The 60,948-nt window shown below is 46.3% G+C and overlaps 1 long non-coding RNA gene across 2 annotated transcripts; it reads right to left on the bottom strand.

The window, feature by feature from the left end:
- Positions 1-17,384: 17,384 nt before the first annotated feature.
- LOC120924948 lies at positions 17,385-18,042 on the bottom strand. Of its 2 annotated transcripts, XR_005746484.1 has the most exons (3): positions 17,851-18,042; positions 17,553-17,751; positions 17,385-17,414 (listed from the first exon to the last, which is right to left on the bottom strand). It is a non-coding gene; the product is annotated as an uncharacterized LOC120924948 (long non-coding RNA). The 2 variants fall into 2 exon arrangements; XR_005746483.1 differs by lacking the exon at positions 17,385-17,414 and having other exon boundaries at positions 17,552-17,751.
- Positions 18,043-60,948: the final 42,906 nt, after the last annotated feature.

The following is a 60,948-nucleotide window of genomic DNA, read 5'->3' as shown; positions in this document are numbered from 1 at the left end:
ATATTTCTTATCTAATCCAGTTGAGAGAATTATTCCAGCTGTTGCTTCTAATCACTCAACATTAAGAAATAGGTCTGTTTTTAATCCCCAATATACTGATACCAAACACCTGGATGTCTTCCGGAATTTGGTTTGCAAAGATCTTGACAATTTGCGAATTAAAAAAGTGAAAGATTCACAATGTATCCAGCGGAGTATTGCCTCCTTGGAAAAACGTAATGAGATTGTTATTCGCCCTGCGGATAAGGGGGGAGGTTTGGTGGTCCTCAGCAAAACTTATTATTATGAGGAAATGAGAAGGCTGCTGGGGGATCAAAATACTTACCTTTTGTTACCACGTGACCCCATGGTGAATTACAAAAACGATCTCCATCTTTTGATTGAAAGAGGAAAAGAATCTGGGATTCTGAACAAAAAGGAAGCTGCTTATCTTGACCCGTTTTACTGTCGGACTCCGATAGTCTATTTCTTGCCCAAACTGCATAAAAACGCAGAACGGCCTCCGGGCCGTCCGATCGTGAATGGAATTGATTCCGTTAGTTCACGATTAGGGCAGTATTTAGATGTTTTTTTGCAGCCGTTAGTTTGCAAAGTGCCTGCGGATCTACGAGACACTAAGCAAATTATCCAAATTCTGGGTTCCATCCCGTGTACATCTGAAACCATATTCGTGACAGCTGATGTGGGGTCATTGTACACCATTATCGGGCATGATGCAGCTCTTGCATCAGTGGAATGGGCATTAGAGTCCACAGATTTGGATTCCGAGCATGTGCGTTTTCTTTTGGATAGTTTGGAATTTTGCTTGCTTAAAAATTATTTTTGGTTCGATAGACAGTTTTTCCTGCAACGTTGCGGGGTAGCCATGGGAGCTCGTTTCGCTCCCAGTGTGGCCAACTTGTTCATGGCCCGCTGGGAGCGAGATGTGATCTTCCGAGATATGCCTCCTCAACTTCAGTGTTACCGTAGGTACATAGACGACCTGGTGCTGATTTGGGAAGGTGATATGCCCTCTCTGAATGCCTTTATGTTAAAGTTGAATTCTAATAAACTGGGCATTGTCCTGACTTGGACTGTTTTAAGGGAACAGGTGACCTTTCTCGACCTGGAGATATCCAAATCTGGGTCTAGATTGGTCACTAAGAATCACTTTAAGTCAGTGGACCGCAATGGGTATATCCCTTTAAATAGTTGCCACCACAGATTGTGGTTGTGCAATATACCACATGGCCAATTCGTTGGGCTCCGGAGAAACTGCACCATGGAGTCTGACTACTTGGTGCAGTCCCAGGAATTGGCCACCAGGTTTGTAGCCAAGGGCTACTCTAAGCCCTTGATCGAACAAGAAATTGAAAGAGTTAGGACTACAGACAGGAGTCTGATGATACAGGATAATCCTCCTAATGAGGATTTAGGAAGAGCAAATTTCAAAATGTTGTTGGATTACAATGTTCAACATAAAACATTTGAAAAAATTGTTGCCAAGCATTGGCCTATCCAAAAGGGAGACGTGGTCCTTGGCCCGGTTCTCCCTGAGCGTCCTCAATTCATGTAGAAGAAGGCACCTTCACTAAGAGATCGATTGGCCCCTGGAGTCACTGATCCACCTGTCATTCCTCGACCCAAACTTTTCGATTTTTTGTCGGGGTTTTATGCCTGTGGCAGGTGTGCCACATGCAAACATGCAAAACGTAATATTAAAAAACGTAAATCTTTTGTCTCAAACGTAACCCGAGTAGAATATCCGATTAAGCAGTTAATTACTTGCTCCACAGAGGGCGTAGTATATATGCTTGAGTGCGACTGTGGGTTACAGTATATAGGGCGCACATCACAAGAGTTACACGTGAGGGTGGGCGAACACGTGAGTAATATTAAGCGTGGTATTAAGACCCACAGTGTGTCCAGACATTTTAGAGACCATCATCAGAGGGACCCCAAAGGCCTTAAATTCTGGGGCATGGAGGAAAGTCTCCAGACATTGGAGAGGAGGGCACTTTATCCGGCAATTAAGCCGCCAAGAAATAATTCTGGATATATGAGATGAAGGTTTCTATTCCGTTAGGACTCAATGTTGAGTTTGATCACAACTGTTTTATTTCTAACCGTTAATAATATTGGGGATTTTTATATATTTCATATATTTTTTATACTTTGTATTTTATGCAATTTTATTTATTTATTTTTAGATCCAAATTTTTATGGATACTAATGTGAACCTTTATTCCACGTATCAGACATTGTATTAATATGCTGTAATGCTTAGCGCGGTTTAATGTATGGGTTATATTTTGTTATTGCATTGCAATGATATCTGTGCAGATATATAATGTTCTGATTACGTGATATTGATTATGTATATATGGTTGGGTCACTGAGGAGGTGAAAGCGGATGACGTCTTCTAACAATTATTAGTAGTTGTTTTATACTGTTTTTATCTATTTTCTAATTCCTGGTGAATTTGCACCATTGAGTAAGAATTTATTATTTTCTGGTTGTGTTCTTGCTTAGAAACACTAGATGGCGCAAGCTATAGGCTTTTTATGCTGTTGCCATGACAACGGCATTGTATTTATTAAACTGCGGGACGTCCACGTTGATCCCCGCCCCACGCTGAAGAAGTCCCGCCTACTCTGGGACGTAACGCGTACGAGGGGGAGGAGTCACGTCGACGTCACCCGCGTTCGCCTGCCTCACGAGACCCACACGCTGTCTGTATTGATCCGGAAGCGTTGAGCTCCGGTACATGCTGCTTGCTATACACTCGGCTGAGAGTGTCCACAAATGTGAGTGATTTTACTGAATATGTTTTAGATTAAAGTTTTTTGCATACGGAGAGCACTAGTCCTTCTCTTTTGTTGCTTTTTCGGTCCATGGAATAAGTTTTGGGAGATTGCTGAGTTGTCTTACTGATTGCTGGCTCCATCTGGGGACGCACAGAGCTGACTTCTTGTACGCTGTTACCATCTACTATTTGGAGGATATGTTACATGCTTTTTGACCTAGCCACAGGTCGAATTGCTGAGGTGAGAGGCCATCCTTAGCCTTGGTGGAGGATATCTCTTTCCTGTGGGTCACTGATCTTACGAAGATTGCTGCACAACTTGTCACCATTGTTTTTTTGGAGCACCTTCTTTATCACCGTGCACTATATGGACTTCTATAAATTGTTATTAATTTTGTTAATTAGAGATTTTTTGTATTTGCGCTGCACTATTTACTTATTTAATAACATTATGACCACAACATGATCAGCCAAAATATTATTAACACCACTATAGAGAGATATAAAAAAAGAGAGCGGGTGTTCCCTCCAATTATTTTGTATATTTAAGCCAAATTATTAGAGCGATATGTTATTTAGACCTACATCTAGTCTTCCCTCTTCAGATTCCTCTAAATAATAAAAAAAAAACAGAGATTGAGAGCGTCTCCAAAAATGAGGGGAGAGGCCCCCAATACCTTTTACTTCCATGTTACTCCTTTTTATTCATTTTTTATTTATTATATATTTATTTTTGTCTCCTTTTTTTTTCTCCTCCCCCCCCCTCCCCCTGACCTTACCATCTACAAAAAAAAACTCCAGGGAACGCTTCTGCGGAGCAGGACATACGGGCGTTGTTACAGGCTCTCCCCACCAGGTCCGACATCGAATCCCTGATACTGAAGCTGCAGGAGACCCACCGCTGCGACTTCCAAGAGGTGAAGGCGGAGGTATCCACGCTGACAGATAGGGTGTCCTCGGGTGAGGGAGCACTCACGGCCCTGGAACAGCGCGTAGCTGGCCTAGAAAGGGACAGAGACCAGCAGAGAGACACAGCGATCGCGCTCTAGCTACACCTGCAGGAAGTGGAGGACCGGAGCCGCCGCAACAACCTGCGGCTCTGGGGGATACCGGAGTCTGTGGACGCTGAAGCCCTGGAAGACGCTCTGCAGGGGCTGTTCAGAGAGGTGCTGGAGGGTCCGTCTGGCGTTGTGGAAGTGGATTGCGTGCACAGGGCCCTGAGCCCCAGGTCAGCCGACCCAGACAGGCCTCGGGACGTTGTGTGCAGACTGCTGTGATACGCTCAAAAGGGGCGCATCGTCCGGAGAGCGTGGGAACAGGGCGATATCCTTCTGGAAGGCTCCTAAGTGAAGATACTGCCGGACCTCTCCAGGGCAACGCTGCGCTGGAGGGCACTGATGAAACCTATACTGGAACTGGCAAAGCAGCAAGGTTTCACCTACAGGTGGGGTTACCCACTCGCCGTGACTTTTCGGAAAGACGGAGCGGCCTTCACTGTGCAGACACTGCCGGCCCTTTTCCAATTCCTTGGGTGTGGATCGGATATCAGTGCCTGACTGGCTGCAGACTTTGCCACGGGCGGTTGGAAGATCGGGCCCCTCCGCTTACAGACCATCGGCGCAAGCCCGCCACCAGGGTCGTGGAAGGAGAAGACACAGAGCGCCTTCGGGAGAGGAGCCACTTGAGTAGGCCACAATCCCCAGGCCTCTCACTGTTATTGCCCAGACTGATGGCTGATCTTCTCCCATGATACAAGTGGCCTAGGAACTATGTCAATGATCTGACCCGCTCGGTCCCCACGGTTCACAACCCTTGAGACTGCGGCCCTGTTGCTGCCCCGGTTCCCCCCCCCCTTTCCCTCCTCGCTTGTCCTTTTTTTTTTTGCCCGACATTACACCCCACGTGAAAGGTCCCATCTGACCATGGCTGTGGTTTCTACAGGCCGCCGAGTCGACCCATGTGGACAGCTAACCCTGCAGCTTTGGGGCCCCCGTGCTGTTAGAGTGCGCCCTGCGGCTCACGATGTGCCCTGAGTCTCCCCCTCGGTAGCTTCCCCCTCTTCCCGGTGTGTTTTGACAGTTTTGAGCCATCTCGCTAGAGCCAGATGTAGTGGGACCATCTACACCAGAGGATCAAGCTGGAGACGCAGGGGGGTGTGTTGGTGGGGTGCCATCCGCTTTGTTGTGTGAAAATCAGGGGGTTGCAGTATGTGACTGTGTGTCTGAACTGAACCGTCAGATCTCTGCTGACTACAACCCTTGGAGATGCAGTCCTGTTGCCGCCTCGACCCCCCCCCCCTCACCCAGCCTTACGTCCCACATGGGAGGCCTTGCCCGGCTGAAGCGGTGGACTGACGGGAGGCTGTAGACAATCAAGCCGGCTCACATACAAAGCTAACTACAGTTTTGTCGCTCCCGCGCTGTGTGCAGTGTTCTGGGTCTCCCCCCCCCCCCCATTCGGTGGCTTCCCCCCCTCGTCGAGGTGACTTTGCAGGACTGGGACACCTTGCTGGGGTTGGCTGCGGTGAAGTTGCTTGCACCGGGCGGGGGTGTTGGGATACAGGGAATTGGCTGCTATACTTTAGGGGTTCGGGGGGGATGGCTGTGGGTCCATATGGAATGAGTCTGCTCGGGGGGGGAGGGGCTGTCACTGTTCTGCTGGATCACACGAGGCAAGGGGAATTGCTGGCTGACCTGTGCTGCTCATCGATTATTTGGGGATACTCCTACATTCTCACCCAAATGTTACCAAAATGTTATGTTGTTATTGCACTACTACGGTTTTAATGTAGGAACCATGTTGCTGCTCTTTGTTTTTTTTTTTTGTTTTTTTTTTTACATTCTATTTCTTCTGCTGTGCTATTCCTTAATGTGTTAATTGCTTTGCACTACCCAGATGCTGAACTGGATTGCATTGCTACTTCTACACTGTACCATTTATGTTGGCTGGGGGCGGATGGATAGGGCCGGGGGCTCACACCACCGGCTTTGTCTATCCACTCACCCACCTAGGCCTGCGCTCATCTTCCGGATTAGTTCTGGAGAGCGTTCTGGCTAGATGAGCTAATTTAGTACTCTTCTCTTCTGCCGCACTCTTGTTTTGGCCTGCTACTGTGTGCTCTTGCCCTCGTGGGCCGAAGCGCACACACCCTATAACCCATCTTATCTACCCCCTTCTATTTCGCCCTTCCGAGCATGGAAACTGTGACTATAGTTTCACTTAATGCCAAGGGGTTGAACACTCCCGAAAAACGGAAAATGTTACTGAAAGACATGCAGCGTCTGAAAGCAGACATTGTGCTGCTGCAAGAGACGCACTTTAGAGGCGACAAGCTCCCTATACTTAAAAACAGGTACTACCCCACGGTCTACCACTCTTCGTACACTGATGCTAAATCCAGGGGGGTTTCTACCCTGATGGCGGCCGGTGTACCGTGGACGCTCGACGACGTCCAAAGGGACATAGGGGGGGCGCTATCTCTTCTTGAGAGGTAAAGTCGGGTCGACGAAACTTACCTTGACAAACCTTTATGCCCCAAATGACCACCAAGACAATTTTTGACGAGACAACTAGACCGCTTGACAAGATTTACAGAAGGACAGCTTATAGTGGGAGGAGACTTCAACGTCCCCCTAATACCGTCGGAGGATACCTCCACTGGACGATCCTCGGTTTCGGGACGGGTGCGGGGCCGGATACAAGCGTCGCTCCATGCCTCCCAATTGGTGGATACCTGGCGGCTTTTCCACCCAGGTGAGAGAGATTACACCTTCTCCAGACCACATCAGTCGTACTCGTGTATTGACTACCTTCTGGTCCAACACAGGCATTTGATGGCGGTTAAAGACGCCAAGATCGGTTCGATTACTTGGTCGGTCCATGCCCCGATTTCACTAGTATATGCTGTATCTGAGGCTGAGGCGATGCGGACGCATTCCTGGAGACTAAATGAAACCTTACTACAAGACCCGTAAATCCTGGCAGATGTGGTGAGGGAATTGGGACACTGTTTTTCTACTAACTCTACCCAAGACAGCAAACCGGAGGTGGTGTGGGAGGCCGATAAGGCTGTCATCCGAGGAGTCCTCATTAAACACGGAGCTAGACAGAAGAGACTCAGATCAGAGCAGTTGACGGCTTTAATTTCCAAATTACAAGCTCTAGAGACGCAGCATAAGCAGACACCAACTAGGCAATTGGGGACTGACCTCGACACCGTGCGCAGACAGGTCACTGACATTTTACAGTACAAGGCCAAGGCAGCCATTCAAATCTGCAGACGCAAGGTCTACGAATCAGGGGACAAATGTGGGAGGATGCTGGCCTAATCTCTTCGATCACAGAATAGGGCGTCTTACATCCCACATATTGTTACACGTGACGGCCAAAGGGTGTCTGTCCCGCAATCAATTTCTCGGGAGTTTAGGAACTTCTACCACGCTGTGTATAACCTGCCCACTAGGCCACTAGATCCAGACTTGGATCCATTGCGGGACTATCTCACCACTTCAAACATGCCGACCCTACCTTCAGAGACCAGGGACCCATTAGACGCCCTTATTACCATGCTTGAACTTCAGGCGACCTAAGGCAGCACCAAATCGGGTAAAGCCCCTGGGCCGGATGGCCTGACTGTCACCTACTATAAGACATTGCTCCCCTCCTTAGGTCCCCATTAGGTATCCCTGTTATACAATCTCAGTTCGGGGACAAAGTTGCATGTATCCACTCTTCAGGCGCAGATAGCAGTGATCCCTAAAGAAGGGAAGGACCCGAGCCAGTGCGGTAGTTACCGACCTATTTCGTTGTTGAACGTTGACCTCAAGATCTTTACTAAGATTCTTGCGAACAGAATTCAGCAGCATCTGCCCACCCTTATACACCTAGACCAGGTGGGGTTTGTCTCGACCAGAGAGGCTCGGGACAACACCGCTAAAGTCCTGAACCTACTGCACGCCGTGAACGCTACAAAGACGCTGTGCGTATTTGTGGGCACTGACGCAAAGAAGGCGTTCAATCGCGTCAAGTGGCAGTTCATGTTCGCTACATTGCGACACATAGGGGTGGGTCATAAGATGTTTAACTGGATATCGACAGTCTACATGAACCCGACGGCAAGGGTGAGAGCGAATGGAGTGCTTTCGGAGGAGTTCACGATTGTGAATGGGATGCGACAGGGCTGCCCCTTGTCGCCCCTCCTATTCGCTCTCTCCCTAGAACCCTTCCTGAGACGCGTTCGGATGAACCCGGACATTTCGGGTGTCAGAGTGGGCGACGGAGAATATAAGGTCTCTGCTTATGCAGATGACATGCTGTTCTCATTGACGAGCCCTACAGTATCTCTACCAAACCTAATGCGTAAATTTGACGAGTACGGACAAGTATCCAATTTGAAAATAAATCTGAGCAAGTCGGTGGCGATGGGGGTTGGGATATCGAATTCGAACCTGACACAACTCCGAAGTAGCTTCCACTTGCATTGAACGGACGTTGCCCTGACCGATCTAGGCACGGAGATACCTCCGTCCCTTTCCCAAGTTTTTAACTTGAATTTCCCACCACTGCTTAAATTGGTCCAAAAACTGCTAGACCAATGGACCACCGGTCTACATTCATGGTTCGGCAGATGTAACATCCTCAAAATGTCCATATTGCCCAAATTTTTATACCTCCTTCAAGCCCTCCCAATACATATACCGGCAAACTATTTTAAACAGGTCCAAACCATGTTTAGGACCTTTCTGTGGGCTTTGAAACACCCCAGGATACACAGGTCTGCATTATTTCTGCCCAAACAATATGGTGGGCTGGCCATGCCGAACATTCGTGCATATTACCATGCGGCACACCTGAACCGCCTTGTGGACTGGTGCAGGCACGGGGACATTAAACTATGGCCACGTCTAGAACAAGCGCAAAGCGAAGCCCTGCTATCGAGAGCGTCGTTGTGCCTCACAACGTTGCATAGGTCAACGCGGTCTCACCCGTTGCTAGGGAACACTATAAAGATATGCACGAGACTGTTGTCGCAGGCTGGTTTGTCATCGGGAAACTCACCCTTCCGCCCGGTGCTGGGCAACCCACAGTTCAAACCGTGTATTCATGACGCGAAATTCCGGACCATGCGAGAGTCGGGGACATTCCAGGCATCCCATTTTAGCGAGTCGGGGCGTTGGAAAACATTGCAGGAACTGACGGACCCAAGGGGTAACTACCAATTAGACTTCATGAGGGCCAACCAACTTAATCACCTTTTGCACACCATGCTCCCCCCAACAGTAGAGAACCAGACTCTGACCGCATTGGAGAAGCTGTGTTCGGACTCAGGGGTACTGCCAAACGCTCTATCTGTTGTACATAACATCCCGATCATGCCGATGGATGGACACAAAATACCATGCATTGATAAATGGGAACAAGATCTACGCTGCACATTTTCCAGTAAGAAAAAACAGCAGATTTTGACGTTTGTACACAAATCCTCTATATGTACTAAGGTTCAAGAGACTAACTACAAAATCATGACGCAATGGTATCGGACCCAAGCCCTCCTTAGTACACTTTTCCAGTCAGCGTCGGATCTGTGCTGGTGCTGTGAATGAGAGACGGGCACATTGCTTCACATCTTCTGGTCGTGCCCACTGCTGACACCATTTTGGACGGAGGTGAAGCGGATATCTCAGAAATTCACGAGCCGCCAGATGATCCGGCGTACTTTCTGTTACATTCCAATAAACACCCCTACACGCACTTACAAGAGATCTGTTGTCCGGCACCTTCTGGATGCAGCCAAGGCATGTATCCCTATGTGCTGGAAATCACCGAACCCACCTACCATTGCTATGTGGCTGCGGAGGGTGGACGATATCAGCAGGATGGAGGACCTGATTCTCACGAACCAAGATAGACATGAGTTATACAAGCAAACTTGGCAACTCTGGAACATCTACACTTACTCAGAGGAGGGACAGACCCTTAGAGGACTGACTTAGAACCTCAGACGAGAACCTACCCTCTTAACGACCGCTGCATGTATATGTACGTCCACATAATGGCACGTACAGGCATATGGGCGTACATGTACGTCCCTGCCTTTCCGCGGGTCAGGGGTCCGATCGGGACCCCCCCGGTACATACGGCGGTCGTTTCTATCGTGGGAGCGATCCGGGATGAGGGGGCGGCTATTCGTTTCTAGCCACCCCCTCGCGATCGCTCCCAGCGAATCTGCTTCCTCCTCTGCCTGCCCTGCCTGTGTAAGTGTAAACACAGGCAGGGAGGAAGTGATGTCATCTCTCCTCTGGCGGTCTTTTTCGTCCGGATCCAGAGGAGAGAAGACATCAGTACAGTGAGTTGCACCAACAGCACACTGACACAGTACACACAGGCACATAACCCCCCCCCCCCCAATCACCCCCCTGTCACAGTGTCACTGTTTGCAGTGTTCATTTATTTTCTGATCACAGCATTTAGTGTCATTTGTGACAGAAAAAGGTGTTAGGGCAGTTAGCTTTAGGTCCAGGGTAGCCCCCTACCCCCCCTAATAAAGGTTAAACCCCTTGATCACCGCCCTAGTTAACCCTTTCACCCCCTATTGCCAGTGTCACTAAGCGATCGGTTTTCTGATCGCTGTATTAGTGTCACTGTTGCCGCTAGGTAGCTAGTTTTTTTGAGGTTCGCCGCCAGGTTTCTATAGCATTAGGTACCCCCATAAATAAAGGTTTTAGCCCCTGATTGCCCCTAGAGTTACCCCTTTCACCAGTGATCACCGTATAAGTGTCACTGGTGACGCAGGTTAGCCAGTTATTTAGGTTTTTAGAAAGCGTCAGGTACCCCCATATATTACCTAATAAAGGTTTTAACCCCCTGATTGCCCCCTAGTTAACCCTTTAACCAGTGATCATCGTATAAGTGTTACGGTTGACGCTGGTTGGTTAGTTTGCTGTTTATAGCATCAGGGCACCCGCCGTATATATATCCCAATAAAGGTTTAACCCCCTGATCGCCTGGCGGGTGATATAAATTACATTTTAGCGTCAGTCAGGGTCTGCGTCGCCCCTGGCAGCGTAAGGTTAGTGCCAGTAACGCTTACACCCACGCGCAAAGCATACACCCCCCTTAGTGGTATAGTATCTGAACGGATCGATACCTGATCTGATCAGATCTATACTACCCAGCAGTTTAGGGTACCCAAAAACGCATTGTTAGCGGAATCAGCCCAGATACCAGCTAGCACCTGTGTTTTCCCCCTCTGCCCAGCCCAACCCACCCAAGTGCAGTATCAATCGATCACTGTCACTTACAAAACACAAGACGCATAACTGCAGCATTCGCAGAGACAGGCCTGATCCCTGCGATCGCTAACAGTTTTTTTTTAAGCGCTTTCTACGTTTGTTTTTCTACAGACCTGTGAATCCTTACTATTGTACCACTAAATTTAGAGCCCAAATGGCAAAGCGAATGTACAATAGTAAGCAGGCCTACGAGTTCATGAGCATGACAGATAGTGAAGAGGAGGAGGTCACGCATCTGTCAGATTCTGGCTCAGAATACAAACCCGTTTACGACAGCGGCTCCATGCCAGATAGCTCTGACGACGAAGTTGTGGTCCCTGCTAAGGCCCAGGCGTACCCGACCCCGTTCTGATGTTGTCGAGCAGCAAGAACCGCATGACCGTTGTATGGAGCAGAGAAGTACTAGCGCCGCTATTCCTTCTGATGAACTGGCAAGCACCAGCGGCCTAGTACACCCTGGTCTTTCATCCAGTACTGCAGTATCACGTGGTGACGTGGCGAGTCCCATAAGTGCAGTTCAAGCTGGCGAGATGGCAAGCACAAGTAGTGTCCCGCTGCCACCAAAAAGAAGACAGACAGGCCCGTCGTGCAGATAGTGCCCTTCCTGCAGAATTTGCCTATCCTGATTGGGTCCCCACCACTTCTGCAGCACCCGTACTTCCCCCATTCACTGGCCAACCCGGTATTCAGGTGGATACAGTTGATTTTACGTCACTTGATTTCTATTCGCTGTATTTCATGGAAGATCTCTATGGATCTATTGTGGACCAGAGTAATTTATATGCTGGTACCTACATCGCCGCTAATCCCCAGTCTCTCCTTGCCAAAGAATGGAAACCAATTACGGTTTCCGAATTTAAGACCTTTCTGGGCCTTACCCTCAACATGGGCATACACAAATTTCCGAAGTTGCGGATGTATTGGTCCATCCAATTCACAATATGCCCATATTCTCTGCTCACATGGCCAGGAATCGATACGAGGCGATCCTGCGGTTCCTGCATTTCAGTGACAATGCACTTAGTCGTCCGCGTGGAGACCCTGAATTTGACCGGCTCTACAAAATTCGGCCCCTCATAAACCATTTCAACGAACGTTATGCAGCCTTGTTTTATCCCCAGCAAGTTGTATGCGTTGATGAGTCCCTGATTAAATTTTCTGGCCGCTTGTCTTTCAAGCAGTTCCTTCCCAGCAAGCGTGCCAGATACGGGGTCAAGCTCTATAAACTCTGTGACAGGGCAACAGGCTACACATGGAGCTTTAGGGTTTATGAGGGCAAAGATAGTCGGGGAGAGCCGGAAGGATGCCCAGATTACATGGGGAGCGCTGACAAGATCGTGTGGGACTTGGTGTCACCCTTATTCGGAAAGGGGTACCACTTGTATGTGAACAATTATTATAGCAGCGTGCCACTTTTTATTCACTTGTTTGATCGTCAGATTGGAGCATGTGGCACCATGCGACCTAATCACTGGGGCTTTCCCCAGAGGCTTGTAGATTCATGTCTTAGGCTGGGGGCGAGAGCCTGCTGCAAGTCTAATAATTTGCTCGCTGTGAAGTGGCAGGACAATAAGAATTTTTTCATTCTTACCACCCTTCATGCAGACACGAAAGTCCAAATTCGTACGGCGGCTGGTGTTGTGGAGAAACCCCTCTGTGTCCACGAATATAACCAAAATATGGAAGGGGTGGACCTCAACGACCAGTTGATGGCGCCGTATCATATTGCCCGTAAGGCGAGACGCTGGTACAAAAAAGTGTCTATTTATTCCAATTGACTTTAATGGATGCTTATGTCTTATACAAAGCTTCAGGACAGAATGGATCCTTCCTTGAATTCCAGGAGGATATCATCACAGAACTCCTGTATCCAGGCGGTTCTACACCTCACCATCCCCTACCAAATGCAGTAAGCCGACTGCATGAGAGGCATTTTTCATATGCCCTCGAGAGTACCCCTACCCAACGAGCCCCCCAAAGAAAATGTTGTGTCTGTACCAAGCGCGGATTTAGGCGTGACACCCGTTATTTTTGTCCCCAATGTCCTGCCGATCCTGGTCTTTGTATCGGTGAATGTTTTGAATGCTTCCACACACGAGTGAAGTATTAGCATAGGGTAAAACATTTCACAGGCTAGGCACACTTACACAGGGTCTCCCAAGATGCCATCGCATTTTGAGAGACCCAAACCTGGAACCGAAAGGTTGAACAGTTACAAAAAAAGTGTTTAAAAGTAAAAAATAAAAACACAAAAAATATATAAAATAAAAAAAACAAAAATAGTTGTCGTTTTATTGTTCTCTAGTCTCTCTCTATTGTTCTGCTCTTTTTTACTGTATTCTATTCTGCAAAGTTTTATTATGTTTTTTTCATGCTTGCTTTTCAGGTATGTAATTTACTTTACTGTTTTCAGGTACGCCATTCAGCTGTTGCGCGGACTTATTTATCTTGACAGCAACAGCGTTTGCTCCCACGATATATAAAGCCGCGACTCCAACGCTGTAGGAGGTGATTTCACCACCACAGTTAAAAAAAGAGCATATATGCCGAAGCATGGGGGCATTAGGGGGCGGAGGAGCGGTTTTGCTCCTAATGCCGCGTACATGCGGTTGACATTCCTACGGACGCTTTCCCGTGGAAAAGTCAGACCGTGTGTACACGGCATAGAAAAGTCAGACCGTGTGTACGCGGCATAGAAAAGTCAGACCGTGTGTACGCGGCATAACTTTTTTGCGGGAGGATGCCCCTATGCTTCGGCATATATAAATGGTGCATGTATGCCCATCATTAGAAGTGGGTGGATGAAGGGAGGTATTCTAATGGTGGGCATACCCACCGATCAATCTTTTTTTCGTTCAGCCAACAGGCTGCATGAAAAAAAAAGATTACAATACATGTCCAACAAGAACCATCTGTTGTGCTTTTTTAAGGTCATTTTTACCCGCACAGTAATTTACTTTGAATTCTTTTATAATGAAGATATTTTTAAATACAAGACAATCTATATGACATAGTCTGTAATATGAAACTTATTCACGGAGACGTATAATCATACAAAATAGCTAATTTATTGGTAGACAAATTATGAATATTTACATGAAATTAAAATACCAGTTGCGTTACATTAACGACTTGAAATTCAATAAAATACCCCCAAAATGGGCATGCAATACCTTTGATTTGTGTCATGGTAAGTCCTCAAGATAACTTTATGTAAATGACAATGGAACAAAAGCGTCTATTTCACATGCCCAACCGTTACTATACTGCAGGTAAGTAAGTGGTTAACAATGTGAAATATATTGAACGTTTGTTTTGTCAATAAAATTGGAACTATGTAAAAATAAAAATATAATTAAAACTGTACTCTTTAAGGAAAAATTACCAGTTATTGATTATGAGAACAAACCATCACTACAGCATATTCAATACTTCAATATTTCAATATTTATAGGGAACAACAATAGATTTTAGATAAAATCAAAAATGACATAGTTACCAATTCCCAAGATGGCTATTTCCTATTGGCAAGTGACCACAGCCAAAATCGTTGCAGTCTTCATGCATAGTGCAAGTTTGCCCCCTCCCCATCGGAGTCAGTCCTCCCTGTATCATACTTCAGTCATTGCTTCATTCCTGCTCTCATGGGGCGCTCCTATTGATGGGGTCTTCTTTCATTCTTTCTTTCTGAGCTTTCTTACACTCTAATTTTATATCGATCAGAACAATAGGACCATAAAGATCATACTCAGTTCTGCCCATCTGACAACTGTCCTTAACTCATAGGCCTGTGGCACATATGGGCGTTCCTGTCAAGACGTGTCTGGTTTCTCTTGGCTGACAGCTTAATAATTAACTTGTTCTCTGGGCTTGGAGAACCTCAAGTAATATCACTTCCAACCACTAGGTGTCTCACCTTTATTGTGAGATAATCCATTCGTTAATATTTATATTTTGGGGGAAACTATCAATATATATGTATACATATATATCTATATATACCTATACACATACCCATTCTAATAACTCTTCATTTCATAAAATATTGCAAAATTAGTATACCTTTGCATCCCACATAGTATGCTTATTTATATTCCTGTATAACCGTATATTTCCCAACAACATTCTTTCCAATCATGCATAGGTTTACATCTCAATCAATGCAAAATAGTTATTAATGTGGATACATGAATTATTTTGATATGTGTTTGGATATGTGTTATAGGTTAATTCACGTTTTTATAATCACAATGTGATATCTTTCATAATGTTGATTAGCTTCTTTAAAGCACTTCTATTTATAAAACAAATTTCTCATATAATTCTTTCTTCTAACAAAGTTCTAAATTAACGGATGCAATGGTTATACATTTCCCTCGGTCCTAAGATGTCATTGATAATCTAAACATTACTTATTATTTATTTCATATCAACATATATTCTTTTAATACCATGTGTATTTTAAAATATCTCTGACTTGTATCATATTATATGTCCGTCTCATAGATGGAGGCCTATCTTTGTCCTTGGTGTTTAATTAACTGGGTTCTTTTGCCATTGTCTAATACACAGCTGAGACAATACTGCCTGTTTTGCTTAGGGCAACCTTATTCTCTGATACAATGGGAGTTATTTTACTTCCATGTGATAATAGCAGTTAGGTATCTGTGAAAACTTTCCCGATGGCAAGATAACTAACCAGCGGTGATAGTACACCTCTTCTTGTTTATTCACCAAAGTTGGGATGACACACTTTTTGTTCGGTGATGAAAGTTTCCATTGTTCAGACTTTCACCCAAGCTTGTAAAAGTTAGAGATAGCCAATGTATTGGGAACTGGGAAAATATGAGCCAAGTGTTTTTAGCCTTCAATGGCTGAAATCCTTCCATATACAATGTCTCACCTCAAATTTGAGGCCTAATGGACTATTTTTGTCGGTAAATATTAAAATATATTATTATTATCTTCGCCAAAACCCATGACACATCAACGTACTGGTATGTTGCTGGACTTTGAATGGTTATACCAGAATGATGCCTGCGGGTTTAGGCATCATCTTGGTATCATTCTTTTCAGCCAGCGGTAGGCTTTCATGTAAAAGCAGTCCTAGCGACTAATTAGCCTCTAGACTGCTTTTACATTCAGTGGGAGGGAATGTCCCCCGTCCCCCCCCCGGATATAAACAGCGCCATTGGGAAAGCATTTTATCACACCTATCTTGGTGTGCTCAGATGCTTTGAGGGCAAAGGAAAGATCTAGGGTCTAATAGACCCCAGTTTTTTTAAAAAAAAGTACCTGTCACTAACTATTGCTATCATAAGGGATATTTACATTCCCTGAGATAACAATAAAAATGGTAAAAAATAAATTAAATGGAAGGAACAGTTTACAAATAAAATTAAAAAAGCGAAATAAATATATATAAAAAAATAAAAACAAGCATCCCTGTCCCCCCCCCCCCCTGCTCTTGCACAAAGGCAAGCGTTGGTCTGGAGTCGTATGTAAACCGCAATTGCACCATGCATGTGAGGTATCACCGCGAAGGGCAGATCGATGGCAGTCATTTTAGCAGTAGACCTCCTCTGTAAATCTAATGTGGTAACCTGTAAAGGCTTTTAAAAATGTATGTAGTTTGTCGCCACTGCGCGTTTGTGTGCAATTTTAAAGTATGTCGTGTTTGGTATGCATGTACTCGGCCTAAGATCATCATTTTTATTTCATCAATAATTTGGGCAATATAGTGTGTTTTCGCGCTTTAAAAAAAAAAAAGTGTATTTTTTCCCCAAAAAATGAGTTTGAAAAAACGCAACACCCACCATTTTAATCTGTAGGGCCTTTGTGTTAAAATATATAATGTTTGGGGGTTCAACTTAACTTTCTTGCAAAAAAAAAATATGTTTTTTTGTAAACAAACAGTGTCAGAAAGGGCTTTGTCTTCAAGTGGTTAGAAGAGTGGGTGATGTGTGACATAAGCTTCTAAATGTTGAAAGGATTTGGCTCATGTATGGAGGCATGAGGTTGCCAACATCTCTATATCAATTGAAAAAGATGAATACCTCTAAATGAGGTGAGATTTTTCGGGCAACCAAAAAAATATAGTGACAACTAGGTCATAAAAATATATAAATTTTAATACATTAATTTACAGCATAAACATTTCATAATGACAACATTAATTAAAAGAAGGGGGGGGGGGAAGGAAAAAATTATTACTGCTGGAAGATCACCACACACCCCAGGACTAGGCTAAGGGTATAGGTGATCATTAATCCGACGCGTTTCAGATGTCTCAGTAATACATCTTTCTTCAGGGAATAGAAAGCAGCAAGAGTTTTTCCTAAAACAAAAGAAAAGTATATAATAACATACAGAGTATATACCTGTAACCAAAGATTTGTTCTTTGACATTTGCAACATGTAGAGAAAAGGGGGGAGAGATGGAAAGCTCAATATGTAAAAGGAAAAAGGAACTCACCCCTTTCCAGACACAGAGCGCCTAGATCATCCCCATGGAGCTTGTGTGTAAGCCGCAATCAGGGCAACCAAACCAGATGGTGTACTTAATGTCCATAACGATCCCCCAATCCAGAGGACTCCATAACCATGGGGGGGTGGAGTGACATAAGTCTCCACAAAGGAGTCAGCAGTCATAGGACAAATAAAAAGTATAATGGCTGGGGAGAGATTTGGGTAAATATGTACAGGGAGGGTATTAGATTCTTCACTAAAAGGTGAGACCAAGAATAAAAACAAACTCCCTAGAATGTACTTACCACTCCCAATGCATCAGCTCAAAGGTGAACAGCCATTCCAGTCAAAGAAAGGAAAGCAAACTTGACCAGAAGACAAAATAACCTCCAGCTCCAACAGGTGAGGGGAGGAAAGTGAATGCTGACAGGGAAACCCCCCCTGACTACCCTTTATACTTACTTTGAGGATGATGGACCTCAGGTGTGGATGATCCATTCACTCCGACGGTGTAACAGCTGTTCCTTGAATGGAATAATTGGTTGTAGGTGGAGCAGTAAATAGACATTTGGGGATCAGCTGAAGTGATTCCTATCCTCCAAATTCCCCATGTTTGACGTGCAAACAGCGCGCCCACTACTGACGTCAGCGTCAGGTGGCCGAGCTCTGATCAATCAGGGCACGACACCGTGGACATGCCGCCGGTGACGCGCCTCCTGCGCGTCACACAGCACATGACTCACGGCGTCTAGCGTGATCCCAGAATACCAAAGGGTCATGTGACGACCGCGCACCCAATCAGGTGCATGAGACGTCAGACGACCGAACGCGAACGCAACACACACAGTGGTGCCACCCACTGTACGCGTCACAGCGACGCGAACGAAATGCGCCCAACGACCAGACAGGGAGAAACAAGGAAGTGTCCGCACAGAAGGGGCGGAAATCACCACCCGCTCCAGAGATCCTAACAGTCCATAGATTTAGACAGCAGCAATAAAATTGCAGTTTCGGGGCATCATTAAACAGGGGACCCGGGGAAACAAGAGAATCCAAAAGCAAAAAACAAATACAGGGCAAAAATGGAACCATTGGAGGAACGTTTAGTGGAGTGAGGGTAAATTCCTGAGGATAGGGCAAAGATATTCACTGTGCCTAGATGTCTCAGAGCTGAAAGATAAGAAAATCTGACAGTTAAAAGGGAGATAGAGTCACCACTGCCGGGTATGGGAGAGCCTCTAGGGCATAAAATGCCCCTGGGGCGGGCACCAAGGTGCTACTCTCCCCCGGCAGTGGATGGAGGAGCCCTCTTGTGATTGGTTAAGATAAGACCATAACGGACATCAACAACATCCAGAAAGGGCCGGTGAAAAAGCGGTACTTGACACACATAGCTCCTGGTTGGGAAGCCACAGGGTGCACTGTCAACAAATCATCAATGGTTGATCACAGGTTTACAGTCAAAGATTTCATGTATAAATCCAAGAAGAAAACTTTTAGCTCATACATTTACAAAATTATAATCATACAATAATTTACAAATATAAATCCTACTTATTACAGATCTCAACCTAAGATCCCAGTATACCACAAGGTACAATTAAGGTTAGAATAGGGAGGGGGGGAGGAAAGAAGGGGGGTGGGGGGACAAATTTTAACAATTAGTCGGTTCAGGGGAAGGGGAAGGGGCAGTGGGATGATATCCCAGTAGCATATGGGGGCTAGTCCGTTTTCCCCGAACTGAACCCCTCTAGGAAGGGCCTAAAGCTCTCCATCTCATTGAGTCCTGGAAAGGTTGTAGCTTTAAGGCATCTGATCCAGCGCATCTCGCGCTGGAGGAGTACCTTGTTCCAGTCCCCCCCACGTAGAGGGATATGTATTCTGTCAAGAACGGAAAAATTGACTTTGGGCATATGGTACCCATGTGCTTTGGCCACGTGTCTCCCAAGGGGTAAATATAAATTGCCAATTCTCATGGAATGCATGTGTTTTTCCACTCTTTTATAAAGGGGTTGTTTGGTCTTGCCAACGTAGAAGGAACCACACTGGCACTGCATGAGGTAGACTACTCCCCGTGTGGTACAGTTGGCAAAATGTTTTAGCGAGAGAGTCTCCCCATTGGGCAATGCCAGTGTGGTCCTCCTGCCAATGACCTCACATTGCGCGCAATGTCCACATGGGAAGGTCCCATGGGTCTTGCAGGGGTCCTTGGTAGAGTTGCCTTTGTATTCGCTCCGAATACAAAGTGAAGAATCTAATACCCTCCCTGTACATATTTACCCAAATCTCTCCCCAGCCATTATACTTTTTATTTGTCCTATGACTGCTGACTCCTTTGTGGAGACTTATGTCACTCCACCCCCCCATGGTTATGGAGTCCTCTGGATTGGGGGATCGTTATGGACATTAAGTACACCATCTGGTTTGGTTGCCCTGATTGCGGCTTACACACAAGCTCCATGGGGATGATCTAGGCGCTCTGTGTCTGGAAAGGGGTGAGTTCCTTTTTCCTTTTACATATTGAGCTTTCCATCTCTCCCCCCTTTTCTCTACATGTTGCAAATGTCAAAGAACAAATCTTTGGTTACAGGTATATACTCTGTATGTTATTATATACTTTTCTTTTGTTTTAGGAAAAACTCTTGCTGCTTTCTATTCCCTGAAGAAAGATGTATTACTGAGACATCTGAAACGCGTCGGATTAATGATCACCTATACCCTTAGCCTAGTCCTGGGGTGTGTGGTGATCTTCCAGCAGTAATAATTTTTTCCTTCCCCCCCCCCCTTCTTTTAATTAATGTTGTCATTATGAAATGTTTATGCTGTAAATTAATGTATTAAAATTTATATATTTTTATGACCTAGTTGTCACTATATTTTTTTGGTTGCCCGAAAAATCTCACCTCATTTAGAGGTATTCATCTTTTTCAAGCTTCTAAATGTTGTGCATAAAATGCCAGGACAATTCAAAACCCCTGCCCAAATGACCTTATTTTGGAAAGTAGACACCCCAAGCTATTTGCTGAGGGGCATTACGAGTCCATGGAATATTTTATATTTTGCCACAAGTTGCGGCAATATGACAAACTGATTTTTTTTGCACACAGTTGTCACTAAATGATATATTGCTCACACATGTCATGGTTATATGTAGAATTGCACCCCAAAATACATTCTGCTGCTTCTCCTGAGTACGGGGATACCACATGTGTGGGACTTTTTGTGAGCCTAGCCGCGTACGGGGCCCCGAAAACCAAGCACCGCCTTCAAGATTTCTAAGGGCATACATTTTTTATTTCACTCCTCACTACCTATCACAGTTTTGAAGGCCATAAAATGCCAAGATGGCACACAACCCCCCCCAAATGACCCCATTTTGGAAAGAAGACACCCCAAGCTATTTGCTGTTGAGTCCATGGAATATTTAATTTTTTGGATTTTTGATTTTTTTTGGCCCCAAGTGATTGAATAATGACCAAAAAAAAATTCAAAAACGTTGTCACTAAATGATATATTTCTCTCACATGCCATGGGCATATGTGGAATTACACCCCAAAATACATTCTGCTGCTTCTCCTGAGTACGGGAATACCACATGGAGGGCAGCTATCAGGAATTATGGGGCCCCTTACACAGCTTCAGGCATGGGCCCCCTGGAGCAGAGAACCGGGGGGGGGGGGTGCTGCCGCCTGAAATTGAGAAGTGGGGGGGGGGCTGCTTACAAAAAAAAGAAGAAATAAAGAAAAATATATATAAAGAAGGGGGTAGCCATCTGGGGACTTCTGGGCCCTTTAATAAAATATATATATATATATATATATATATATATATATATATATATATATATATATACACAAATTATTATTTTTTTTATAAAAAAGAAATTACAAAAAAGCGGGGTTGCCATCTGGGACCTCTGGGCCCTTTAATAATAATAAAAAAAAGAAACCTCTGGGCCTTTTAATAAAAAAAAAATATATATCTATATATTTTTATATAATATATATATATATATAAAAAATAAACATTTATAAAAAAAAAAGGGGGTGTTGCCATCCCGGGCCCTGGGGACCTCTGGGCCCTTTAATAAAAACATAAACAATAAATATATATAAACAAAAATAAAAAAATAAACATTTATAACAAATAAAAAAAGGTTTTTTTTTGTGGGGACCTCTGAGCCCTTTAATAATAAAAAAAATATATATATAAAAAAAGAAATAAAATATAAAAAAAAAAAATATATATAAAAAAAGGGGGGTTGCCATCCGGGCCCTGGGGACCTCTGGGCCCTTTAACCACTTAAGGACCGCTGCATGTACATATACGTCGGCAGAATGGCACGGACAGGAACATCAACGTACCTGTACGTGCCTGCCTAGACCTGGGTCGGGGGTCCGATTGGACCCACCCCCCGGTACATGCAGCGGTTCCGTAGGCTTCAGGAGTGATCCGGGATGAGGGGGCAGCTATTCGTTTTCAGCCACCCCCTCGCAATTGCTCCCAGCCAATGCACGCACTCCCCCGCCTCTTCCTGTGCGAAAGTGTAAACACAGGAAGAGGGAATTGATGTGATCTCTCCTCGTGTCGGTCTTTTCGACCGCCGCTGAGGAGAGAAGACATCACATAGTAAGTTGCACCTAACAGTACACTGACACAGGTACACATTGGCACACTTACCCCCCCCGTCACCGCCGAACACCCCCCAGTCCCCTGTCACAGTATGTCACTGAATGCAGTGATCATTTATTTTCTGTTTACTGCATTTAGTGTCAGTGTGACAGAAAAAGTGTTAGGGCAGTTAGTCTTAGGCCCCTTTAGGTCCAGGGTAGCCCCCTACCCCCCCTAAATAAAGGTTTAACCCCTTGATCACCGCCCTAGTTAACCCTTTCACCCCCTATTGCCAGTGTCACTAAGCAATCGGTTTTCTGATCGCTGAATTAGTGTCACGGTTGCCGCTAGGCAGCTATTTTTTTTTTTGAGGTTCGCCGCCAGGTTCTATAGTTTTAGATACCCCCATAAATAAAGGTTTTAACCCCCTGATTGCCCCTAGAGTTAACCCTTTCACCAGTGATCACCGTATAAGTGTCACTGGTGACGCAGGTTAGCCAGTTAGTTATTTAGGTTTTTAGAAAGCGTCAGGTACCCCCATATATTACCTAATAAAGGTTTTAACCCCCTGATTGCCCCCTAGTTAACCCTTTCACCAGTGATCACCGTTTAAGTGTTACGGTTGACGCTGGTTAGTTAGTTTGCTGTTTATAGCATCAGGGCACCCGCCGTATATAACGCAATAAAGGTTTAACCCCCTGATCGCCCGGCGGGTGATATCAATTACATTTTAGCGTCAGTCAGGGTCTGCGTCGCCCCAGGCAGCGTTAGGTTAGTGCCAGTAACACTTTTAGGGTTCCCAGCAGTTTAGGGTACCCAAAAACGCATTGTTAGCGGAATCAGCCCAGATACCCGCTAGCACCTGCGTTTTGCCGCCCAGCCCAACCCACCCAAGTGCAGTATCGATCGATCACTGTCACTTCAAAAACACAACACACATAACTGCAGCGTTCGCAGACAGGCCTGATCCCTGCGATCGCTAACAGTTTTTTTTTCGAAACGTTTTCTACATTTTCCTTTCTATAGTCAGGTGCTTTTTTTACCTGTGAATCATCACCAGTGTACCACTAAATTTAGAGCCCAAAATGGCAAAGTGAATGTACACTGGTGAAGAGGCTTTTAGGATCCTGAGCATGTCAGATAGTGAAGAGAAGGTCACGCATCTGTCAGATTCGGGCTCAGAACACGATCCTATTTACTACAGCGGCTCCAGGTCAGATAGCTCTGACAACGGAGTTGTGGTCCCTGCTAAGGCCAGGCATACCCGACCCCGTTCTGATGTTGTTGAGCAGCAAGAACCACAGGACCCTTGTATGGAGCAGAGAGCCAGTACTAGCGCCGCTATTCCTTCTGGTGGATTGGCAAGCACCAGCGGCTTAGTACACCCTGGTCGTTCATCCAGCACTGCAGTATCACGTGGTGACGTGGCGAGTCCCATAAGTGGCCCGTCGTGCCCATAGTGTCCTTTCCTGCAGAATTCGCCTATCCTGATTGGGTCCCCACCACTTCTGCAGAACCGGTACTTCCCCCATTCACTGGCCAACCCGGTATTCAGGTGGATACAGCGAATTTTATGCCACTTGATTTTTATTCGCTGTATTTCACGGAAGATCTCTATAGATCTATTGTGGACCAGACTAATTTATATGCTGGTACCTACATCGCCGCTAATCCCCAGACCCTCCTTGCCAAAGAATGGAAACCTCTTGAGGTTTCCGAATTTAAGACCTTTCTGGGCCTTACCCTCAATATGGGCATACACCAATTTCCTCAGTTGCGCATGTATTGGTCCACAGAGCCAATTGACCATATGCCCATATTCTCTGCTCACATGGCCAGGAAACGATACGAGGCGATCCTGCGGTTCCTGCATTTCAGTGACAATGCACTTTGTCGTCCACTTGGAGACCCTGAATTTGACCGGCTCTACAAAATTCGGCCCCTCGTAAACCATTTCAACGAACGTTTTGCAGCCTTGTTTAATCCTCAGCAAGTTTTCTGTGTTGATGAGTCCCTAATTAAATTTTCTGGCCGCTTGTCTTTCAAGCAGTACCTTCCCAGCAAGTGTACGGGGTCAAGCTCTATAAGCTCTGTGACAGGGCAACAGGCTACACATGGAGCTTTAGGGTTTATGAGGGCAAAGATAGTGAGGTAGAGCCGGAAGGATGCCCAGATTACATGGGGAGCGCTGGCAAGATTGTTTGGGACTTGGTGTCACCCTTATTCGGAAAGGGGTACCACTTGTATGTGGACAATTATTATAGCAGCGTGCCACTTTTTAGTCACTTGTTTGATCGTCAGATTGGAGCATGTGGCACCGTGCGACCTAATCGCCGGGGCTTTCCCCAGAGGCTTGTAGATTCCCGTCTTAGGCTGGGGGCGAGAGCCTGCTGCAAGTGTAATAATTTGCTCGCTGTGAAGTGGCGGGACAATAAGAATGTTTTAGTTCTTACCACCCTTCACGCAGACACGACAGTAAAAATTCGTACGGCGACTGGTGTTGTGGAGAAACCCCTCTGTGTCCACGAATATAACCAAAATATGGGACGGGTGGACCTCAACGACCAGTTGATGGCGCCGTATCATATTGCCCGTAAGACGAGACGCTGGTACAAAAAAGTGTCTACATTTATTTCAATTGACTCTACTGAATGCTTTTGTTTTATACAAAGCTTCAGGACGGAATGGATCCTTCCTTCAATTCCAGAAGGATATCATCACAGAACTCCTGTATCCAGGCGTTTCTGTACCTCACCATCCCCTACCAAATGCAGTAAGCCGACTGCATGAGAGGCATTTTTCATATGCCCTCGAGAGTACCCCGTCCCAACGAGCCCCCCAAAGAAGATGTCGTGTCTGTAGCAAGCGCGGATTTAGGCGTGACACCCGTTATTTTTGTCCCCAATGTCCTGCCGATCCTGGTCTTTGTATTGGTGAATGTTTTGAACGCTTCCACACACGAGTTAATTATTAGTGTAGGGTAAAACATTTCACAGGCTAGGCACACTTACACAGGGTCTCCCAAGATGCCATTGCATTTTGAGAGACCCAAACCTGGAACCAAAAAGTCAAAAATCAAAAAACACAAAAAGAATATAAAATAAAAAAAACAAAAATAGTTGTCATTTTATTGTTCTCTCCCTCTCTATTCTCTCTCTTGTTCTGCTCTTTTTTACTGTATTCTATTCTGCAAAGTTTTATTGTTATGTTTTTTCATGCTTGCTTTTCAGGTATGTAATTTACTTTACTGTTTTCAGGTACGCCATTCAGCTGTTGCGCGGACTTATTTATCTTGACAGCAACAGCGTTTGCTCCCACGATATATAAAGCCGTGACTCCAGTGCTGTAGGAGGTGATTTCACCACCACAGTTAAAAAAAGAGCCGAAGCATGGGGGCATTAGTGGCGGAGGAGCGATTTTGCTCCTAATGCCGCGTACATACGCTTGACATTCCTACGGAGTCTTTCCCGTGGCAAAGTCTGACCATGTGTACACGGCATAAAAAAGTCTGACCATGTGTACACGGCATAGAAAAGTCCGACCGTGTGTACGCGGCATAACTTTTTTGCGGGAGGATGCCCCCATGCTTCGGCAAATATATATATATTTTTAGGCACAGGTTGCGTTAAAAAAAAAATATTTTTTTACTATGTTTTTTTTATTGGTATTTGCTGTGCAGGTATGGTATGATCTTACTGTTATACTGTAATGTTACTTTGTTTTAATGTTAACCATCATTTGCTTAGCAGGTACGCCATTCAGTTGCAGCGCGGATTTATTTAGCGTGACAGCAACAGCGTTTGCTCCCACGATATATATAAAGCCGCGACTCCAATGCTGTAGGAGGTGATTTCACCACCACAGTTCAAAAAAGAGCATATATGCCGAAGCATGGGGGCATTAGGGGCGGAGGATCGATTTTGCTCCTAATGCCGCGTACATACGGTTGACATTCCTACGGAGGCTTTCCCGTGGAAAAGTCTGACCATGTGTACACGGCATAGAAAAGTCCGACCGCGTGTATGCGGCATAACTTTTTTGCAGGAGGATGCCCCCATGCTTCGGCATATATAAATGGTGCATTATTAGAAGTGGGTGGATGAAGGGAGGTATTCTAATGGTGGGCATACCCACCGATTAATCCATATGTGGAATTACACCCCAAAATACATTCTGCTGCTTCTCCTGAGTACGGGAATACCACATGTGTGAGACTTTTTGGGAGCCTAGCCGCGTACGGGACCCCAAAAACCAATCACCGCCTTCAGGCTTTCTAAGGGTGTAAATTTTTGATTTCACTCCTCACTACCTATCACAGTTTCGAAGGCCATAAAATGCCAAAATAGCGCAAAAAAAACAAATGACCCCATTTTGGAAAGTAGACACCCCAAGGAAACTGCCGAGAGGCAGTTTTTGTCCAAAGTGATTGAATAATGACAGAAAAAAAAAAGTTGTCACTAAATGATATATTGCTCACACATGCCATGGTTATACGTGGAGTTGCACCCTAAAATACATTCTGCTGCTTCTTCTGAGTACGGGGATACTACATGTTTGGGACTTTTTGGGAGCCTAGCCGCGTACGGGACCCCGAAAACCAAGAACTGCCTTCAGCATTTCTAAGGGCGCAAATTTTTGATTTCACTCCTCACTACCTATCACAGTTTAGAAGGCCATAAAATGCCAAAATAGCACAAAACCCCCCCAAATGACCACATTTTGGAAAATAGACACCCCAAGCTATTTGCTGAGAGGCATGTTGAGTCCATGGAATATTTAATTTTTTTGCCCCAAGTGATTGAATAATGACCAAAAAAAAATGTACAAAACATTGTCACTAAATTATATATTTCTCACACATGCCATGGTTATATGTGGAATTGCACCCCAAAATACATTCTGCTGCTTCTCCTGAGTACAAGGATACCACATGTGTGGGACTTTTTGGGAGCCTAGCCACGTACGGGACCCCAAAAACCAATCACCGCCTTCAGGCTTTCTAAGGGTGTAAATTTTTGATTTCACTCCTCACCACCTATCAGTTTCGAAGGCCATAAAATGCCAAAATGTCCCAAAAAAAAACAAATGACCCCATTTTGGAAAGTAGACACCCCAAGCTATTTGCTGAGAGGCATGTTGAGTCCATGAAATATTTTTTTTTTTTCCCCAAGTGATTGAATAATGACCAAAAAAAATGTACAAAACATTGTCACTAAATGATATATTTGTCACACATGCCATGGTTATATGTGGAATTGCACCCACCCCAAAATACATTCTGCTGCTTCTCCTGAGTACAGGGATACCACACGTGTGGGACTTTTTGGGAGCCTAGCCGCGTATGAGACCCCGAAAACCAATGACCACCTTCAAGATTTCTAAGGACATACAATCTTGAAGGCAGTGCTTGGTTTTCGGGGGCCCCGTACGCGGCTAGGCTCCCAAAAAGTCCAACACATGTGGTATCCCCGTACTCAGGAGAAACAGCAGAATGTATTTTGGGGTGTAATTCCACATATGCCCATGGCATGTGTGAGAAATATATCATTTTTTTGGTCATTATTCAATGACTTGGGGCAAAAAAATGTAATATTCCATGGACTCAACATGTCTCTCAGCAAATAGCTTGGGGTGTCTTCTTTCCAAAATGGGGTCATTTGGGGGGGTTGTGTGCTATTTTGGCATTTTATGGCCTTCTAAACTGTGATAGGTAGTGAGAAGTGAAATCAAAAATTTGCGCCCTTAGAAATGCTGAAGGCGGTGCTTGGTTTTTGGGGCCCCATACGCCGCTAGGCTCCCAAAAAGTCCCAAACATGTGGTGTTGTGTGCCATATTGGCATTTTATGGCCTTCAAAACTGATAGGTAGTGAAATCAAAAATGTATGCCTGCTCTCTTGTACAGCAGGGAGAGCGAGAGATGGTAAGGCAGCGTAAACGGAGGACAGGAAATGCTGGAGATTTAGCAGGTGATTGGTTGCTAGGTGGTCCTAGCAACCAATAAAATCTTGTGGTTCAGAATAGGAAAGTGCAAAGGTAGGAACTAACACAGAGTTGGACATGGGGGGGGTACAGAGTTGGACAGGGGGGGGGTACAGAGTTGGACATGGGGGGGGTACAGAGTTGGACATGGGGGGGGTACAGAGTTGGACATGGGGGGGGTACAGAGTTGGACATGGGGGGGTACAGAGTTGGACATGGGGGGGTACAGAGTTGGACATGGGGGGTACAGAGTTGGACATGGGGGGGTACAGAGTTGGACATGGGGGGGTACAGAGTTGGACATGGGGGGGTACAGAGTTGGACATGGGGGGGTACAGAGTTGGACATGGGGGGGTACAGAGGTGGACATGGGGGGGTACAGAGGTGGACATGAGGGGGTACAGAGGTGGACCTGAGGGGGTACAGAGGTGGACATGGGGGGTACAGAGGTGAACACAGGTGGACGGGGGGAACAGAGGTGGAGGGGGTACAGAGGTGGACATGGGGGGTACAGAGATGGACATGGGTACAGAGGTGGACATGGGGGTACAAAGGTGAACACAGGTGGATGGGGGAACAGAGGTGGACATGGGGGGGGGTACAGAGGTGGACGGGGGTAGAGGTGGACATGGGAGGGGGGGTACAGAGGTGGACATGGGAGGGGGGGTACAGAGGTGGACATGGGAGGGGGGGTACAGAGGTGGACATGGGAGGGGGGGTACAGAGGTGGACATGGGAGGGGGGGTACAGAGGTGGACATGGGAGGGGGGGTACAGAGGTGGACATGGGGGGGTACAGAGGTGGACGGGAGTAGAGGTTGACATGAGGGGGTACAGAGGTGGACATGAGGGGGAACAGGGGTGGAGGGAGTACAGAGGTGGACATGGGGGGGTACAGAGGTGGAGGGGGGGCAGAGGTGGACATGAGGGGGTACAGAGGTGGATATGGGGGGTACAGAGGTGGACAGGGTATAGGTGGACGTGGAGGGGTTACAGAGGTTTACATGGGGGGTAAAAAGGTGGACATGAGGGGGTACAGAGGTGGACATGGGGGGTACAGAGATGAACCCAGAGGTGGACATGGGGGGTACAGCACCCTGAAACCAGCCAGGCCAGTACCGAGTACCCCGAGGTATGTGTGATTATTCTGTTAGTTTGACAAATTAACTTATTTTGTTTTTGTAAACTGGCACTTTAAATAAATTTTGCACTGTATTTTCTGTGAAATATATATGCATATGAGCGTATACTTTTTTTTGGTGGGGGAGTGGATCTTGGGTGGGAGTTCCCACACTTTTTTCCCCCCCAGGACTTGACCCCTGGCGAAAACCAATAAATATACGCTTATTGCGTTTTTTTTTTTTTTTTACTGAAGACGTGTGGCTGAATACGTTTTGGCCTAAATGTTTGACTAAAATTTAGTTTATTCAATATTTTTTACTTTTTGTTTTAAGAAAATCTATTTTTTTCAAAATTTACGGTCTTTTTCCGTTTATATCGCAGAAAATAAAAATCGCAGAGGCAATCAAATACCATCAAAAGAAAGCTCTATTTGTGGGAAGAAAAGGACGCAAATTTCGTTTCGGTACAACATTGCATGACCGCGCAATTACCAGTTAAAGCAGCGCAGTGCCAAATTGTAAAAACACCTCTGGGCATTAAGCTGCATATTGGTCCGGGGCTTAAGTGGTTAATAAGAGAGATCTGGCCCATCCCCTGGTGGGACTGAGAGACTGTTCTGATAGATACGAAGACCCTTGCTCGCGAGCTGTTCACCCCCCTCCTCCTTACCCCCCCAATGCTTTTTTTTTCTATGCATACTACCCATTCCTTGGAGGCCCACTAAAGTGGGGATCCCTCCTCTTTGCCCTCCCGGGAGATTCTCGGGTAGAACCAGTGCTTTCATTTATCTTCTTTCCTTTTCCTCTAACTCTTTTAGATAATGGAAAAAGAAGGGTGAGTCCGCAGACCCTATTTATCACATAACATCCTATAGGTGTACAGTGTTCTGTTGTTATAGGTGTGGGTGTGACGCGGGGGAGTGGATGGCGCACGTTTTGCGCTGACCGCCTGACACCAACTGCGAAATGGGCCTAGCAGAAACCTTGCTGTGCCCGTGTTTTTTTTTTTTTTATAGACGTGGGCACCTGCCGGAGATGTCAATATGTCTATTTTGCTGTTGTGGCCCATGTGGACGTGCCTTTTGTTGTGACTAAATAAAGAATTTTGGAAAAAAATGGGAGAAAAACCGTCTCGAAAAAAAGAAAAATTTCCTAAAATAAAAATAAAAAACATTTATGTTCTCCGTAGGGCTTCCTTCGCAGCTCTGTTCCCCTTCTATCCTTATTTCTCACTCCTGTGCTGGATAACGGATATGTATGTATGTTGTTGTAAAACTACTAAACTGTATCTGCCTCTCCCTTATTCCCCTGAAAGTTCGCTATAGGGGGCTTCTGTCCACTGTTGCATTTTCAGCCAGTTAGGGACTTCCATAGGTTCTGCGCCCAAAAAATGAAAGAATTCTGGAAGTTGGGCGGGGTACCTTAAATTAAAACTCCGCCCCTCCTTAACAATCATTGCCAACGGGTACCCCCATCGATATGTAGCCTCCCTTAGTAAGCATATAATCCAGCAGGGGTTTTGGCATACGTCGCCGAAATTTCGTTTGCTTGCAGAGGTCAGGATATATCTGTATTTCTCCACCCTCCCAGTTCAATGTTCCCTCTTTCCATGCAGCCCTCAGTATGTCTTCTTTGACCCTATAAAAGTGTACCCTACATACTAGGGTTAATCTGAGCAGGATACCGAATAGTAGGGACCTTTTGCACCCGATCTAGTTCAAGTGGGGTATCCGGGGAATTCTTAAATACTTTATTAAAAATAGCCGTAACTGTCTCTCTCAGAGCAGGTCCCTCCAAAATCTCTGGTACCCCCTTTATCCGGATATTTTTCCTTCTGCTCCTGTTTTCACCCTCCTCTGCTTGCAATTGTAGCATAACTAGTTGTTGGTGCTGTTGCTTTAATTTTTCCTCCATAGTTTCTAACCTGGAGCCCATGATATTGTGGTGTTCTTCCAGATTGTTAATTTTATGGTCCCCCATTACTACTTTGGAGCGAACCTCCTCTATTTCCTCTCTCAATGCCCCTGTTATGCTAGATACTAGCTTCTGTCCTCTTTTGTGGGGAGCGCTTATATAAGCTTGCTGAGCTGTCTGATGTCTGGCTCCTGGGTCTGTGTGTCCCGTGTGTTAAACAAGCATACCTGTTCCTCCTCCCCACTGACTGTCGGGGTCTCGACAGAGGGCTCCAACTGTGTTGCTCCCATCCCTCTGGACATACCTCCGGTCAGTGCGGATGTCACCGCTGGGGCTTGAGATGAAATCTCGGGTAGTGAGTTCCGCCTCTAGGCCATGCTGGAAGCCGCGTCCTCCTGCTGTATCGGGTCCCTCTTCACTGTTGGGTATTGAGTAATGTATGAGTGACTGAGAGTGTACGGTAGGGCGTTCAGTAATGACGGTCTGCTGGAGGATACACCACAATCCCGCTAAGCTCTCCTCTCCAGCTTCCTCACTCCACCATGCTTAGGCCACTCCCCCCTGAAAAATGGAAGTCAGTCAAAACCTCTCAACCTCAACATGATCAGCCAAAATATTATGACCAACCTATGATTAACCAAAGAATTAAAACCACCCCATGATCAGCCAAAACATTATGACCACCCCATGATCAGCCAAAACATGTCCACCCCATGATCAACCAAAGAATTTATAACCACCCCATGATCAGCCCAAACATTATGATTACACCATGATCAGCCAAAACATGTCCACGCCATAATCAGCCAAAACACTATGGCCACCCCATGATCAACCAAAGAATTTATAACCACTCCATGATCAGCCAAAACATTATGACCACCCCATGATCAGCCAAAACATTATGTCCACGCCATAATCAGCCAAAACACTATGACCACCCCATGATCAACCAAAGAATTTATAACCACTCCATGATCAGCCAAAACATGACCACCCTATGATCAGCCAAAACATTATGTCCACCCCAAATCAGCCAAAACATTATGTCCAAGCCATAAACAGACAAATCATTATGTCCACAACTTGATCAGCCAAAATGACTACAACATGATCAGCCAAAACATTATGACCACCCCATGATCAGCCAAAACATTATGTCCACCCCATGATCAACCAAAGAATTTATAACCACCCCATGATCAGCCAAAACATGATTACACCATAATCAGCCAAAACATGTCCACGCCATAATCAGCCAAAGCATTATGTCCATGCCATAATCAGCTAAAACATTATGTCCACGCCATAATCGGCCAAAACACTATGACCACCTTATGATCAACCAAAATATTATGACAACCCCATGATCAGCCAAAACATTATGACCACCCCATGATCAGCCAAAACATTATGACCACCCCATGATCGGCCAAAACATTATGACCACCCCATGATCGGCCAAAACACTATGACCACCTTATGATCAACCAAAATATTATGACCACCCCATGACCAGCCAAAACATTATGACCACCCCATGACCAGCCAAAACATTATGACCACCCCATGATCGGCCAAAACAATATGATCAGCCAAAACATTATGATCACAACATAAGCCAAAACATTATGACTACGCCATAATCTGTCAATTATGACCACCCCATAATCAGCCAAAACATTATGACCACAACATGATCAGCCAAAATAATATGACAACCCCATGATCAGCCAAAACATTATGACCACCCCATGATCAGCCAAAACATTATGACCACCCCATGATCAGCCAAAACATTATGACCACCCCATGATCGGCCAAAACATTATGTCCATGCCATAATCGGCCAAAACATGTTCACGCCATAATCAGCCAAATCATTATGTCCACAACATGATGACCACACATGATCCGCCCAAACATTATGACCACCCCATAATCAGCATAAACATTATGAACCCCACGATCACCCAAAACATTATGACCACCCCATCATCAGCCAAAACATTATGACCACGCCATAATCACCCAAAACATTATGTTCACGCTATAATCGGCCAAAACATTATGACCACCCCATGATCAGCCAAAACACTATGACCACCCCATTATCAGCCAAAACATTATGACCACCCCATGATCAGCCAAAACACTATGACCACCCCATTATCAGCCAAAACACTATGACCACCCCATGATCAGCCAAAACACTATGACCACCCCATTATCAGCCAGAACATTATGACCACCCCATGATCAGCCAAAACACTATGACCACCCCATTATCAGCCAAAACATTATGACCACCCCATGATCAGCCAAATAATTTATGATCAGCCAAAACATTATGTCCACACCATAATCAGCCAAATCATTATGTCCATAACATGAATGATCAGCCAAAACAGTATGACCACCCCATGATCAGCTAAAACATTATGACTACGCCATAATCAGCCAAAATGTTCACTCTATAATCAGCCAAAATAATATGACCCCCATGATCAGCCAAAATATTATGACCCACCATGATCAGCCAAAACATAATGACCACCCCATGATCTGCCAAAACATTATGACCACCCCATTTTTAGCCAAGACATTATGACCGCAACATAATCGGCCAAAATATTATGACGACCCCCATGATAAGCCAAAACATTATGACTATGCCATAATTTGTCAAAACATTATGTTCACGCCATAATCAGCCAAAACATTATGACCCCCATTATCAGCCAAAACATTATGGCCTTCAAGCCTTCCACTTTAGCGTAGTGGGTCGCTGGAAAACACTGGCAGAGTTGATGGACCCAGGAGGCAGTTACTGTTTAGACTTCCTGAGAGCCAGCCAACTCAGTCACTTCCTACACACCATGTCACCGCCCCCTGCGGGAACCCACACTCTCACACCCCTGGAGGAGCTGTGCTCGGGCACGGAAGCCCTACCACACGCCCTGTCCATTCTATATAATGCACTGGCTACACCGACGGACGGATATCAAATCCCCTGCATTGCTAAATGGGAGCAGGACCTACACTGCACATTTTTAGCAAAGCAAAAACAACAGATACTGACGTGTACACACAAATCCTCGATCTGCACGAAGATCCAAGAGACAAACTATAAGATCATGACCCGTTGGTATCGCACACCGGCCCTCCTTAGCAAACTGTTCCAGACGACCTCAGACTCGTGCTGGAGATGCCAGAACGAGACGGGTACGTTACTCCATATTTTTTGGTCCTGCCCAAAGTTGAGACCCTTCTGGTCGAAGGTTAGGAAGATCTCCCAAAAATTCACGGACCGGCAGCTCCCTGACGACCCAGCCTTTTTTCTGCTACACGCAAGTGACATCCCGGCCCGGGTTTACAAAAAAATCACTCCTTCGACACCTTTTTGACGCCGCTAAGGCATGCATTCCCATCTGCTGGAAGTCCCCAGACCCTCCGACTATTGCAATGTGGCTGCGAAAAATGGACGACATTAGTAGGATGGAAGATTTGATTCTTTCGAGCCAAGACAGGCAGGAAGCGTACAAAAAAACATGGCAGTTGTGGAACATCTACATCTATTCGGATGAAGGACAGAGTCTTAGAGACCAGACCTTGAACCGAGGGACAGACTGAAACCCTCGAAAAAGTAGAGGCAGGCATGCCAAACCAAGCAAAATGCGGTTGAGACTGCCAGACTGTGGTCCCATGCTCGCGGGTTCCCCCTCCCCCTATATCCCACTTCTTTCCTCCCTACCCCTTTCCCTGAACCCCCCGACCGGGAATTTTCCCCACGGGGTGGCTACCTTTCCTAACGACCCAGGCTATGTCTTGGGAGCTGTTGCTGCTTATTAAATTTTATTTTCTTCACTCTTGCTACTTCTTAGAAACTAGGAAAATGTGAGCGGGTCCGCGGATCCTTAATTGCACAAATTTGATGACAGTGTATATATGACTGGATTTTGTTCATTTGCATACCTATGGATAGCACTATGTTTTACATTGTTACTGTGATTCGTGCGGAAACGCGTTTGGTTGTATAAATAAAGAATTTTGAAAAAAAAACATTATGGCCTCCCATGATCAGCCAAAACATTATGACCACAACATGATCAGCTAAAATATTATGACCACCCCATGATCAGCCAAAACATTATGACCACCCCATGATCAGCATAAACATTATGACCCCCCATGATCACCCAAATAATTTATGACCACCCCATGATCAGCCAAAACATTATGATTATGCCATAATCAGCCAAAACATTATGTGCATGCCGCAATCAGCCAAAACATCATTACCTCTTTTTTTACGTAACACTCCCCCCTTACCTCTTTTGAAGGTAACACTCCACCCTTACCTACTTTTTTACGTAACACCCCCCCCCCCCTTACCTCTTTTGAAGGTAACACTCCCCCCTTACCCATTTTGAAGGTAACACTCCCCCTTAACCCGTCCATAGCAACCAGTCCATAGCAACCGGTCCATAGCAACCGGTCCATAGCAACCAGTCCATAGCAACCAGTCCATAGCAACCCTCCATAGCAACCAGTCCATAGAAACCATCCAAAGCAACCAGTCCATAGAAACCATCCATAGCAACCCTCCATAGCAACCAGTCCATAGCAACCATCCAAAGCAACCAGTCCATAGCAGCCAGTCCATAGCAACCAGTCCATAGCAACCATCCATAGCAACCAGTCCATAGCAACCGTCCATAGCAACCATTCCATAACAACCAGTCCATAGCAACCAGTCCATAGCAACCCTCCATAGCAACCAGTCCATAGACACCAATCTAAGCAACCAGTCCATAGCAACCATCCATAGCAACCCTCTATAGCAACCAGTCCATAACAACCAGTCCATAGCAACTGTTCATAGCAACCATTAAAGGAACCAGTCCATAGCAACCGGTCTATAGCAACCAGTCCATAGCAACCAGTCCAAAGCTAATGGTCCATAGCAACCATCCATAGCAACCATTCCATAAAAACGAGTCCATAGCAACCCTCCATAGCAACCCTCCATAGCAACCAGTCCATAGCAACCAATCCATAGCAACCAGTCCATAGCAACCCTCTATAGCAACCAGTCCATAGCAACTGTTCATAGCAACCTGTCTATAGCAGCCCATCCATAGCGACCCATCCATAGCAACCAGTCCATAGCAACCCTCCATAGCAACCAGACCATAACAGCCATCCATAGCAACCAGTCAATAGCAACTAGTCCATAGCAACCAGTCCATAGCCACCATACATAGCAACCAGTTCATAGCAACCATTCCATAGCAACCAGTCCATAGAAACCATCCAAAGCAACTCTCCATTGCATCCAGTCCATAGCAACCAGTCCATTGCAACTCTCCATTGCATCCAGACCATAGCAAACAGACCATAGCAACCCTCCATAGCAGCCGTCCATAGCAAACAGTCCATAGCAACCGTCCATAGCATCCAGTCCATAGCAAACCTCCATATCAACCAGTCCATAACAACCCTCCATTGCAACCAGTCCATAGCAACCATTCATAGCAACAAGTCCATAGCAACCATCCAAAGCAACCAGTCCATAGCAACCCTCCATATCAACCAGTCCATAGCAACTGTCCATAACAACCAGTCTATAGCAAATATCCAAAGCAACCAGTCCATATTAACCAGTCCATAGCAACCCTCCTCAGCAACCAGTCCATAGCAACGGTCCATAGCAACCAGTCCATAGCAACCCTTGTGAATGTGGTGTATTTCCGCGCCAAAATAATTAAGTATATAATAATCACAAAGTGAAATGATATTAACTACTTATAGTGACAAGCAGCTCCTCTGTAACAAAATATATAGGAATATTGTGCAATGTGATCAGGATGTGGAAGAGGGCGCTAGTGAGTACAATCCCAAAACGTTTGGGACACCCTCAGTGGGATGATCCCAATGGGGTGGAAGGATGGATTAAAATTAAATAGGATTAAACACTCCGGTGAACAAAAAAACATACATAGGTTAAATCTCTCCCACGTTAGGTGCAGTGATTTACCATACAAATTAGTGACAATAAGTAATGCAACAACTAAGTGTTAAAGGATAGATGTAAAAAATAATAAATGTGTTACCAATGAATGTGTTTGTTGCTGCAGAGCAATAGCGCGGCATCAGCTGGTGAGCGGGGATGTCAGACAAGCCGCTTGTCTGACATCCCTGCTCACCAGCTGATCCCGCGCTATCGCTCTGCAGCAACAAACACACTGGCCCGGATTCAGGTAGATTTGCCCCTTATTTGCGGAGGCGCAGGGCAGCGTTTTTGCCCTGCGCCCCCGCAAATTTACTGCGCTACCCGCGATTCACGGAGCAGTAAATTGCGTGTGCGCTGTGTAAACTTGCCCTGTGTAAGGGCGCCTAATGTAAATGATCCCGTAGGGGGCGGGAATTATTTAAATTAGGCGCGCTCCCGAGCGTATAGCGCATGCTCAGTCGGGAAACTTTCCCGACGTGCATTGCGGCAAATGACGTCGCAAGGACGTTATTTGCTTCAAAGTGAACGTGAATGGCGTCCAGCGCCATTCACGAATCACTTACGCAAATTACGTAAAAATTCGAACGTCGCGACGCGGGAAAGACGGGTATACTTTAGCATTGGCTGCCCCTGCTATTAGAAGGGGCAGCCTTATGCTAAACACGCCGTATGGAAACGACGTAAATTGCGTACGCAGGGCTCGCGCAACATTGTGAATCGGTGTTAGTATGCAATTTGCATACTATACACTGAGCACAATGGGAGCGCCCCCTAGCGGTCATCGCTAGAATGCAGCCTAAGATATGCGTGGCATAAGAGCCTTATGCCATGCAGATTTTAGGCTGCAGTCGGCGTTATGATGTTCCTGAATCAGGAGCATTCGTAACGCCGGGCCAAGTAAGCAATTGCGCTGTGTAACCTATGGTTACACAGGCGCAATTGCTTCTTGAATCTGGGCCACTGTCTACACCCAGGGATCTGTGAGACACCCACCAGGTCCTGTTTAAAGACGCATGCAGTCCTAGTGCCGGGCAGGCACCCTCACAAGTAAGGGGCCAATCAGCCTTTTTATTGTCATGATTTTACATTAAAACGTTAATGCACTATAGCTTTCTCCTGTCTATTTTGTGGTTGGAATCCTGAACATCATTTGGCCATATGATCGTAGCAGTATGAACGGCGGTGTATAGTGTGCAGGCACTTAGACCTGCTCAGCCTTAACGACCCACTTTTTAACTAAAGGGGTCCACGCTTTCTGGTAAGCATATCCCTTGTCCAGAGCACATCGGGTGAAGTTCCAGTAGATGGTGGTGGCTGCAGTAACACTCAAGATTTCTTTGCATGATTCTTTTGGATTGAATTCACATGTGGAGGCAATCACATGGACTGTGTTTTTAATTGTTTTTTGAGGTGCTACTCAAGAGACACACAATTTGTTGTATAATTCATTGGTAACACATTTATTATTTTTTACATCTATCCTTTAACACTTAGTTGTTGCATTACTTATTGTCACTAATTTGTATGGTAAATCACTGCACCTAACGTGGGAGAGATTTAACCTATGTATGGTTTTTTGTTCACCGGAGTGTTTAATCCTATTTAATTTTAATCAATCCTTCCACCCCATTGGGATCATCCCACTGAGGGTGTCCCAAACGTTTTGGGATTGTACTCACTAGCGCCCTCTTCCACATCCTGATCACATAGCAACCCTTCATTGCAACCAGTCCATAGCAACCCTCCATATCAACCAGTCCATAGCAACCAGTCCATAGCAACCCGTCCATTGCAACCATAAATAGCAACCCTCTATAGCAACCATCCAAAGCAACCGGTCCATAGCAACCGGTCCATAGCAACCAGTCCATAGCAACCAGTCCATAGCAACCATCCAATGCAACCAGTCCATAGCAACCAATCCATAGCAACCAGTCCATAGCAACCTTCCATAGAAACCAGTCCATAGCAACCTGCCATAGCAACCATCCAAAGCAACCAGTCCATAGCAACCAGACCATAAAAACCATCTAAAGCAACCAGTCCATATCTGTGACGGTATTAGAATGATATCCCCGTCAAGCATTCTCTTCTCCCCATACAAGAACATCCCCTCCTGGAATCGCCATAATAAGCCACACATGCCAAGGCTTAATGCTGGAACAAGAGACTTTAATGACACAAAAACTCAGCTTATATGTGGTTACAACCTGTTAGGAACGCCCCCCTCACACAGTGGGGTTTCCCAATCAGATTATAGGAGACAAGTCGGAGCCGACCATGCAGACACATTTCTTTAGATAAAGACATCACTGGAGTTAATTACTACACTGAAGCAATCAGAATAATTAACATACCACTTCTCTAATCATTTAGCCTGATGATACAATACACATCTTTTAAGGGTAAACACAGATCTTCTTCACACAACACAATAGATCAATTAACGTTTAGAATAGTGAGGGGACATTAGCACTTCAATAACCTGTTAGAGGAATGAATCCAACATGAAATTCCTTTCTACCTCTAACACACATGGCTAGCAGGGAGAGTTAAACTGAGACATATAGGCAAATGCATCACAATGGCCCCCCTTTTTCTCCCTGCTCCGGCAAACCCGGTTGGACCTTCCCTAGCCCAGTAGGGTTGACGGGTTCAGAGCTTTTAGGTTAACTCCGTTTGGCGTGACTGACCTCCCTTGGCAACTGCTTCAGACTCAGGTATGCCACCGGGTCGTCAGATCACACGCCGGTCAGTCCCCAAGTCTTTGTGCGATCTGCAGAGTCACCAGAAGTCAGTGTGAAGACGGCGAATGGGTCTGTGCGCCGCCATCTAGGTGTCCCGCTATGGGAGGGGCAGGTTATGGCTCTGAAGTGACAATCACAGGAGATTCATAAAAAGAAAAAGTTATATTTGTTGAAATGCTGTAGCACTGGTGCTCAGAGTTCGGGGGGGGGGGGGAATCAGTACCCCATAGGGTCAGCCACCCTCTGCTCCCTCTGCAGCCGCCGGTTCTCCTCTTTGAGCTTCTCCAGCTCCATCTCCAGTTCATGGAGCCTGGGGGGGTCAGCCCGCTGTGACCTCAGGTGGTTGTTCTCCTCCATGCGGCTTATGCACTCCTCCAGCTCTATGTACTCACGGATCAGCTCCTGCTTGCTCATGTCCTGCAGGCTCTCCACGTGGTCCTTCATCATCAGGAACTGGGTGGTGGTGTAAGGGGCCACCGGTGGGCCCTTGGCGAACATCTCGGCCCGCATCTGGGGCGCCCGCTGCGATTCCATCTCCTCCAGTCGCTTCTTCTCCTCCCAGGTCCGCTGGTTATATGACTTCCAGGACCTCTTCTTCTTGGAGGGTAGCTGGCGGTGCCTCTTGCTGCCCAGCTCCCTCCAAGGCCCCTCCGGCTCATGGCTGTCGCCCATGACCAGCTGACAATGGTGTTCCCTGTTGTCCGTAATAACAGATTGTACCATGAGGGCTTCGTAAGGGGTGCCCAATGGTTCTTCCTGACCCAGCTCCTGGGGATCCCAAGCCGAGTCTACACAATGGGCTGCTGCTGGTGGGCGGTACCCAGGTTGAGACCAATTTGACCTGGTGTTGTCATTCATGGGGCAATTCTGCTTGAAGTGACCCAACTGTTTGCACCGGAAGCAGCGTTGTTCGTTGTCCTCCTGGCGTGGGTAGCGAGGGCTAGATGTCATCGGTCTGTTAGGCGGTTGGTATCTAGCGGCTGGTGGGTGTGAGGGCGCCGTTGGTCGTGGAGGTTGTACCCGTGGTGTGACCTGGTTTGTCTTGCGAGTATCCGCATATTCATCCGCCAACTACGCGGCCTCTGGTAGAGTCATGGGCCTGCGATCTCTCACCCAATCTTTGACGTCCGTCTGGATGTGATTGTAAAATTGCTCCAGGAGCATTAGTTGCAAAATGTCCTCTGCGGTGGTGGCCTGGCTGCTGTTAACCCAGTTAGAGGCCGACAGGGACAACTGGCATGCCCATTCCGCGTAAGAGTCTTTCGTGGTTTTGTGTGAGTCCCTGAACTTCTGTCGGTGGGACTCTGGGGTTACTGCATAACGAGCCAGGAGCACTTCTTTAACCCTGGCGTAGCTATGGATATCCTGATCTGGCATGGTCCGGAAAGCATCAGAAGCTTTGCCTGACAGTTTGCCTGACAATATTGCAACCCACTCTCTTCTAGCTATTCGGTGCAGGTTACATTGTCGCTCAAAATCAGCCAGGTAGTTATCAATCTCACAGTCCTTTTCATCAAAAGCTTTAAAAGCGCTAAACGGAATCTTCCTTGCGTCTGCTGTGCTGTACTCACTGTTCGGAGAAGGTGCGGCTGCTTGTTGGACTGCTGCCAGTTTTAACTGTAGTTCTGTGTCCCTTATTTCTTTAGCCTCCTGTAGCTCCATCACTCTCAGCACCACATCTGCCGTTGGGTACGGGCCGAACCATGCTAGCTTCTCTCTCATTAGCTTTTTGGCTGGCGATTCCTCCTCCTGAATCACTGGTGTCTCCATCTCTTGTACTGCTGGCGTTGCTGCAATCCCGTTCTCCTGGTCTATCTCCATTGATTCTGCTATGATGACCCGCTTGGTTTTGTTGCTAGCAATCCTTCCACGAACTTCCAGTAGTTCTTCCAGTGTCTGCTTGGAATCCCGGGTGTAAAGGAGAGTAGAAGGGAAAATCCCGCTGCTGCCAACCAATTTGTGACGGTATTAGAATGATATCCCCGTCAAGCATTCCCTTCTCCCCATACAAGAACATCCCCTCCTGGAATCGCCATAATAAGCCACACATGCCAAGGCTTAATGCTGGAACAAGAGACTTTAATGACACAAAAACTCAGCTTATATGTGGTTACAACCTGTTAGGAACGCCCCCCCTCACACAGTGGGGTTTCCCAATCAGATTATAGGAGACAAGTCGGAGCCGACCATGCAGACACATTTCTTTAGATAAAGACATCACTGGAGTTAATTACTACACTGAAGCAATCAGAATAATTAACATACCACTTCTCTAATCATTTAGCCTGATGATACAATACACATCTTTTAAGGGTAAACACAGATCTTCTTCACACAACACAATAGATCAATTAACGTTTAGAATAGTGAGGGGACATTAGCACTTCAATAACCTGTTAGAGGAATGAATCACACATGAAATTCCTTTCTACCTCTAACACACATGGCTAGCAGGGAGAGTTAAACTGAGACATATAGGCAAATGCATCACAATATCAACCAGTCCATAGCAACCAGACCATAAAAACCATCTAAAGCAACCAGTCCATATCAACCAGTCCATAGCAACCCGTCCATAGCAACCAGTCCATAGCCACCCTCCATAGCAAGTAGTCCAAAGAAACCATCCAAAGCAACTCTCCATTGCATCCAGTCCATAGCAATCAGTCCATAGCAACCAGACCATAGCAACCAGTCCATAGCAAACAGTCCATAGCAACCCTCCATAGCAACCAGTCCATAGCAAACCTCCATATCAACCAGTCCATAACAACCATCCATAGCAACCAGTCCATAGAAACCCTCCATAGCAACCAGTCCATAGCAACCATCCAAAGCAACCAGTCCATAGCAACAGTCCATAGCAACCAGTCCATAGCAACCAGTCCATAGCAAACCTTCATATCAACCAGTCTATAACAACCCTCCATAGCAACCAGTCCATAGCAACCATCCAAAGCAACCAGTCCATAGCAACCATTCCATAGCAACTAGTCCATAGAAACCATCCAAAGCAACTCTCCATTGCATCCAGTCCATAGCAACCAGTCCATACCAACCAGACCATAGCAACCAGTCCATAGCAACCCTCCATAGCAACCAGTCCATAGCAACTCTCCATTGCATCCAGTCCATAGCAACCCTCCATAGCAACCAGTCCATAGCAACCATCCATAGAAACCAGTCCATAGCAAACCTCCATATCAACCAGTCCATAACAACCCTCCATAGCAACCAGTCCATAGCAACCATCAAAAGCAACCAGTCCATAGCAACCAATTTTTGATGGGGCAAATAGGATGGTGCAGTTTTGATGGGGTAGTTCCTCTATTGACTTCCATTGAAATTCAGTCTAGACACCTCAAATTTGAAGGGCAATATTTAAACTGTGACTGTGCCTTCAATTTTAATATTTCAGAGACTATGCATCAAACTGTAGGTCTGGGTCTTGTGATTCTCACAATATAAAGATCTTTGCTGTACGATTCATAGTTTTTAAAATACAACCGTTTGAAGAAGGACAAGTATTCATAAAGGCCCATACAGACATGGCCCATCATGTACCTATTTCTCACTATGTTAGTTTCTCTATACACAGACACATGTTGCTGTTGTTATTAGTTACCATGTTTGTTTGATCTGGATATGTCACTCCCAGGTTGAATGTGTGTGTTCTGGTACCTCTATATCAGTAGGGGCTCCATATTATATGGCCCCAATTTGGTACTTCCCTGACGCATCATATATATATGTATTTTTATATATATATTTTTTATATACTCCTTCACCCGTGTCTCTGATCCATTACAGGTAGTGTCTTTCTACTATTGACTATCTGCCAATTCAATTCCACTCGCTGCTCTACAGCTGCACACATTCAGCTGACTGTATGCTTATCAGTAATATATCTCTCCATACACCTTGTAATCGTTGTCTCGGCTGGTTAGCCATCCAGCCTTTGACTCACACGCCCCCCTCTTCCCCCGCCACTTTTTATGTATCTCCACATGTCCATTATATCTCCCTTGTTTTAATGTACACCATTACTGTTTTTAAGCCTTTTCTGATTAAGAGCTGCTACACTCTGTATCTCCTGCCTGCCAGCCATACCTCTGCTCATCTGTAGATGTTTGAGAATGTGTGGCGGCGGCTACATACATTACATTGGGCTCCAACAAAATGGCCGACGGATGCCCTTAGTAGCAGACACTTCAACGGCCTATTTAAGACCCACTGGTACACCTATTACCCATCCCCTGATGAAGTCATGTGATGTGACGCCACGCGTAGGGACAGGAAGTACCAGACCCCACACATCCTAACGGGAGGAACACGAGCACGGCGCTCGTTTTGTTTGGAAACACCTTACCACTGGAAATGTGAGGTTTTTTTACCCTTTCTTTTATATTAAACCTTTTATGCGGAGCTGCACCATTGCCTTCCTCCTGTTTTTTGTTTACATACCCCTCCGAGCACCCAACACCCAGTGGATGCCTAGGTGGTAACGAAAGATAGAGGAAGTGCACCTATCAAGACGGATCGCACGAACTCGCCGTTCGTAGGAGATAGGCCCACTGCTATAGGCCTCCATGTGAGTGCATGTGATATATTATCTTCCATACCTGCAGTCACAGTATTATGCCATATCTGCCCTTGTCTTTCACTTTCAACATGACTATTTGATGTGGAGATTTTGATGTCACCTCTACCCTGCTGAGCCTGTGAACATACAGTGTTTAATTGGTTTTAGGCTGTCCGTGCTATGGCCTGGAGGTGAGCCTTTTACACCACTAGAGGTGTGCGCACCGAAGTCTGCTCTTCCACCACGGGATACCCCCTTGGGCCTCTATTATCGTTCACAGTGCACTTTAAGACTTTATTTGTGTTATTTGACTTTTTTACCTTATTACGGTCCCACATCTTCCCTCTTCTGGGACTCCATTTGGATTGTGTTATATTTGAACTTTCTGGCACTATCCACATCAACCAAGCTGTTTGGATTTACATGCGTCTCATGTTTGTGATGTTCACTATTTAATTTAATTATAGTGTATGTTAATATTTTATTTATGCTTATTGCTGTTCACCATTACTGACCCACAGACCTCCTACCCCCACTGGTTTTAGCGATTACTCAGTGGTGGGTTTTAAGACTTTATTTGTGTCATTTGCCTTTTTTACCTTATTACGGTCCCCACATCTTCCCTCTTCTGGGACTTCTGGGACTCCACCTGGAGTGTGTTATATTTGAACTTTCTGGCACCATTCACCTCAATTAAGCTGTTTGGATTTACATGCTTCTCATGTTTGTGATGTTCACTATTTAATTTAATTATAGTGTATGTTAATATCTAATTTATGCTTATTGCTGTTCACCATTACTGACCCACAGACCTCCCACCCCCACTGGTTTTAGCGATTACTCAGTGGTGGGTTTTTGCTATTCACTTCCCTGTGCATCTGCTCTTTCCACTTCCTCACACAGCGCAGTCACCATCATTTATTTCAACCATCCATAGCAACCAGTCCATAGCAACCATCCATAGCAATCAGTCCATAGCAACCACTCCAAAGCAACCAGTCCATAGCAACCAGTCCATAGCAACAATCAATAGCAACACGTCCATAGCAACCATCAATAGCAACCAGTCCACAGCAACCAGCCCATAGAAACCCTCCATAGCAACCAGTCCATAGCAAACCTCCATATCAACCAATCCATAGCAACCCTCCATAGAAACCATTCCATAGCAACCAGACAATAGCAACCATCCATAGCAACCAGTCCATATAATTCAGTCCATAGCAACCCTCCATAGCAACCAATCCATAGCAACCCTCCATAACAACCAGTCCATAGCAACCCTCCATAGCAACCAGTCCACAGAAACCAGTCCATAGCAACCATCCATAGCAACCAGTCCATAGCAACAGTCCATAGCAACCAGTCCATAGCAACCAGTCCATAGCAACCCTCCATAGATACCAGTCCATAGCAACCCTCCATAGCAACCGTCTATAGCAACCAGTCCATAACAACCCTCCATAGCAACCAGTCCATAGAAACCCTCCATAGCAACCGTCCATAGCAACCAGTCCACAGCAACCATCCAAAGCAACCAGTCCATAGCAACCAGACCATAGCAACTGTCCATAGCAACCAGTCCATAGCAACCATCCATAGCAACCCTCCATAGCAACCAGTCCATATCAACCCTCCATAGCAACCAATCCATAGCAACCCTCCATAGAAACCATTCCATAGCAACCAGACAATAGCAACCATCCATAGCAACCAGTCCATAGCAACCATCCAAAGCAACCAGTCCATAGCAACCAGTCAATAGCAACCCATCCATAGCAACCAGTCCATATTAACCAGTCCATAGCAATCCAGACCATAGCAACCATCCTCAGCAACCAGTCCATAACAACCAGTCCATTTCAATCAGTCCATAGTAACCAGTCCATAGCAACCAGTCCATAGCAACCAGTCCATAGCAACCCTCCATCGCAACCAGTCCAAAGCAACCATCCTATCAACCAGTCCATAGAAACCATCCATAGCAACCATCCATAGCAACCAGTCCATAGCAACCAGTCCATAACAACCCTCCATAGCAACCAATCCATAGCAACCCTCCATAGAAACCATTCCATAGCAACCAGACAATAGCAACCATCCATAGCAACCAGTCCATATAATTCAGTCCATAGCAACCCTCCATAGCAACCAATCCATAGCAACCATCCATAACAACCAGTCCATAGCAACCCTCCATAGCAACCAGTCCACAGAAACCAGTCCACAGAAACCAGTCCATAGCAACCAGTCCATAGCAACCAGTCCATAGCAACCCTCCATAGATACCAGTCCATAGCAACCCTCCATAGCAACCGTCTATAGCAACCAGTCCATAACAACCCTCCATAGCAACCAGTCCATAGAAACCCTCCATAGCAACCGTCCATAGCAACCAGTCCACAGCAACCATCCAAAGCAACCAGTCCATAGCAACCAGACCATAGCAACTGTCCATAGCAACCAGTCCATAGCAACCATCCATAGCAACCCTCCATAGCAACCAGTCCATATCAACCCTCCATAGCAACCAATCCATAGCAACCCTCTATAGAAACCATTCCATAGCAACCAGACAATAGCAACCATTCATAGCAACCAGTCCATAGCAACCATCCAAAGCAACCAGTCCATAGCAACCAGTCAATAGCAACCCATCCATAGCAACCAGTCCATATTAACCAGTCCATAGCAATCCAGACCATAGCAACCATCCTCAGCAACCAGTCCATAACAACCAGTCCATTTCAATCAGTCCATAGCAATCCAGACCATAGCAACCAGTCCATAGCAACCAGTCCATAGCAACCCTCCATCGCAACCAGTCCAAAGCAACCATCCTATCAACCAGTCCATAGCAACCATCCATAGCAACCAGTCCATAAAATCCAGTCCATAGCAACGGCTGGTGATGTATGTCCTCTTCTTATTGGTAAAAGACATCTTTCTAGCCTTGAAATTGTGCCTTCTTTCACTTCTGTGCCTTGTCTTCTGTTTTTGTGGTCGCTGTGCATCTAATTTGGAAAATGCCTTACTGTCCTTCCATATTCCCTGTGAGGATTTTGCATCAAGTAACCATGGAGAATGCTTGCTGGCTGGTAATCCAGTGTGTGTTGCATCTTTGGTCATCTGTGTCACTTTGTTTTCCACATGCTTTCCATTAAGTGGTTTGTCAGATTGCACCGCTGGGGACAGCAAACCATCTGACAGACATCTTACACAATTAAATGAGACTGGCATGAAGTCATACTGCAGTCCATCAATAGGGCCTCAGGTGTCTAAGTAGCAAATCATACAACTTATAAATCCTTGCCCCCCATATCACTCAAATGTGTAAAAGTGATCATAACCGCTTTTCTTTTTTCAGTGGCAGGAAGTCCATCCTTATTTCGACTATGAGAATCAAACAGTCCATATCTCCCAGATTTGTCTCTGAACAATGCAATGCAATATGGCACTACTAGAAAAAGTGCATGTGTAACATCTGCATTGAGGCACTAAAGTCTTGTGGAGAGGTCAACAAACCACCCTTAGTTGTCATTGTCTACTGTGGCTCTCACACATCCTGATAACACTGGAGATTTAACAACATTATACTCATATTTGTCAGTGTTGACTCTGTTTGACTCTGGACTCTTGAATCTGACTCTGTTTGACATTGTCAAGTGTTGGTGCTGATAGACAATTCTTTGTTTTAGCTGTTTTATTGTTGTGTGTGTTGTTGCACTTCTTCAATATGTGATCAATGTCAGAGCCATGCATGTACACTGTTTGTTCCGTAAACTTCCATAGCCATGATGACCCTGATGAAATGATGGCTGCACAGATATCTCACTTGGAACACATGCCATGGTTTTCAGAATTGCCCATGGGAATGACACCACATGTTCACTGTGTACCTCCTGGGCACACTAACCTCCATTTCCACTATGCTGCTGTGGGGCTCCGGATCCCAAAAGTGTGGGTCTGAAAGGTCCTGTGTATCTTTGCAGCTTCAGCTCTCTTTCGTTTAGATGTCATGATGCAAATAGGAGGAGATATAATTCCCCTCAGAGCTTTGAAGAAGGAGCTTTAATGCTATAATTTCCCTCAATGCTGTGTGGGACTAGATATAATTTGCCTCAGAGATGTGTGGTATGAGCCAGAAATCACCTCACAGCTGTGTGGGAGGAGCTCTAATACCCCTTACAGCTTTTTGGGAGGAGTTAATTCACCTCAGAGTTTTCCAGGAAACCAATGTTTATATGCAGTAGTTTTTTGCCCTTTATGAATACTTGTCCTTCTTCAAACGGTTGTATTTTAAAAACTATAAATCGTACAGCAAAGATCTTTATATTGTGAGAATCACAAGACCCAGACCTACAGTTTGATGCATAGTATGTCTCTGAAATATTAAAATTGAAGGCACAGTCATAGTTTAAATATTGCCCTTCAAATTTTAGGTGTCTAGACTGAATTTCAATGGAAGTCAATAGAGGAACTACCCCATCAAAAAAGCCCCGTCAAAACTGCACCATCCTATTTGCCCCATCAAAAATTGGTTGCTATGGACGGGGTGCTTTGGAGGGTTGCTATGGACGGGTTGCTATGGATGGGTTGCTATGGACGGGTTGCTATGGACGGGTTGCTATGGACGGGTTGCTATGGACGGGTTGCTATGGACGGGTTGCTATGGACGGGTTGCTATGGACGGGTTGCTATGGACGGGTTGCTATGGACGGGTTGCTATGGACGGGTTGCTATGGACGGGTTGCTATGGACGGGTTGCTATGGACGGGTTGCTATGGACGGGTTGCTATGGACGGGTTGCTATGGACGGGTTGCTATGGACGGGTTGCTATTGACGGGTTGCTATGGACGGGTTGCTATGGACGGGTTGCTATGGACGGGTTGCTATGGACGGGTTGCTATGGACGGGTTGCTATGGACGGGTTGCTATGGACGGGTTGCTATGGACGGTTTGCTATGGACTGGTTGTTATGGTCTGGTCGCTATGGACTGGTTGCTTTTGATGGTTGCTATGGACTGGTTGCTATGGAGGGTTGCTATGGAGGTTTGCTATGGACTGGTTTCTATGCATGGTTGCTATGGACTGGTTGCTATGGACTGGATGCAATGGAGATTTGCTATGGACTGGTTGCTATGGAGGGTTTCTATGGACTGGTTGCTATGGACTGGTTTCTATGGATGGTTGCTATGGACTGGTTGCTATGGTCTGGTTGCTATGGACTGGTTGCTATGGACTGGATGCAATGGAGAGTTGCTTTGGATGGTTGCTATGGAATGGTTGCTATGGACTGGTTGCTTTGGATGGTTGCTATGGACTGGTTGCTATAGAGGGTTGCTATGGACTGGTTGCTATGGAGGTTTGCTATGGACTGGTTGCTATGGAGGGTTGCTATGGACTGTTTGCTATGGAGGGTTTCTATGGACTGGTTGCTATGGAGGGTTGTTATGGACTGGTTGATATGGAGGTTTGCTATGGATGGTTGCCATGGACTGGTTGCCATGGACTGGTTGCCATGGACTGGTTGCCATGGACTGGTTGCCATGGACGGGGTGCTATGGACGGGGTGCTATGGACGGGGTGCTATGGACGGGTTGCTATGGACTGGTTGATATGGACTGGTTGCTTTAGATGGGTTTTTATGGTCTGGTTTCTATGGACTGGTTGCTTTGGATGGTTGCTATGGACTGGTTGCTATGGAAGGTTGCTATGGACTGGTTGCATTGGATGGGTTGCTATGGACTGGTTGCATTGGATGGGTTGCTATGGACTTGTTGCTATGGAGGGTTGCTATGGACTGGTTGTTATGGACGGTTGCTATGGACTGGTTGCTATAGAGGGTTGCTATGGACTGGTTGCTATTTATGGTTGCAATGGACGGGTTGCTATGGACTGGTTGATATGGAGGGTTGCTATGGACTGGTTGCAATGAAGGGTTGCTATGTGATCAGGATGTGGAAGAGGGCGCTAGTGAGTACAATCCCAAAACGTTTGGGACACCCTCAGTGGGATGATCCCAATGGGGTGGAAGGATTGATTAAAATTAAATAGGATTAAACACTCCGGTGAACAAAAAACCATACATAGGTTAAATCTCTCCCACGTTTGCTATGGACTAGTTGCTTTGGAATGGTTGCTATGGACTGGTTGCTATGGACTGGTTGATATGGAGGTTTGCTATGGACTGGTTGCTATGGATGGTTGCTATGGAGGGTTGCTATGGACTGTTTGCTATGGACTGTTGCTATGGACTGGTTGCTATGGAGGGTTTCTATGGACTGGTTGCTATGGAGGGTTGTTATGGACTGGTTGATATGGAGGTTTGCTATGGACTGGTTGCTATGGACTGGTTGCTATGGAGGGTTGCTATGGACTGGTTGCTATGGACTGGTTGCTATGGACTGGTTGCTATGGACTGGTTGCTATGGACTGGTTGCTATGGACTGGTTGCTATGGACTGGTTCTATGGATGGTTGCTATGGACTGGTTGCTATGGACTGGTTCTATGGATGGTTTCTATGGACTGGATGCAATGGAGAGTTGCTATGGACTGGTTGCTATGGACTGATTGCTATGGACTGGATGCAATGGAGAGTTTCTTTGGATGGTTTCTATGGACTAGTTGCTATGGAATGGTTGCTATGGAGGGTGGCTATGGACGGGGTGCTATGGACGGGGTGCTATGGACGGGGTGCTATGGACGGGTTGCTATGGACGGGTTGCTATGGACTGGTTGATATGGACTGGTTGCTTTAGATGGGTTTTTATGGTCTGGTTGCTATGGATGGTTGCTATGGACTGGTTGCTATGGACTGGTTGCTTTGGATGGTTGCTATAGAGGGTTGCTACGGATTGGTTGCAATGGACGGGTTGCTATGGACTGGTTGATATGGAGGGTTGCTATGGACTGGTTGCAATGAAGGGTTGCTATGTGATCAGGATGTGGAAGAGGGCGCTAGTGAGTACAATCCCAAAACGTTTGGGACACCCTCAGTGGGATGATCCCAATGGGGTGGAAGGATTGATTAAAATTAAATAGGATTAAACACTCCGGTGAACAAAAAACCATACATAGGTTAAATCTCTCCCACGTTAGGTGCAGTGATTTACCATACAAATTAGTGACAATAAGTAATGCAACAACTAAGTGTTAAAGGATAGATGTAAAACATAATAAATGTGTTACCAATGAATTATACAACAAATTGTGTGTCTCTTGAGTAGCAGTTAAAAAAAACAATTAAAAGCACAGTCCATATGTGATTGCCTCCACATGTGAATTCAATCCAAAAGAATCATGCAAAGAAATCTTGAGTGTTACTGCAGCCACCACCATCTACTGGAACTTCACCCGATGTGCTCTGGACAAGGGATATGCTTACCAGAAAGCGTGGACCCCTTTAGTTAAAAAGTGGGTCGTTAAGGCTGAGCAGGTCTAAGTACCTGCACACTATACACCGCCGTTCATACTGCTACGATCATATGGCCAAATGATGTTCAGGATTCCAACCACAAAATAGACAGGAGAAAGCTATATTGCATTAACGTTTTAATGTAAAATCATGACAATAAAAAGGCTGATTGGCCCCTTACTTGTGAGGGTGCCTGCCCGGCACTAGGACTGCATGCGTCTTTAAACAGGACCTGGTGGGTGTCTCACAGATCCCTGGGTGTAGACAGTGGTTACACACATAGGTTACACAGCGCAATTGCTTACTTGCCCCGGCGTTACGAATGCTCCTGATTCAGGAACATCGTAACGCCGACTGCAGCCTAAAATCTGCGTGGCATAAGTCTCTTATGCCACGCATATCTTAGGCTGCATTCTAGCGATGACCGCTAGGGGGCGCTCCCATTGTGCTCAGTGTATAGCAGGGATATGCAATTAGCGGACCTCCAGATGTTGCAGAACTACAATTCCCATGAGGCATAGCAAGACTCTGACAGCCACAAGCATGAACCCAGAGGCAGAGGCATGATGGGACTTGTAGTTTTGCAACAGCTGGAGGTCCGCTAATTGCTTATCCCTGGTGTATAGTATGCAAATTGCATACTAACACCGATTCACAATGTTGCGCGAGCCCTGCGTATGCAATTTACGTCGTTTCCGTACGGCGTGTTTAGCGTAAGGCTGCCCCTTCTAATAGCAGGGGCAGCCAATGCTAAAGTATACCCGTCGTTCCCGCGTCGCGACGTTCAAATTTTTACGTAATTTGCGTAAGTGATTCGTGAATGGCGCTGGACGCCATTCACGTTCACTTTGAAGCAAATGACGTCCTTGCAACGTCATTTGCCGCAATGCACGTCGGGAAAGTTTCCCAACGGAGCATGCGCTATACGCTCGGGAGCGCGCCTAATTTAAATGATTCCCGCCCCCTACGGGATCATTTACATTAGGCGCCCTTACGCAGGGCAAGTTTACACAGCGCACACGCAATTTACTGCTCCGTGAATCGCGGGTAGCGCAGTAAATTTGCGGGGGCGCAGGGCAAAAACGCTGCCCTGTGCCTCCGCAAATAAGGGGCAAATCTACCTGAATCCAGGCTAGTGTGTTTGTTGCTGCAGAGCGATAGCGCGGGATCAGCTGGTGAGCAGGGATGTCAGAGAAGCGGCTTGTCTGACATCCCCGCTCACCAGCTGATGCCGCGCTATTGCTCTGCAGCAACAAACACATTCATTGGTAACACATTTATTATTTTTCCTCCAGTTACTGGTTGCTATGGACGGGTTGCTATGAACTGGTTGCTATGGAATGGTTGCTTTGGATGGTTTCTATGGACTGGTTGCTATGGAGGGTTGCTATGGAATGGTTGCTATTGACTGGTTGCTATAGACGGTTTGCTATGGATGGGTTGCTATGGACTGGTTGCTATAGAGGGTTGCTATGGTCTGGTTGCTATGGACCGGTTGCTCTGGACTGGTTGCTATAGAGGGTTGCTATGGACTGGTTGCTATGGACAGGTTGTTCTGGACTGGTTGCTGTGGAGGGTTGCTATGGAGGGTTGCTATGGAGGGTTGCTATGGAGGGTTGCTATGGAATGGTTGCTATGGATGGTTGCTATGGACTGGTTGCTATGGACTGGTTGTTATGGACAGGTTTCTATGGATGGTTGCTATGGACTGGTTGCTATGGACTGGTTGCTATGGAGGGTTGTTATGGACTGGTTGCTATGGACGGTTGCTATGGACTGGTTGCTATGGACTGGTTGCTTTGGAGGGTTGTTATGGACTGGTTGCTATGGATGGTTGCTATGGACTGGTTGCTATGGATTGGTTGCAATGGAGGGTTGCTATGGATTGGTTGCAATGGAGGGTTGCTATGGATTGGTTGCTATGGAGGGTTGCTATGGACTGGTTGCTCTGGATAGTTGCTATGGACTGCCTGCTATGGACTGGTTGCTTTGGATGGTTTCTATGGACTGGTTGCTATGGAGGGTTGCTATGGACTGTTGCTATGGACTGTTGCTATGGACTGGTTGCTATGGACTGGTTGCTATGGACTGGTTGCTATGGACTGGTTGCTATGGAATGGCTGCTATGGACTGGTTGCTATGGACTGGTTGCTATGGACTGGTTGCTATAGAGGGTTGCTATGGACTGGTGGCTATGGACGGTTGCTATGGACTGGTTGAAAAGGACTGGTTGCTGTGGATGGTTGCTATGGATTGGTTGCTATGGACTGGTTGCTATTTATTGATTGGTTGCTATGGACGGTTTCTATGGACTGGTTGCTATGGACTGGTTGCTATGGAGGGTTGCTATGGACCAGTTGCTATGGACTGGCTGCTATGGACGGGTTGCTATGAACTGGTTGCTATGGACTGGTTGCTTTGGATGGTTTCTATGGACTGGTTGCTATGGACTGGTTGCTATGGACTGGTTGCTATGGAGGGTTGCTATGGAATGGATGCTATTGACTGGTTGCTATAGATGGGTTGCTATGGACTGGTTGCTATGGACCGGTTGCTCTGGACTGGTTGCTATGGACCGGTTGCTATGGACAGGTTGTTCTGGACTGGTTGCTGTGGACGGTTGCTATGGAGGGTTGCTATGGACTGGTTGCTATGGACTGGTTGCGATGAATGGTTGCTATGAACTGGTTGCTATGGACTGGTTGCTATGGAGGGTTGTTATGGACTGGTTGTTATGGACCGGTTTCTATGGATTGTTGCTATGGACTGGTTGCTATGGAGGGTTGTTATGGACTGGTTGATATGGAGGTTTGCTATGGACTGGTTGCTATGGACTGGTTGCTATGGATGGTTGCTATGGATGGTTGCTATGGACTGGTTGCTATGGACTGGTTGCTATGGACGGGTTGCTATGGACGGGTTGCTATGGACGGGTTGCTATGGACGGGTTGCTTTGAATGGTTTCTATGGACTGGTTGCTATGGACTGGTTGCTATGGAGGGTTGCTATGGACTGGTTGCTATTGACGGGTTGCTATCGACGGGTTGCTATGGACTTGGTTGCTATGGAGAGTTGCTATGGAGGGTTGCTATAGACTTGGTTGCTATAGACTTGGTTGCTATGGACTTGTTGCTATGGACTGGTTGCTATGGATGGTTGCTATGGACTGGTTGCTATGGACTGGTTGCTATGGACAGTTGCTATGGACTGGTTGCTTTGGAGGGTTGATATGGACTGGTTGCTTTGCAAGGTTGATATGGACTGGTTGCTATGGACTGGTTGCTATGGACTGGTTGCCATGGACTGGTTGCCATGGACTGGTTGCTATGGACTGGTTGCTATGGACTGGTTGCTATGGACTGGTTGCTATGGATGGTTGCTATAGAGGGTTGCTGTGGACGGTTGCTATGGACTGGTTGCTATAGACTGGTTGCTATTTACTGGTTGCTATGGATGGTTGCTATGGACTGGGTGCTATGGATTGGGTGCTATGGATGGTTTCTATGGACTAGTTGCTATGGATGGTTGCTATAGAGGGTTGCTAATAACTGGTTGCTATGGAGGGTTGCTATGGACCAGTTGCTATGGACCGGTTGTTATGGACTGGTTGTTATGGACTGGTTGTTATGGACTGGTTGTTATGGACTGGTTGCTATGGACTGGTTGCTATGGACTGGTTGCTATGGACTGGTTGCTGTGGACTGGTTGCTATGGACTGGTTGCTATGGACTGGTTGCTATTGATGGGTTGCTATGGACGGGTTGCTATGGAGGGTTGCTATGGACTTGGTTGCTATGGACTGGTTGCTATGGACTTGGTTGCTATGGACTGGTTGCTATGGACTTGGTTGCTATGGACTGGTTGCTATGGACTGGTTGCTATGGAGGGTTGCTATGGAGGGTTGCTATGGACTTGTTGCTATGGACTGGTTGCTATGGACTGGTTGCTATGGACTGGTTGCTATGGACCGGTTGCTATGGACTGGTTGCTACGGACGGGTTGCTATGGACGGGTTGCTTTGAATGGTTTCTATGGACTGGTTGCTATGGACTGGTTGCTATGGACGGGTTGCTATGGAGGGTTGCTATGGACTTGGTTGCTATGGACTGGTTGCTATGGAGGGTTGCTATGGACTGGTTGCTATGGACTGGTTGCTATGGAGGGTTGCTATGGACTTGTTGCTATGGACTGGTTGCTATGGATGGTTGCTATGGACTGTTTGCTATGGACTGTTGCTATGAACTGGTTGCTATGGATGGTTGCTATGGACGGTTGCTATGGACTGGTTGCTATTTACTGGTTGCTATGGATGTTTGCTATGGACTGGTTGCTATAGAGGGTTGCTATGGACTGGTTGCTATGGAGGGTTATTATGGACTGGTTGATATGGAGGTTTGCAATGGACTGGTTGCTATGGACTGGTTGCTATGGACTGGTTGCTATGGACTGGTTGCTATGGACTGGTTGCTATGGACTGGTTGCTATGGAATGGGTGCTATGGACTGGTTGCTATAGAGGGTTGCTATGGACTGGTTGCTATGGAACGGTTACTATGGACTGGATGCTATGGACTGGTTACTAGAGAGGGTTGCTATGGACTGGTTGCTATGGATGGTTGCTATGGACTGGTTGCTTAGATGGTTGCTATGGACTGGTTGCTATGGACAGTTGCTATGGACTGGTTGCTATGGAGGGTTGCTATGGATTGGTTGCTATGGAGGGTTGCTATGGACTGGTTGCTCTGGATAGTTGCTATGGACTGCCTGCTATGGATGGTTTCTATGGACTGGTTTCTATGGAGGGTTGCTATGGAATGGTTGCTATGGAATGGTTGCTATGGATGGTTGCTATGGATGGTTGCTATGGTCTGGTAGCTTTGGACTGGTTGCTATGAACGGTTGCTATGGACGGTTGCTATGGTCTGGTAGCTTTGGACTGGTTGCTATGGACTGGTTGCTATAGAGGGTTGCTATGGACTGGTGGCTATGGACGGTTGCTATGGACTGGTTGAAAAGGACTGGTTGCTGTGGATGGTTGCTATGGACTGGTTGCTATGGATGGTTGCTATGGATTGGTTGCTATGGATTGGTTGCTATGGACTGGTTGCTATGGACTGGTTGCTATGGACTGGTTGCTATGGATGGTTGCTATGGACTGGTTGCTATGGACCGGTTGCTATGGACCGGTTGCTATGGACGGGTTGCTATGGACGGGTTGCTATGGACTGGTTGCTTTGGATGGTTTCTATGGACTGGTTGCTATGGACTGGTTGCTATGGAGGGTTGCTATGGAATGGATGCTATTGACTGGTTGCTATGGATAGGTTGCTATGGACGGGTTGCTATGGTCTGGTTGCTATGGACCGGTTGCTCTGGACTGGTTTCTATAGAGGGTTGCTATGGACCGGTTGCTATGGACAGGTTGTTCTGGACTGGTTGCTGTGGACGGTTGCTATGGAGGCTTGCTATGGACTGGTTGCTATGGACTGGTTGCGATGGATGGTTGCTATGGACTGGTTGATATGGAGGTTTGCTATGGACTGGTTGCTATGGACTGGTTGCTATGGATGGTTGCTATAGAGGGTTGCTATGGACTGGTTGCTATGGACTGGTTGCTTTGAATGGTTTCTATGGACTGGTTGCTATGGACTGGTTGCTATCGATGGGTTGCTATGGACGGGTTGCTATGCAGGGTTGCTATGGACTTGGTTGCTATGGAGGGTTGCTATAGACTTGGTTGCTATGGACTTGTTGCTATGGACTGGTTGCTATGGACTGGTTGCTATGGACTGGTTGCTATGGACTGGTTGCTATGGACTGGTTGCTATGGACTGGTTGCTATGGACTGGTTGCTATGGACGGTTGCTATGGACTGGTTGCTATGGACTGGTTGCTATGGACTGGTTGCAATGGAGGGTTGCTATGGACCGGTTGCTACGGACGGGTTGCTTTGAATGGTTTCTATGGACTGGTTGTTATGGACTGGTTGTTATGGACTGGTTGTTATGGACTGGTTGCTACGGACGGGTTGCTATGGATGGGTTGCTTTGGACTGGTTGCTATGGACTGGTTGCTATGGAGGGTTGCTATGGAGGGTTGCTATGGACTGGTTGCTATTGACTGGTTGCTATCGATGGGTTGCTATGGACTGGTTGCTATGGACTTGGTTGCTATGGACTTGGTTGCTATGGACTTGGTTGCTATGGACTGGGTTGCTATGGAGGGTTGCTATGGAGGGTTGCTATGGACTTGGTTGCTATGGACTGTTTGCTATGGACTGTTTGCTATGGACTGTTGCTATGGACTGGTTGCTATGGACGGTTGCTATGGACGGTTGCTATGGACGGTTGCTATGGATGGTTGCTATGGACTGGTTGCTATAGAGGGTTGCTATGGAGGGTTATTATGGACTGGTTGATATGGAGGTTTGCAATGGACTGGTTGCTATGGACGGTTGCTATGGACTGGTTGCTATGGACTGGTTGCTATGGACTGGTTGCTATGGATGGTTGCTATGGATGGTTGCTATGGATTGGTTGCTATGGATTGGTTGCTATGGACTGGTTGCTGTGGACGGGTTGCTGTGGATGGTTGCTATGGATGGTTGCTATGGACTGTTGCTATGGAGTTGCTATGGACTGGTTGCTATTTACTGGTTGCTATGGATGGTTGATATGGATTGGTTGCTATGGACTGGTTGCTATGGATTGGTTGCTATGAACGGTTTCTATGGACTGGTTGCTATGGATGGTTGCTAATAACTGGTTGCTATGGACTGGTTGCTATGGAGGGTTGTTATGGACCAGTTGTTATGGACCAGTTGTTATGGACTGGTTGTTATGGACTGGTTGCTACGGACGGGTTGCTACGGACGGGTTGCTTTGAATGGTTTCTATGGACTGGTTGCTATGGACGGGTTGCTATGGAGGGTTGCTATGGACTTGGTTGCTATGGACTGGTTGCTATGGAGGGTTGCTATGGACTTGGTTGCTATGGACTGTTTGCTATGGAGGGTTGCTATGGACTTGGTTGCTATGGACTGGTTGCTATGGATGGTTGCTATGGACTGTTTGCTATGGACTGGTTGCTATGGATGGTTGCTATGGACTGGTTGCTATGGATGGTTGCTATGGACTGGTTGCTATGAACTGGTTGCTATAGAGGGTTGCTATGGACTGGTTGCTATGGAGGGTTATTATGGACTGGTTGATATGGAGGTTTGCAATGGACTGGTTGCTATGGACGGTTGCTATTGACTGGTTGCTATGGACTGGATGCTATGGACTGGTTGTTATGGACGGTTGCTATGGACTGGTTGCTATAAAGGGTTGCTATGGACTGGTTGCTATGAACTGGTTGCTATGGACTAGTTGCTATGGATGGTTACTATGGACTGCTTGCTATGGACTGGTTGCTTAGATGGTTGCTATGGACTGGTTGCTATAGACAGTTGCTATGGACTGGTTGCTTTGGATGGTTGCTATGGACTGGTTGCTATGGACGGTTGCTATGGACTGGTTGCTATGGAGGGTTGCTATGGACTGGTTGCTTTGGAGGGTTGTTATGGACTGGTTGAAATGGAGGGTTGCTATGGACTGGTTCCTATGGACGGGTTGCTAAGGACGGATTGCTGTGGACTGGTTGCTATGGACTTTTTGCTTTGGATGGTTTCTATGGACTGGTTGGTATGGAGGGTTGCTATGGACTGGTTGTTATGGACGGTTGCTATGGACTGTTGCTATGGACTGGTTGCTATGGGTGGTTGCTATGGACTGGTTGCTATGGACGGTTGCTATGGACTGGTTGAAATGGACTGGTTGCTGTGGACGGTTGCTATGGACTGGTTGCTATAGACTGGTTGCTATGGATGGTTGCTATGGATTGGTTGCTATGGACTGGTTGCTATGGATTGGTTGCTATGGACGGTTTCTATGGACTGGTTGCTATGGACGGTTGCTATAGAGGGTTGCTATGGACTGGTTGCTATGGAGGGTTGCTATAGACCAGTTGCTATGGACGGGTTGCTATGGACTGGTTGCTTTGAATGGTTTCTATCGATGGGTTGCTATGGAGGGTTGCTATGGACTTGTTGCTATGGACTGGTTGCTATGGATGGTTGCTATGGACTGGTTGATAGGATGGTTGCTATGGACTGGTTGCGACGGACTGGTTGCTATGGATGGTTGCTCTGGACTGGTTGCTCTGAACTGATTGCTATGGACAGTTGCTATGGACTGGTTGCTATGGACTGGTTGCTTTGGATGGTTGCTATGGACTGGTTGCTATGGAGGGTTGCTATGGACTGGTTGCTTTGGAGGGTTGTCATGGACTGGTTGATATGGAGGTTTGCTATGGACTGATTGCTATGGACTGGTTGCTATGGACCTGTTGCTATGGACTGGTTGAAATGGAGGGTTGCTATGGACTGGTTGCTATGGATGGTTGCTATGGACTGGTTGCTATGGATGGTTGCTATGGACTGGTTGCTGTGGACGGGTTGCTGTGGACGGGTTGCTGTGGACGGGTTGCTGTGGACGGGTTGCTGTGGACGGGTTGCTGTGGACGGGTTGCTGTGGACGGGTTGCTGTGGACGGGTTGCTGTGGACGGGTTGCTGTGGACGGGTTGCTGTGGACGGGTTGCTGTGGACGGGTTGCTATGGACTGGTTGCTATGGACTGGTTGCTATGGACTGGTTGCTATGGACTGGTTGCTATGGATGGTTGCTATGGACTGTTGCTATGGAGTTGCTATGGACTTGTCGCTATGGATGGTTGCTATGGACTGGTTGCTATAGAGGGTTGCTGTGGACGGTTGCTGTGGACGGTTGCTATTTACTGGTTGCGATGGATGGTTGCTATAGAGGGTTGCTAATAACTGGTTGCTATGGACTGGTTGCTATGGACTGGTTGCTATGGACTGGTTGCTATGGACTGGTTGCTATGGACTGGTTGCTATGGACTGTTGCTATGGACTGGTCGCTATGGATGGTTGCTATGGACTGGTTGCTATAGAGGGT

This window comes from Rana temporaria, chromosome 1 (assembly GCF_905171775.1).
Source record: "Rana temporaria chromosome 1, aRanTem1.1, whole genome shotgun sequence".
NCBI classification, from domain to species: Eukaryota; Metazoa; Chordata; class Amphibia; order Anura; family Ranidae; genus Rana; species Rana temporaria.
The sequence above is the reverse complement of the archived record's forward strand: the minus strand, read 5'-3'. Positions and strand labels throughout refer to the sequence as shown.